Source organism: Apium graveolens, chromosome 10, assembly GCF_009905375.1.
Source record: "Apium graveolens cultivar Ventura chromosome 10, ASM990537v1, whole genome shotgun sequence".
In the NCBI taxonomy this organism is placed as follows: domain Eukaryota; kingdom Viridiplantae; phylum Streptophyta; class Magnoliopsida; order Apiales; family Apiaceae; genus Apium; species Apium graveolens.
The window spans coordinates 224,887,343-224,959,431 of record NC_133656.1 but is presented as its reverse complement, the minus strand read 5'-3'; the positions used below and the strand labels follow the sequence as shown (position 1 = coordinate 224,959,431).

Genomic DNA, 72,089 nt, shown 5'->3' with positions numbered 1-72,089 from the left:
CAAATTCAAAAGTTTCAACAAAAATTTGGAACTAAAAAGCCCATCACCACTAGATTCTCAGACAACCAGCATAATGACCAGTAGCAATGACTTAACATATCACAAAATAAAGGCAGATCACTTCAAAACGCCTGGCAAATAGAAAGGTGATATGCATTGTATGCCAGACTCTTCATTAATTCATGGATTCTTGATAGCTGCTGCTTACTTTATTGAGTAAATAACTCTTCACTTAATATACTTGATAACATTGTTTAGATTAACTAATTCAGTCAATCAGTTAATTTGTTAATCAGTTAATTTACTTGATATCAGACATTCTTGATATGCTTGAGTCAATCAGTTAATTTGTTTACTTAACGACATTGTTTAGATTAACTGATGGACAACTTAATTACTTCACTGGAGCCTTTTCTTCTTTCCTTATGTCATACTACTAATATACAGGAGATTATATAACTGATTCTTACTAACATTCTTCCAATCTACACTTGTTTAAGAAATCAATTGAATGGGGTCTAGAATATGGACTAAAATGACATTTTTAACTTGTAAAGGCCAGGAACTACTGCAATGCGCGGCGATTATGCTTTCTCTTCTTGCCAACACAGAAGTAAGAGTAGGCTCGATTCAACCTTTTCCCAAATCTTACAAGATCTAACTGCACTTTCTGGCGATCAAGATAGATCTTCTTAGTGAATTCCCAACCTTTATTGTTTACACTATCAGGGTCGCTCAAAACAGGATCATTTTTGTCATAGTCCTCATACAATGAACTCTCTTTAGGAATAATTTCATAGCCTATGTACCTCAAACCAAGCTTCTTTGCAGGTTCCCCATAATAAGTCTCTGCAGCCCAGTTAGTTCCTAGAGGAACCACTTGAATAAACACAGAACCAGGCCTCATGAAAAGAAAATGAGTCATGGCTGCACCGTGAACCCCAATCATCACATCACTTGAATTCAGTGAGCGGTATATCTTTGCAAGTTCTGTAGAGGGATTCGGCTTTAGAACCTCCACAAAAAACCCGATTTGTTCAGCCATTTTCACCAATAAATCTTCGTTCATAATTGACCTTGATCCATTTCTTGACATTATGACCAACTTCGGTTTCTTTAACACATGCCTGCTCTTCCCTTTCTTTGAAATTGGGTTTGTCAACTTTTGTAAGGAAGGGAAGTTTTCTTTTATCAATTCAGCCTCTCGTTCCTCTTCTTGAATGATGTCTAATATTCTAGGACGATACGCTTCGTCCAATATGTTGCGAAAATCTCTAACAGATACATTTCCTTCCATTAACGAAGAATTCACCGTGAGCTCATCATGGATTTTAAGGCCAACAATAGCTTCTTGGAAACAATGCACTGTTTTGTCTCCACTATAATCAATAGGTGGATAATCAGAGAGGAGTGAAAGGATATCGGCATACTTGGTAATCCACCAGTCATGATACTCAAGAATAACAAACACAACCTTCCTGTTAAAATGTTGTGAAGTTATAAAAAGAGGCAATAACCCGTCATTAAACTCATGATACACGTTACCAGTGTAGCCTCCAGTTGAGAAGAAAACTGCAGGAACATCGTGTTTAACATCACACTGATGGTGAATACCAAAATTCTGTTTCTTGGAGATAAGGTGCAGCTCATCAATAGTTGCCATTGTACTCGCTTCCCATTTTCTAGTATAAGGTTTGATCTTTTCATGCTGTAGTTCGTCTTTGCCATCGATTGAGAGATCCGATAGACGGGTTGCGTAATCATTTGAATTGTTAGAGGGTGTGTAAAGAAGAACCGAAAAGGAAGAAGAGTGTGTTCTCACATCCCCTTTCATTATACAAACGTCAGTACGAATACTACCTCTTTCACAACAGATAGTCCCTGCACATTGTCACCAAAGTTCTATCAACAATTATGACACAGGGAAGTTATTTCACAACTGAATTATTTTTGAATTTTCTTGCAAATAATACACACAATTACATCTTAACTTTGCTATTTTTAAGTTTCAACTAAAACATATCATCTTGCATCTTGAGTATTAAATGATTGAGAAATAATGCTACCAAATATCTCAATATATATATACCAGAACTGTTACGTTGCTGGAATATTGCTGAATGATTGTTAGTGAAATAATGCAACAGATACATACAAATGAACAGCAGCTGTTATATTGACATTCAAGTGGACTAATGCAACAAATACAAAGCAAATAAAGACAGCACAATAAATTGATCAAGACTATATCAATTTACCAAGTCCCTACCAACTAAATGTTCCATATGACAAACTGTAACTTAACAACACAACCTTAGCAATAAGTTAAAGCAACTTACTGATATAACAAACTGCAAAGTAGACACAGTCAGCAATACAAATTAGACTACTGTTCCATTGATCCATCGAATTAAAGATCTAAACAAGAACTGTGTTTTAAATTTTAGTCGAAAATAGTAATGAACACGACAAGGATTTCGGTTATATCTACCATAACCTTATTACTGAAGAAGAAAACAACCACATGGGAAACACACAAATTGCAAAACTAATTAAAAAATTACATTGTAAAGTTACTTTCTTTTAAATATCTTTTCTGAACTTTTCCCTTTGTTCTAACCACCGATGAGCAAGACAATCTGATTTAAATTTCGGAGTAAATAAGGAATTGGATTAATTCACAAATACAGGATTCATGATTATGTATATGTGTATAGCATAAAAATGGCAGTTCATGGCAGCTGCCAAGATCCAATATGTGAAGTCCACTCACATGGTACAACGCAACTAATGCCCCATGTGTGAGCGAGGAGATTGTTATATCTTAAGTTATGATTGCTGAATCAATAAGTAGCTTAAAATGTGAGAAAAGTTGGCAAAAAGCAAGTTTTTCATTCAAGATAGACACAAGTAAAAATAATAATAAGAATGCTGAATAGTTACCGTTAGAGACAGAGGAACAAAGAGAAACACTTGCATCTGAAATAAGACCCTTATCTTCAGCTCCAGTTGAATCTACAAAAAACCACCATAAAAATCAGACAACAACAAAAAAAAACATAAAAATCTCATACAAAAGATTAAGAAAGCACTTACATAAGAGAGGAAACGTTGAGGGAAGAAAACAGAACTGAGGAGCAACAATGAGAGTACATGATAAAAGTGTAAGTAAAAGAAGATAAAACAGTTTTGGTCTTGTCCTCTTAATACTTATATTGAAATAATACTGATAATTATAGTATCCATTAACACCAGAGCCTCCACATAACAAACCAAGTGTTGAGTTATGTGAGCCTAAAAGCTTGTTATTTTCATTAACATCTTCATAAACAACTGTAGCTACTACTCCTTTCTTTAACTGCACATATCTCTCATAATGCACCATTGCTTGTACAATATGTATGTAGCTTTGTTAATGCAAATGTGTTTATATATTGTGTTGATGTTTAGGTGGGGTTGGGGAGTAGTAGGCTGCTCTGTTAGGTCTTGTGTGTGTCTGTGTGGGGATAAAAGAAAGAGAAGAGAATCAAAGAGCTGGCAATGAGAATGGCTGATCAGGATAGAGAGGCCTTTTTTCTTTTGTTATGAGGTTTAGAGTTTACTACTGCTTTACTTATATCCACATTTCAGTCAATATCAATTGGCTATTTGATCTTGATTCTTGATGGTATTATTAATTATTACAATTTATTTAATGAATTATTACAAACTAGTTGCAAGAACATAGACTTGTAGACCTCGTACTTGTTAGTATATGGTTTAGGGGGGGTTTCACGCGCTTACTCTTTGAGTGCCGTGCTCGTCTTAGCAAGGAAGCCAGCTCATGGAAATAGTAACAGCTACTTCTCCATTTGCTTATCGCAGCACAAAGCTGAAGCAGTAGTACTCTCTCCGTCCCTATTAAATATAAAAATTTCATTTATTAAAATACTCATAAATATAAATCCAACAAAATCACTTATAACTATATTTGATCTTATAGTTTATACGTAAATTAGTAGTCAATCGCTTACCATGAACAGGGTGAGAGAAATGTTTTTGGGACGTAAGAAGTACTAGATTAGTGCTCTTTATTTTACTAAATATAGTATTAGATTAGTTCTGAGATTAGTTCCTTTCGATAATATTGTCTAATTATAATTTACATTTTCAAAATCGACCAAGTAATAATAGAAAAATTATTGAATATATGATAAATATGTTAGAAAATTAGGATTTTAGAGCTTAATTGAATTATGTTCTTGATGTTAATCCTAAAATCTAATGATTCGAAAGTGTTCAATGATATTTGAACTTAAATTTTCATGTATGGTTTTAAGAATTTTCTTAATGAAATCCATATGAAGTGAGAGTTGAAGGTAGCTTGGAAAAGCTTGGAAAAATTTGAGAATGTTTGTCCCACATTGAAATAAATAAAGGGGGTTGTGTGCTTTATATGGTATTACCCACATGAGTAGTATACAACTACTAAGGTGTGTGATGGTCCATTGTGTTGTTGTGTGCTTCACGCGCGCCCCACCCCGCCACGCACCGGACCGGGTCGGGTCGGGTCGAAGGGCGATTTGGGCGAATGTCTCGGCGTCTCGCGTACGCGAGGCGACCTGGGCGAGGATTTTATTTATTTGAGAATTATTTTAATTCGAATTTATTTATCGGTGACTGGATTATTGGGCTGGGTTCTGAAATAGGCTAAGTAGTCTAAATATATTGAACCTACAAATAATCTGATCTGTAACAAGTTCTGATATAAGAATCAGAACTTAAGAACTGATGAATAAAATCAGAACTTAACAAGTTCTGATATCAGAATCAGAACTTAAGAACTGATGAATAAAATCAAATCAGAACTTAACTTAAGTTCTGATAATAATGTGGGTGTTAATGTGAAAAGCTGTTACAAATAATTTAAATTCAAAAGTTGTTCAGTTTTGATTTTTTCATTAATGAATTCAAAATCTGATCAGTTCTGATTTTTTCATTAATGGAGCAGTTTAATTCAGACATTAAGTGTGTGGACAGTTTCATTTTTTTTTCTCTCCTATAAATAGAGGCTAAACTGAATGAATAAAAGAGAACACACTACATTCTCATCTCTTCTCTTCAACCTCTCTGCATTTCTCTCCCACAAGTCCTGAAGTGCTGATATTTTCCGGCGACTGAGGTGCTGGTCGAAGTGGAGGTTTTGTTGCTGCTGTTAACATAAACTCCGAGCTGTTTTATCCTGGTGGAGATATTGCGCACATCCCAAACGCAGCAGGTAGGGGGCAATAATCTCTTCAAGAGCAGCCAGGACTTCGAGCAAGGCCCGGTGACTCAGCTGTAATCATTTTCTTGGCGTTTTGTATCTGTAAACCTTTATTTCAGTCACTGTTGAAAGCTATGGTTTCGGGTACATCTTTCTTTCTCTCTACGTTATTTCAGTTACTGATTTTGTTTACCTGCATGTTTTGTTTTGTTAACTGTGGTCTTGGCCTAAACTTGTTAAATTCTTTATACACTTGCCTCTATGTTGCTATACTTGTTAGTGAGTTTTACAACATTCTTGAAGAGATTATTAGTTATATAGAATTTAGCATAATGGTTAACGAAAGTGAGGTTATCGTTGGTGGTGGTAGCAGTTCGGGTGTAACTGCTGGGGCCATTGATTGGACCACCTATAGTTTCCCACAGGCTGTTGAACTAACCGGTTTACCGGAGAAATTCAACGGTGGCATTGGCTTTTCTCGCTGGCAGAAAAGGATGAAGCTGTGGTTGACTATAAAGGGTCTGTGGCCGGTTGTGGAATGTGAGAAACCAGTAGTGGATCAAGAGAAGGCTGACACAGTTAAGGCTTTTGCAAAGTGGGCTGAGAAGGATGGAGTGGCTAGGGCGGCCATTCTGGCGGCACTAACAAACACTTTGTTTGATGTCTATTCTTCTGATGCCTACTCTGCAAAACTCTTATGGGAGAAGCTGGACCAGACACATAATACTGACTCACAAGGTCTAGAAAAGTATTATGTGGCAAGGTTCCTCGAGTTCAAGCTGGTGGACAATAAGTCCATGACTGAGCAGGTGCATGAGTTCGAGATGATAGTGCATGCTTTGAAGGAGTCTGGAATGAATCTCCCGGAGAAGTTCAAGGTGATGAGTGTAATTGAAAAGCTCCCGAAGTCTTGGGAAGAGTTCTCTCTCTCCCTGAAAAGACAGAAAGGAGAGATCACCTGGACCAACCTTATGCTGGACATCTCGGTGCAAGAACAACACAAGTTCAAACAGGGACATGTGATGCCAACTGAACACGGTACCTCGAAGGTAAACATAGCAACTGTAGGACAAAAGAGGAAGGCTTTTGCTAAGAAAGCTAATAGTAATAAACCTAAGAGTGACAAGGACAAGGCCAAAAAACCCAAGGCAAACAAACCATGCTGGTCTTGTGGGCAGGTTGGGCACTGGAGTAAGGACTGCCCTACGAAGAAAGCGAAGAAAACCGAGGTAGCACAAGCAAATGTTGTGCTTGGAACCGCAAGTGGGCCTGTAGTGAACATGGTTGTTGGTGAGGCTATGGCTTCTGAAACCAACGTTGACCGATATGTATCCTACAACCCTGTGATATTTTCTACCTATCTGTCAAATGAATGGTTGATAGATACTGGAGCTAATGTACATATTTGTGCTGATATTAGTTTATTTGTATCTTATCAACAGAGTCATAGCCTGACTGTGAAGATGGGGAATGCTAGTGTTGCTCAAGTACATGGAGTTGGAAACGTGGATCTGAAGTTCCCTTTAGGACGTATTCTATCTCTGACGAGAGTGCATCATGTTCCCAACATGCGTAGAAATATAATAAGTGGAAGCTGTTTAGTTTCTAGTGGTTTTGAAATTTCGTTTAAGTGTAATAAAGTAGTTCTTATTCACACTGGTACATTCTTTGGCAAGGGTTACTTGTCAAATGGTTTATTTGTTATTAATGCGGATCCCGTTTTGGGAAGTTTGAATAATAATGTTATTCCTACTGTTAACTGTATTGAATCCTCAAATATATGGCATGCTAGACTAGGTCATTTAAACTTTGGTGCTCTTAAGTACATGATGAACTTAGAGTTGATTCCAAAATATACCATAGAAAAGAATTCTAAATGTCAAGTATGTGTGTCTGCTAAACAGATAAGGAAACCTTTTCATAACGTTGTTAGGGATTCAGACTTGTTAGATTTAGTACACACTGATATTTGTGAATTTGGTGGTGTGTTGACCAAGGACCAGTTTAGATACTTCATTACTTTTATAGATGATAGTAGTAGATACTGTTATGTTTATTTACTTAGACATAAGGATGAAGCACTTAGTAAATTCATTATATATAAAACTGAAGTGGAAAAACAAACTAGTAAGTTACTTAAAAGATTGAGATCTGATAGAGGTGGTGAGTATACGAGTAATGCTTTTAATGAATTTTGTGCAAACAATGGTATAGTTCATGAAGTTACTCCACCATACACACCTGAGTCTAATGGGGTTGCTGAGCGAAAGAACAGAACATTTAAAGATATGATTAATAGTATGCTTATTAACTCTGGGTTGCCTAAATACATGTGGGGAGAGGCTCTAAATACGGCTTGCCATATTTTGAATAGAGTCCCTCTGAAACACATGGATAAAACACCCTTGGAGTTATGGAAAGGCAGGATGACTAGTCTTAAGTATCTTCGTGTGTGGGGGTGCCTTGCTAAGGTGCTTGTTCCTGAACATAAGAGAAAGAAACTAGGTCCAAAGACTGTTGACTGTATCTTTCTGGGCTATCTTGAGACCACTACAGCTATGAGATTTTTAGTGTTAAAATCTGACATAGATGGTATAGTGGCAAACACGATAGTTGAATTTCGAGATGCGACATTCTTTGAGGATGTCTACCCCATGAAGACTGGAATACCTGAAATGACTTCTGAGGAAGATCCTACTCACACATCAAGTTCTATTCCTGATCATGTGGAAAAGATGACAAATGTGGGGGCGGAACCTAGTAGTAGCTCTATTCCTAAGGAATTAGAGGAACCAAGGAGAAGTAAGCGTGCAAAAGTAGTCAAGGATTTTGGAGGTGATTTCATCACTTACAATATCGAGGACGAACCTTTAACTTTCCGGCAAGCTATGGATTCTTCTGAGTCAAGGCACTGGAAGGGCGCTGTCAAGAGTGAAATTGACTCTATTGTTTCCAATGGAACATGGAAGTTGGTTGATCTCCCTCCTGGGTGTTCTACTATTGGGTGCAAATGGGTCTTTAAAAGGAAGTTGAACCCTGACGGCTCAATAGATAAGTACAAAGCTAGACTGGTAGCTAAGGGTTTTAAGCAAAAGGAAGGAATTGATTATTTTGATACATACTCTCCGGTTGCAAGAATGGTAACAATCTGAATGCTTATAGCATTGGCTTCAGTCCATGGTCTTATCATTCATCAGATGGATGTAAAGACGGCTTTTCTTCATGGTGAACTTGAGGAAGAGATTTATATGGATCAGCCTGATGGATTTGTTGCATCAGGCAATAAAAGGAAAGTATGTAAGTTGATCAAGTCCATCTATGGCTTGAAACAAGCTCCCAGAGATTGGCATAAAAAGTTTGATGAAACTATATTGCCTTTCAGTTATAAGATTAATGAAAGTGATAAGTGTGTCTACACTAAAGTTAAAGGTAATGAGTGTGTTATTTTGTGCCTATATGTGGATGACATTTTACTGTTTGGAACCAATATTGAGATTATTAACGAGACTAAAGAATTCTTGAAAAGGCATTTTGAAATGAAGGATATGGGTGAGGCAAGTGTGATTCTTGGAATCAAATTGATTCAGTCCACTGAAGGAATAACCTTGACTCAATCTTATTATATAGAGAAATCTATACTTGAGAAATATGGTTATTCACAGTGTAGAATCGCTAGTACACCTTATGATTCAAAAGTTGCCCTTGTCAAGAATACTTCAGGAGTGCCTGTGTCTCAGTTAAGGTATTCTCAGATTATTGGGAGCTTGCAGTATCTTGCTAACTGTACTAGACCAGATATTTCATATTCTGTGTCTAAATTGGCGAGATATACAAGTTGTCCAAACAGAACTCATTGGGATGCTCTTGATAGAGTACTTAGATATCTAAAAGGCACAATGTACCTTAGTTTACACTACAGGAGATTTCCTGGTGTGCTTGAAGGGTACAGTGATGCAAGTTGGATAGCTAAGAAGTCTGGTTCCAATGGAGTGACTGGATACGTGTTCACCTTGGCTGGTGGAGCAATATCCTGGAAGTCAAGCAGACAGACTATTGTTACTCGGTCTACTTTTGAGGCTGAGTTGTGTGCACTTGATGCCACAGGGACGGAGGCTGAATGGTTACACGGACTTATGTCTGCAATACCTGTAGTAAGCAGACCGCTTCCTGCTATTGCTATTCACTGTGATAGTCGAACAACTATCGACAAGATTAGCAGTAAAAAGCATAATGCTAAAACTAAGAGACACATCCAAGTTAGACTCAAGTCTATAAGGGGTTTAGTGACTGATAGGATCATAGCTATAGAGTTCATAGGAACTCAGAATAATATAGCTGATCCACTTACTAAAGGACTGGAACCTGCAGTGGTCCTTAAGTCAAGGTTGGGGATGGGATTGTCAACCCATCATAATTCATCAACAGTGGTAACCCAATACACATGAGAGGAGATCCCTTGAAGTGTATTCAATGGGTAATAACAAGCTGTAAGGATGAGTTGGTAGTACCTTTGCTACATAGATGATACTACAGTATCTGAATCTATCCCCTGTAAACCTAGAAGGTACTGACACTGCCAGAAAAGCAAGAGTGTTAAAACTCTGAATGGGATCAAGTCATTTGACGAGATAGAGGCAGTATATCTCTGGAGATGCCCAGCTAAGCGAATGTAATTGTGTGGTCGCAATTAGAGGATAGGGTTAATCCTTGAAGCATTCGACGAACAGGATCGAGACATGACCATTAATGTCTCAAAGCCGTAGATTGGCACCATAACCTTTGACTTGTCGTCGTCTATGGAATATGGTTATACTAAACGGATTAAGATTCAAGGTGAAACATTCCATCTGAGTCCGATAGCCATTGAAGTAGAGGAATTAGGAGGGTTCAAACCCGGAAGGGTACCGACTCTGAAAAACAAGTCATGATGGGAAATTGATCACATTCTTGTATGGATTTGTGGGGGATTGTTAGAAAATTAGGATTTTAGAGCTTAATTTAATTATGTTCTTGATGTTAATCCTAAAATCTAATGATTGGAAATTGTTCAATGATATTTGAACTTAAATTTTCATGTATGGTTTTAAGAATTTTCTTAATGAAATCCATATGAAATGAGAGTTGAAGGTAGCTTGGAAAAGCTTGGAAAAATTTGAGAATGTTTGTCCCACATTGAAATAAATAAAGGGGGTTGTGTGCTTTATATGGTATTACCCACATGAGTAGTATACAACTACTAAGGTGTGTGATGGTCCATTGTGTTATTGTGTGCTTCACGCGCACACACACACACACGCGCGCCCCGCCCCGCCACGCACCGCACCGGACCGGGTCGGGTCGGGTCGAAGGGCGATTTGGGCGAATGTCTCGGCGTCTCGCGTACGCGAGGTGACCTGGGCGAGGATTTTATTTATTTGAGAATTATTTTAATTCGAATTTATTTATCGGTGACTGGATTATTGGGCTGGGTTCTGAAATAGGCTAAGTAGTCTAAATATATTGAACCTGCAAATAATCTGATCTGTAACAAGTTCTGATATAAGAATCAGAACTTAAGAACTGATGAATAAAATCAGAACTTAACAAGTTCTGATATCAGAATCAGAACTTAAGAACTGATGAATAAAATCAGAACTTAACAAGTTCTGATATCAGAATCAGAACTTAAGTACTGATGAGTCAAATCAGAACTTAACTTAAGTTCTGATAATAATGTGGGTGTTAATGTGAAAACCTGTTACAAATAATTTAAATTCAAAAGCTGTTCAGTTTTGATTTTTTCATTAATGAATTCAAAATCTGATCAGTTCTGATTTTTTCATTAATGGAGCAGTTTAATTCAGACATTAAGTGTGTGGACAGTTTCATTTTTTTTTCTCTCCTATAAATAGAGGCTAAACTGAATGAATAAAAGAGAACACACTACATTCTCATCTCTTCTCTTCAACCTCTCTGCATTTCTCTCCCACAAGTCCTGAAGTGCTGATATTTTCCGGCGGCTGAGGTGCTGGTCGAAGTGGAGGTTTTGTTGCTGCTGTTAACATAAACTCCGAGCTGTTTTATCCTGGTGGAGATATTGCGCACATCCCAAACGCAGCAGGTAGGGGGCAATAATCTCTTCAAGAGCAGCCAGGACTTCGAGCAAGGCCTGGTGACTCAGCTGTAATCATTTTCTTGGCGTTTTGTATCTGTAAACCTTTATTTCAGTCACTGTTGAAAGCTATGGTTTCGGGTACATCTTTCTTTCTCTCTACGTTATTTCAGTTACTGATTTTGTTTACCTGCATGTTTTGTTTTGTTAACTGTGGTCTTGGCCTAAACTTGTTAAATTCTTTATACACTTGCCTCTACGTTGCTATACTTGTTAGTGAGTTTTACAACAAAATATGCCCTCAAAATTATGCTTATTTGTTATTAGAGAAATTTGTTTATAATAATCCTTATTAATTGTTCTTGATTAACTGAATCATCTTATATTTTCGGATAGATTGTTACTACAACTACTTTATAAACACAGATACAATTGCAGAGCAGTTGAAATTGTATAATGATCTGAGCTGAATTAGCAAAAATACCGAACATGAATGGCTAAGAAAATCATTGTCAATCGGCCGAAAGTGCTTAAAAAATAATCAAAAATAATCATAATGATTACACGTATCAATTTAAGTATTCGACCTTCTCTATCGATGCCTATATACTGTAACAGCACTTCCGGAATATTAATTCTAAACCGAAACTAAAATAAAATACAATTTCCTAATCAAAAATATATTATAAAGGTGGTTATTACAAAACCGCGGCTAATAGAAGCGATCCAAAAGTCAATCTATTTCAATTTTAAGTCTTCTAACTTCAATATTATCCCACTCAAAATCTTAGACGAAAATATTAAAAGAATGAGCGGCGAAACCCATCAAGCAACTACCGTCCAACGGCTCACAATATATTATATATTTTTTTTAAAAACATAATTTTGACATTAATCACATAACATAAATCACATAAAATCATACATATCACTACACCATATATGGCATCTAGCAATACCCAGAAAAAAGTGTAAAAATGGCCAAAAAAATTTACCTAAAGCAAAAAATCGGGCTATAGTTACACTTTTTGAAAATTTCATGGTGTTGGATTTGTTCGTGCTACAATAGGGGTCTATGGTAACATATTTTAAACTTTTGGTAACATACCTGAAAATGTAACAATAGACCCCTTATGGTTACACTTTCAGTATCTATAGTTACAAAAGGCAGGTGTAACCGTAGTTCTATTGTAACATCCATAAAGATTTAGTAACATCAAAAAATATGTTGCAATAAACTCTTTCACAACATCATATTTTCTATTGTAACACCGGATGATAAAACAGTTCAATCTTTTGGTAACATCTTTATATCTTATTGTAACATTTCTTTTTTAATACTTCTGTATCTATTGTACCATTTTTTTCATATTTTTACCAACATAAAAATATCTAATAATTACACTTGTAACAATAGAAACTTAAATACATATTTAACTTAAGAACTCAAATCCAAAGTTCAAATACAACACAATAATACAAAGTTTTTAGTCAACTAAAATAAACAAAGTTTGCAAATTCATCCAAAAGCCACAATTTTTGACCACATTTCTAATTAAATAAAAATAATCTCAGCTTTTAACATCAAATTTATCTTCCAACAAGTTCCTGCCTTGCCACAAATAATTCATGTACTTTTGTGTGTGCTTTCTGTAACTGATTTGAGGTTAGCTTCCATCCTTGCGATTATGTCCTTAAGACTCCTTACTTGATGTTATATTTTATAGCTCCCATATGAGAACGCAGTATCTGCAGCTCAAACTGTGTAGCAACATGTTATTTCCTTTAGATTGTAAAAGTCTAGTGCAGCTGCATGTTATTGTAAATAATGAAAAAAGGATGTCCTATTATCCTGATACTACTCGGTGATCTATACATAAATATTAAACAACATGGTTATAATGTTAAGTAACATCACTTTGGAAAAAGATATTTAATAACGTTAAGTAATTTCCCTTAATATATGTTCATCATAATTCACAACTGAGAGTGAAGTCATAAAACAAAAAAAGAACCATAAAAGTAATTTCAAAAATCACCTTAAAATATGTGGAAACACCAATGGATTCATGTTCATATATAGAGCAAAACAACCAAGAGCTCTCACATGTCGTGTAGGTAGAAAGATGATATAATGTCAAGAAGCAAGCATCCAGATCCTTTAGAGTTTGTCCCATTGGGATCTTATATATTGGATACCTGTAATTAGTTAATCACTATTAAGTCATGTTTATACATGCTTGTGCTGAACAAATGCAGGCTCAATGCAAATTACAACAGTCTGTACCAGGCCACAGATATCCAACAGGAAAGCTGTAAATAAAATAAAATAAAATTATTTATCTATAATAATAAAAATAAAAAACTAATCAAAATATATTATAAAATTAACACCAACAAATAAAACACATTTACACCCCAGAAGTACAAGTTTTCAAAGTAATATAAAAAAATTGAACAGAGATCAAAAACTATTATGGAAGGGGAATCAATGGCTAACCTTGTCCGCTAAAGGTTCCCAGCCAAAAGGTGGATCCCGTTCAATATACTCAAATAACACGAAATCTTGAGCTCTACTTATAAGTTCTCTGATATGGTCCCAACATGACTAATTTCTTACATAATAATTTCTTACTCATTTCTGTTGATAGCCAAATAATGTCTTAGGGTATTTGCCTATAAAGTCGTAGCTTTCTTCCTAAAAGAGCTTTTATTTACACTGTACTGGAGGCTTACAATACATATTACAAACAGACTCGGACACAGTTATGTTCTCCACTCTTCAGCATAAAATGACATGATAGAAATAAAATTCATCATTTACAACAATATGTGTGTGTGTATGTGTGTATATAATATGTCTTACATGACTGACTGAGTGAAATAGTGATATGACATCTAAGCTTAGAATTACGAAACTTCTTGCTACGCATACCTTTATCAAATATTGATATTATATGCAGTTAAAATAAGAGAAACTAAAAAAAAGGGGTGCATTCAAACAAAGGTGGGGAATGGAAACAAGGACTTCAAACAAAGGTGGGGAATGGAAACAAGGACTTGTGAATGTTAAAGGACCACAAGTGGGTAAATGTAGTCTTGAAAAAACCATCAGGGATCACTGTAAATTATTCATGATCGAGATTAAGCATAATTCATGAGCACTGTATGCATGTTAAAAAAATTACTAGCACCATGCTCCCAAACACGCATCTTTACATGTGATCGAGAATATACTTGCACAAATTCTGCAATTTAAAAAAAGGCTAGAGTTAACTTTTAACAGATAAGCAATACACCACAAGAGAGAAAGGTAGGTTGTATTATGATATTTGTCATTGGTAAGGTTCAATGTTAGATCCATATTTTATGGTTAAAATGTGTGTTTAATGTTTATGGACAAGAATGTGACCAAGAATTGGTACTTTTAGGAACAAAAAAAAGTTTGATACAATATATACTACACTAAAAATAAACAAAAGCATTGTGCTCCACAATTGGTAATAAACAGAAACTGTCTGTAGAGATAGCTGAAATTAACCTGTATTGATGTGGGCAGGGAACATGTTGTGATGTTCAAATTTTGGACCTATATCTGCAAGATTTAATTCATCTACCTGTAAATTCTATTTGGAGAATTGCAGAAGATGACCATTAAGTCAGTACCATGCCAAAATTGCATTATGTTATTTGAGTATCTTGAACGGGATCAAATTTCCACCGCCATCTGTGTCTGAACATGAATGTTAAAGTTACACGACATGAACTAAAGGGAGATGATGGTTCTTTTTATCATCAGAAACCCAAGTGATGGCAACAAAAACATTATTTACTCCCAATAGGCCTCCAAACTCAAGAGGCATTTGTGTTTCAGTAATAAATTACAATCTGAAACAAATCAAAAACCAAACCATCCACGTGTAAGCAACACAATAGTGAGTAATAGGAAATCTACATCTAAAAATCCATCTGATCTGATGATGAATATAGCAGCATAATTACAGTCTCTGGAAAATAACCAAACAGAATCACAAACACGTCCATCTAAAAAACTTATCACCAGTTTAAGAAATTGAGAACATACAGCGTAACCAAACTGACTCATCCTTTTACACTAGCCTAAATCATCTTAATCAAACAGGCAGAAAAGAATTGAATTTAATTTTAAAAAACTGCTTAAAGCTAATAATTGAAGATTTAAGAAGGTAATAATTAGAGACAGACCTCTAATTAATATAAAATCCACACATTTACAACATTAAACTATAAGCTATAAGTAGAGCAATAACTTAATTAACACTCTGTAGGCACGTCCTTATATATTCATGTATATTCATAATAAAAACAAAAAACTTTTAATAAATAGTAGTATACTTTAGTAATTCACCACATAGTTCCAATTATAATGCACCTTATACAGAGAGAGAGAGAGAGAGTGTGTGTGTGTGTGAGAGAGAGAGGGGTGAGAAGAAAAAACTTCTAGCAAACAGTGGCATACCTGAGCAATTCACCAGAGAGAGAGAGAGAGAGAGAGAGAGAGAGATTGAACAATACCCCTATAAATTAGGTGTTAACAGAGTTTAGTATAATAGGGGATGCCAACGATTCCAACACTTTAAACAAATACAAAATTAATAATAAGGATTATAAAAAAATGAAAGCTCATAAATATAAACATTTAATTGATATCATCAACAAAGATCCAAAAACCTTGTGTAGAATTCGTAATTGAAGGCTTGTGTGTAAGCCCCAATTAAAACCATAACTGGTAGAACTCGATTGCTATAAACATGTTTGAAGTTGTGAAGATTGATTTGGTTGAAGAGAATAGCGCAAAAAAAGAGTCTGATGAAGAGAAAAGGTTAGGGATGAGTGATTTTGAGAGTTCGAAGAGAGGGGTGAAAGTGTTTGGATAAGTGAGAGATAATGTTGGGATAAGCGGGTTGGATTTTAGGTTTTGGCCGCCCAAATTTTGGTCAAAAATTAGACCATCCAATTTTGCCGCTTATTTTTTTAGTTCTGTGGTAACACATTTTTTATTATCAATACTAACATTGTATTTCATGTTACAATAGCAGTGTAATTATGTCTATGGTAACATCAACTTATCTCTAACGTAACGTCAAAAAAAAATGTTAGCTCATATCAAGTTTTAGTGATTTAAGGTAACATTTTTGCTTGTAATACCAAAAAAAATATTGGTAAAGGCCATATATGGTGTAGTGTATACTCGATAACAAATACAACAAGTTGCACATGAAACACTCTATAACGATTATCAATGAGATGCACACGACATATTCTATAATTCACATATTCAAAATCTTAATCAATCAATACGTCTTAATAACAAAATCTTATCTTTAGTCCCACAGTCCTAAATCACACCTTATGTCACACTTTACCAGTGACTGACATCTTATACTTTATGTCATACTTCCCAAGTGACCGAGTTCTAATTTTTATTCGAAAGGGGCTAGTTTACGTCCCTCGTCAAGTGAAACTGAATCTTGATAAGGTATCGATGTGTTCCGGAACGTGCGCAAACTAGTTTTAAGTTCTATGTATCACACTAACCAGTGATCGAGTTCCAATTCTTATACATAACTAAGACCGGAGATTTCCGAAAATTTGTTATCTTATTAATCACACATAACATGGCACATTACACAATAAATACGGAGCAACGAATAATTACATACATATTCAGAATATCTAATCTAACAAACGTCGCACAATAATAAGGAGCAACATATAGTTACTTACAATACACGTAGGCAAACAAATAATACAGAGTAAGAAAAGTTACTTGCCTCAATCACGCAAATCAAATAATCCACATTGAAACACACATACAATCCTTCGTAACCCGTCAAACACGAAACATCTTAAAATCTCGAATATCTCCACGATTTCAATTCTGATCAAATCCTTATTTAGCCTTTTTACCCTCTAAATGACATTTGATTGAAAAACACGATTCACGAAAGTTGTATAGAAATAAAAGACCTTTTCGAAAAGTCCAAGATCGACGAATTCTGACGTACTATGAATTTTCTATGAATTTTATAAGACTGCTAATTTTTGTGTACAAAAGTCCTACGAATTTTAATGACAAAAATGAGAAATACGAATATGATATATTTATAACGATACAAATCATATATCTTAACCTGCAAGTTATCCATATTAAAGGCTGATCCAAATTTTAGACCCATTAGTCTAATTCAAATTAATCTTAGTCTTAATCTAATTTTAATTCTTTTAATTCTATTATTAATCTAATTCTAAATATTACAGGATATTACATATACCCCATATATAGGATTCAAACTTACCGTAATTCTCTAGTGTTGGACTCCTTACTTTGAGCATACACATTTTTTATAAGACAAACCAGTTCTTACAATTAATTCAACTATTTTCAAGTGAAATTCTAGTGTCTTAGCTCGTTGGTACTAGAGATCCATATTAATCCATAACCTATATATATTTATCAAAAAATCGTGTATTTATTATGTTATTATTTGTATTCATCGCGTTTATAGTAATAGAATTCTATTGGAAAATTGTTCCATGAAAATAAGAGTTGTTCTCTTTAATTTTAGAAGGTACAGTCCTTATACAAAATTGATTCTACTAGCAGAGGTAGGTTGAAACTTCTGCATCAATACCTCTTCATCTTATCTGGGTGCTTTCAACACATTACTTGTCCATTGAGAACACTTCCGATCCTTATCAGCACCTGTTATGCTCGTGCCTCCCTGCCCAAACAGCAGCTAAACCTCCTTAAGTCAGCTACTACAACATAAGGTACATTATACCTCAATATAAGTACCTCCCAGAACCATCCAGCATAGGGCAAAACTCGCACTAAATCATGCCTTAGTCCATGACAACTAAACCAAGTCATTTCATGGGCCTTAAATTGAGTTCACGTGAGATTTTAGAAACAATACATTTCATTCACTAAAATTATATTTATATACATTAATTATATATTCAAACCAGTCTTATAAAACTCGGGAATAACAAGACTAAGTCATATTAACAACCCTGAGATTTAGTTGTATGATAATCTAAATTTGTATTATGTATTATATTTCTTGAGTCTGTAAAAAGGTTAGAAGATTAGACTGGTGTATTTTTCTGTAAACGATTTCAAATCTAAGAATAAACTCTGGAAAAAGATCAAGCAAAGATCAGGGCTCAGAGAAAAGATGTAGAAGCTTGGAGTTGAATAAATTTGTTTTATGTAAAATATTCTAAGTCAAGATATCGACAAGTCACAAATCAAGTTATATAGAGAAGTCATTCGAGAACTCCAGAGTGACTTATCAAGAAGTCCAAAATGGATTATAGAGAAGTCTCAGAGATATTGGCAAGTCAATTGAAGATGTGAAGATTGGAGATGTCGACAAGTCATTTCTGCATGTAGAGAACTCAGAGATATTGACAAGTCAAATGAAGATGTGAAGATTAGAGATATCGACAAGTCAATTTCCCATTAGAGATCTCAGAGATATCGATATGCCAAAATGCATATAGAGATCTGCGAGATATCGACAAGTCATTTCTACATATAGAGATCTAGAGATCTCGACAAGTCAAATACACTTATAGAGAACTCAAAGACCTCGACAAGTCAATTACACTTATACAGAACTCAGAGATCTCGATAAGTCATTATACTTATCAAGATGACAGTTCTCTATAAAACAAACTGGAGATCTCGACATGAAGCTCAAATACAGTAATACATACAAGTTAAAGATTCAAGATTATCAATCAACAAATGATCTATTCACTTAGATTGAAAAGTCTACAAAAGCAGCTTGATGAGTGCAAGATCAATGGTCAAGATTAACTGACAAAGGATGGTCATAGACCTACAAGAATTAGAGATAACTTAGAAAAATGTTTAGTACATTTTACTGCATGTTGTGTAAACTTGTGTTTACTAATATATAGAGTAAACACTGGTCCTTTGTTTTAGTTGTAACAAAATATATCTAAATTTTCTTGTACTATTTCAAGAAAGAAGCTGAGTTCTTATATTTTAAGAACACAGAACTTTGTATCAAGATAATCTTATTTAATACAAATTAAGTGAGTTTTGAAGTATTGTGTTTGTTGTGCTTGTTATTTCAATTATGCTTACACGATATCTCTACAATCATAAACTGGTTCGTTCACCATATCCAACCAAGTTTTAAAAAGACTAAAAATCAAGAAAACACATTCACCCCCTGTGTTTTACTCAATATCTACCACTACCGATTTATGATTAATTAAAAATCGGGGATTAATCGAGGTAAAAATTGGATGTATTATAATATTAAATTATATTTAGTATATTATTATCATTATATTAGTTATTTATTAACAAATATATATTTATTATATCATAATTTCTATATTTATTCATATTTAAATTAATATTGTATTTTACTTTTAATAATTAATTATATATACTCCAATAAAGAAAATTTCATAAGAACTAATCGGATTTCAAAGATCGAATCGGTCATATATTTTATAGGGATTAATAGGGGATTAATCGGTTGAATCAGAGATTTATCGGTTGAATCGGAAATTTATCGGGAATTTTTACAACACTGCTTCTAACATAGAACATACAGCTAACTTCAAACACTCGTAAAGATCAATAAATATCAGTACATCAATAATATGATACATTCCCTGTCATCGAATTCTCAAAATATCATGTATCAAGAGTTTGCAAAATATTAAAAAAAACTAAAAAAAATACTCAGATGTTATATTTATCGTGTTTCCCATAAGAATTTTTTTTTGTAAATCCTTGTTATTGTTTTCAATCGAGAAATATTGTCTGAAATCATCGTTGTCGTTATTGTTTTCAATCAAGAAACGATTACATTTGTCGAGGTAATTATCCAATCAAGTATTGTGTGTGGCTTGAATTTCACAAAAAAAATACATAGACCTCTTATTTTCAGATGAGCATTAGTTTGAAGTAAGAAAAAATACACATTTTTTCCAGATATTTTACATATCATTAAAAAATATCAGCTACAATATTTATCAATTTATATATCGTATTCTTCGTTTCAAATCAACATAAATATCAGCTACAATATCGACTCGGACTCGGTAACCCGATTCAGCCCGAATAGAGTTTATATATTATAAATAATAAATTATTACTAATCACTTAAATATTTTTACTGGTACATTTTTTCATCATTTATTAATAATTTAATTATTTTAGAGATTTTGTTTATTTTTTTAAATTTAACACTTAGTTTTTTCGTAAGTAAACTATCAAATTGTTATTATGATACATTCATCTCCAATTATTCATATTTCATAAATATCATTAAATAACATGTAATTTATATAAACAAATTTAAGTAAAATATAATAAAATTTGACATCGTCATTTTAGAAAGTAATGTACGAGTTATAAAGTTATGAAAGTCTCAATAACTAAATTTTTTTTGGATATAATCGTCTTGAAAAATTAAATAATATAGCTAGATTAAAAAATAAATGTAAAGTGTGTGCGCATATATAATTTTAAGTTAAAACTAGTAGCTGATCTCGATACAACTTGTAAAATTATAAATTATGATTTAAGGTTATTCGATTGAAAAATATATTCAAAATATTAGCGGACAACCCGACTCGGCTCGAGTGCGGCTCAGTTCAGTTATTCGTGAACAAACTCGTGTTCGGCTCGAGTTCGACTCATTTATAACGAGTCGAGCCTGAACATCAGTTTCCGTCGGTTATTAAACTCGGCTCGGCTCGTTTTAAAAATAAATTAAGCTCGGTTCGACTCGAACAGAACTCGACTCGATTCTGTTCGTTTACAGCTCTAAATATAATTCCGCATTCTTATTTTTTCATAAAAATATAGTGTAATTTTCTTTTTTTTTGTTTAACTATCCACACATTAGCAAAAGAAAGATAATGAAAAAACAACCTAAATCGAAGATCTTTTAATTATATCTAGGGCTGTCAAACGGATAATTCGGATACAGATCCGCCTATATATCTGGATCCGGATCCGAATCCGAAAATCCGTATCCGTATCTGATTCCCGGAATATTTAAAGAATAATATCCGAATCCGGATCCGACGGATACTATCCGGATACGGATAATATCCGGATCCGAATCTGATTTTCAATCAGATTTTTTTATTTTATATTAAAAATTAAAAAATTGAAAAAAAAATAAAAAACATATAGTTAAAAATAAAAATTCAATTTTAAAAATTAAAATAAGTGATAAAGTGATTTAATTATATTTTAAATTTTCAAAAATTAAATTTATTTTTCTTTTCAATATAAACGTATTCTTTAAATTGTTGAACTCAAATGATTTTTTTCTATATGTCTATAAAATTTGTATAAACATAATATTTAATATATATATATATATATGTGTGTGTATGTATGTGTATACATAAACACATTATAAATTTAATATAATATATTTTCAAATTATTTAAATATTTAAATATAAAATATATTTATTCGGATTCGGATATTATCGGATACGAATATGCCTATATCCGTATCCGCAATCGTCGGATTCGAATACGGATAATATCCGCTTTGTATCGGATACGGATAATATCCGCTTTATTTCGAATACGAATACGAATTTTTCGGACAAATATCGGATTTTTCTAATTTTTTTTACAGCCCTAATTATATCCCTCGATTACAACTCACGATCTACATTGTTACATAAAGGTGCTTTAAGCATCCTATTCTTTAGCTGGATAACGTTGCTTTGGGCAAGTCAATTCAAGTATTTAATGTTTGTGGGAGAGACGAAACTAAAGTTTAAGTTAGATTGACGTTACTAAATTAAGTACTAGTGGAAAGCAAAATTGAGGAGTTCAAAGAAATGAGCGCTCTGTTTGAGATGTAAAAATAACAAGCATTCTCACTTTATGACATGCTAATAATTTTTCTTTTATTTTGTAATCTAATAATGCACAAACATCCATGTGCTCTGCTTCACCCTCCAATTGCTAGTACACTTCACTGTGTATACCCTAAACATCAATGCACATTCCGATCGATCTACGGTACGACTTTGGAGAAGTATTAATTCAGATTTAGTTTAGGAGTCCCCATTGATTCTTTTTTAAGGGAGAAATCTTTTATATTGGCTAAGTTATCAATACATGCTCCCTGTGTTTTGTTATATTGTACATATTCCTTACTTGGCTTTTCTAGTTTAAAGTAATTTTATTATGGAATTATTTTTTTTTTTTTGTGAATGGTAGTATCAATTATATATTTTATTCAAAGAGAATGTAATTTAAAAATAATTATTTTTAGTATCTGGTCAAAATAATTTAAAATATATATAAAAAAATCAAACGTCAAATATGAAAAATAAAGGAAGTACTAAACAAAATATGTTGTTCACTCTTATTCAAAAATAATAATTTTATCATAAATTAGAAATGGGTGTACATTAATTCTGACAGAAAATAACACTACATAATTAATTAAAATATAATCAATATGTATCAGGCGTTGGGTGCAGCTTAAATATTTGACAATGAATATGAAGCCAGCTACCATATAATTAGCAAAATAATATCCAACTACCATTTAATTATCAAATAACAAATAATCCAATCTAAGTACCAAATAATACAAAATGAAAAAATTACCAAACAAATTTGTCCTGGGATGACAACTTAATGAATATTTCAGTTTGCCTCAACAGCTAAAACGATATCAAAATGAGGTTTGGATTATAAGTTCAGAGTCCAAAATATTTTTGAAGAAAATTAAGCTTTCATTATTAAAAACTCGCTTCATACATCACCCGAACCAACACAGAGTGTGAAGGAATCATAATATTGACAAACAAGTCTAACCCTGAAATCATAATAATGTGAAGGAACCACCATGGAGTGGAGTGTGGACTGCCCTTTTAGTTAATCTTGTAATACATCTTACAAAAGTAAAAAAAAAAAAAAAGGCGAATAAAGCACCGAAATCATCTATGCAAACTCGTTAAAATCATGTTAAAATTCAATCACAATTCACACATACTAAATGATCCATTTAAAATGCGTAGATCAATATTTCTTATATAGTCGCTTTGAAGTGAAATAAAGAAATTTGGATGTAATAAACGGTAAATTATTAGAATAATATAACATCTTGAAAATGAACGTTTTTTAACATTTTAAGATTGTAGAGTAACTTGGATCTCTGGAAAGGCAAATTTATACCTTGACTTGTTATAATTTTTATATGAATATTATTTTCTGAATAAATATAACCCGGGAAACTTGATTCTGTGAATATGAGATTCTTTTTCATGGGATTCTACAATATATATACCATAAATGCGTAGAATAAACCTGACAGGGATAATTGGAGATAAGATAATGGCGAGTCCTATTAAAGAATTCAAAACGTGAATTGTTTTTAAAAGTTAACGTTTTAAGACGAAAATCTCAAGAATTTACCTCGAAATTATTATTAAAATCAGAAATATAACAAAAAGTGTGTGTATATGTTGGACAAAGGTGTGCAATTGGCATTCCAATGCCAGCAACCTTTTTGTAGTGACGCACTAAAATATTCACCAGCCTCTCTCAAATGTTAAGACTTGCGTAAATCTCAATTGGTATCTCCTTTTCACAGGAGCATGTGATCACATAGCTCGTATTATAAACTAGTATTTTTTGTCTATGGAGTTGAATCTCCTCCCAATATTGTTAAACAAATTAAAATCACTAATTTTAATATTATTAATTTCTCTGTTTTTAAATAACTAACCCATTTTTTGACAAATATCTTTAAAGTTTTGATTGCATAAAAAAAATATAATGTTTTAAATTCTTTTCTTGAATAAAATTATAAAAATAAAAATATGAAATAAATTAAAATTATATAATAAAAATATATAAATCCTATAGAATTTTATTATATTTACTATATAATTATAAAAATATAAAATAAATTAAAATAATATAATAAAATTACTATATAAATATAATTATATAGTAAGTATAATAAAACTATAAAACTATAAAAATAAAAATTCTGCACATATAATATTTTTATTCACAAAAAGTTAAAATTAATAATTTTTGCTATGAAATCAGCATTTCAGAAAATATGTGTCAAAAAATAAGTTAATTGTTTAAAAATAAAAGAAGTAGCATATCGATTATATTTATTTTGCATATACAGGATGCCAATATTAAGCTATTAATGTTCTAGTTTATGTTGGTGTTTAGAGACGATGATAATCAAACAACCTACGGGCAACTTTGTAGAACAATATTTTTGAGAATATATTCGAGGATAAGATTAATTTTTCTGTTATTTTTAGAGAGATGGGTCATGGTAGTATGGAGAAGTACATGAGTGCATGTGTATGCAAAAGTGAACATATCATTAATTAGTTTAAAAAAAGGAAGAGGTGGTTATGGCATTTGAATTGTTGCGGGGATGATGGATTTCCGAGAGATACGAGTATGGAGAAGTACATGAGTTCATGCATTGGTGAATATATCATTAATTAGTAAAAAAAGAAAGAGCTGATGGTTGCATCTGTTTTGTTGCTAAGAATTCAGGGCCGAATTTATGAATATTTATTTAGGGGGTATTCAGCAAATATTGGAAGACACCTTCTTCTTTTTTTATTTTTATGGGGATATTATATATTTTTTTAAAATATTTAATGATAAAAAATATAAAAATTTATTTTGGGGACACATATCCCTTAATACCCCTTATTAAATCATTCTCATAACTGGAATAATCAATTTCTGATTTTAAATATTTTCCGAGATTGTCATAAGTTTTGTCTGAATGCCATAAATTTAAAGTTATTAAATTTGTGCCAAATTTACTTGCTCGGTCTCATTTTCAAAATTTAAATATTTAAAATATCAAAAAACGATCGTCCAAAATATTAACGAAATATGTATTAGGAAAATGTGTATTTAATTTTTAAAATTTTAATAAAAATATGTAATAATTTGCATGTGTACACTTCTTATCTTTTATATACGCATTATTCACTTCATGCAATATTTAAAAGTCAATTATGTTTCCTCATCACTCGTATGCATACCTAGGGGTATTTTGGATGGTTGTTTTTGCCAGTTGATTTTTGATAGTTCTTTTTTTTCTTGTTGTCCAGTAAATTTAAAATATTAAATAGAGAATTTATCAAAATTGCCTTACTTTATTTTATAAGTTCTATTTCGATCCAAGATAGATTATTAAAAATCAAAATTTGCAAGCCACAGATGGAATCGAGGAGTGCTTTCGTTAAAGTTAAGACTGAAAATGAAATTTTCACTAATTTTAAAATGGTTTACACTTGAAAGTCACAATTTTGATAATATGATTTGTTTATTAATATTTTTTTTAATCATAATGAACATGCAGCCGCTACCTTTCGGGTGCGTATTGGGTAAACTTTATGGTGTCACACAATAGTCTATAAATTACGTGAACTAAGATAAATCGCATTTAAGTGACAGACTCGGATTCAGGATACATAAATATAAATTTTTCTCCCGTGGGATTCAGACCTCTGATCAAGATGATATTTATCACCTCTTTCATTAAATTTCCGACTAAAAATGAAATTTTCACTAATTTTAAAATTGTTTAGGCTTGAAAGTCGCAATTTTTGCTAAAATGATTTGTTCATTAATATTTTTTCCATAAAATCTAATATTAGTTTATGCGTCCGCCGCTGATAATGGGTAGACCATATATTTTTTTAATAATTTAATGAATAAGATTATTATTAAATTATAATTAAATATAAAGATTTAGCTCGAACTTCCTCTAAAATCTGAAAATTTTAAATGAATTTATGAAGGAGTATAAAATAATTAAATTAGACTCCTGGAAACCCTCTTATAATTTCTGAGGTCAACCTGTACTTGTACTTCAGTAGACAGTCAGTTTTCCTAAATACTTCTCGAATTCCTCCTCCACTGGATTTCGTCTATCAGACATTATCTTGTATATGAGTTTACCGTAAACCAAATAGGAAAAATAATAAAACCAACTATTTCTTTGGTATTAAAACTCATATCTCCATATTGGTGGACTGTTATTGAATTAAAAAAAAAAACAAAATTAACAGAACAGTGTAATCATAGGTTGTTTGAACAGGAGGGAGACGAATTCATGAATTTTTGGAGCAAATCCTAAATATTCACTGTTTTTGTAGACTGTGTTTCTCTTTGAAATTGTCATTGCATGAGTCACTCGATTAAGTGTTTATCGATATGCATGGTATACAGTGAAGGTACAAAAATTTGCTACGTGCTTAATTATTAATAAACAAAAAATAATACTCTATCATTACTGACTAAACTTGTTTCCTGAGATTGAGGTGAAGTTTAGCAGCCGGGCTTTGTTTGTATTTGGAGGCAATATAAATAGATTAGGACTATGTTTGGGAGTGCCGTAAAAAACTGATGTGTTGTGAAAAAATGTGCTTCTGAAACAAGTACGGTCTAGAAAATTAGATGATTATTTGATAATTTTTTTTTAAATTTATGTATATTTGAAATATAATATATAAAAATAATATTTTTGAGAAGGTTTGATAGTGAAACTGATAAATAATTCCTGCAAAACTGAAAACAGTTTTTTCCAAAAGTATGGGGACATGCTTTTGCTAACAGCGACTTTTAGACCAAAATCGTTTTCCCAGACAATAGTTTTTAAAATTTACCAAACACATTTCTGATAGATTTGAATAACGTGTTTATTAAATTTTTTATAAATTCTCCAAATCCTCAACATCTATCGTTTTCTTAATTAGGCCCCTACTATTGGCTTTACAAAAATGCATGCACAATTGGTGAAACCTGGACAAGACTTTTTATAAGGAACAATAATACTAAGAAGAATACAAAAAATGTTAACTGTCAACAGGCTTTACACAGGGAAGAAATGAGACGAAAAAGAAGGCTAATTACACAATGTCGCAATCAGAACAACTGACATTTTCCCCGTTAAGATTCATTCATTGGTCATTATAATTGGATATGAGTGGTGACCAAGTCCTATCACTGTTCCACATGGATTAGAATTAGATACTTCAACTCTAAAGTCTTCCTTGTAATAAACTCACAGGCAGCACACTGTGCTCCCCCTGTTTAATATATTAAGAGGAAATGAGAACACAATCTAAACACAATTAATATCACAAACTCTATCATGAATTCGTTCACATGTGACTCCCTTGCTTCTTGTCACTTCAAACCCCCATCCCCCACTATGCCCCAGGAAAGCAAACACCTATAATTATTATATACTCATATACACTAATTACATTACATGGAATATATATAAGATTCAACTTGAAAACAGGATGCAGATAAATCATTATAATTTAACACAATAATAACTAGGATCTACCAAATTCAAACAAGATCCGTTAGGGCTCATGTATATTTTCATGAATTTTGTGTAATGGGGTGTACGAAAAATGCTAATGTAAATGCAAATACAAATAATAAATTATTATACAGTTCTTATCAATAATTTTAGGATAGACTGAAAAATACACTTTCAAGTAGATTAAGCAAATTTTTTAATTTTACAATTTTGTTAATTAAGTTACATGTGTGATTTGGGATCAGAATTTGATTTGATCAGATTAGTCACAAGAGAGCACATAACATGAGATTAATATGGAGGGAGTATAATTTAAGGTTGAATCTCGTATGCTTTAAGTGAACCAACATTACAAACCCCATCAGCTTAGCGTTAGGTTGGCTTAAATTTAAAGACGATGAATGCATGGCCAGCTAAGAACAATCACACTAATACTAATTAACTTGTCTGCAGCTTTGGCTTGCGAGCTAATCAAACACAGATGCATTGGACTAAAGCTAGCAAATTCCCATTACACTTGACTTGACTTGATGAATATACATAATAATATGACAAACGCACATGACTACACAACCCAACAGGGGAACCAATCATCACTTTAAAGCATCCCTTCTCATGGGATCACTTGGCCCAAAGCCAGCTTCTCTACTCTTTTAATATCCCTACTTTCTATAATTAGATTCCATTATTATGTAGTAGCAATTCATCACCTTGTTATTAGATCATCGAGCTATTCCATTTATTTTAATGGTATTTATTAAACTAAGCTTTTATCATAATGTTGCAGTAATGAAGAAGAAGAAGTTAACAACTTCTAGAGAGAGAAAATAACAAAATGTATATTAAAAATGTATTATCAACCACACACATTGTTTAGTTACAGGAATGACTTATTTACTATCTTCTAGTTGCTTAGCTGGACATAACTAGGGCTGTCAAAAAAATTCGAAAAATCTTATATTCGTCCGAAATATCCGCATTCGTATTCGAAAAAAATCGGATATTATCTGTATTCGAAGTTAACCGGATATTATCCGTATCTGAATCCGAATGTTTCAGATACGGATACAGGCACATCTGTATTCGAAAATATCTGTATCCGAACTAATTAATTAACTAATTAATTAATTATATATTATAGCCATATTTTATTTTTTTAAATATTAAATATAAGTATACTTTATATCATATATGATATGACTATTTAGCTATTGACTATTCGATAAACTAAAGGGAACCCTCAAATCTCAATTAGTCTATTCACCAGTTTAGTAGTTTACCCTAATTATATTGACTCTCCCCCTCCCCGCCGCCTATTCTTCCACTTCGATCTTCAGACTTCAGTTGATATTCGATGCAATTATTCATGCTATCTAAAAAAAGGTTCGATTCACAACCCTAATTCAATTCCTTTATTCTACAAGTTAAGATGAATATGGTATATAATTATATAGTTATCGTTTTTGGATACGATATACGAATATTTGAAGATTCTAAAATTTACACGAGGCTTTGATTATTATTTGCAGATCTAACACTTTAATTCAGAAACGATTCGAGCTTCTGTCAAGTTTCAATGGAACAAGGTATATTTGTCTTTCCTGTTCTGTTTCGAATAGCTTTTCTTATGATCAAATTACAGAAATTACTTGTACACTTCTACAAATTACAGAAATTACTTGTACACTTCTATGAAATTACAGATAATGCTTCAAGTTCAACTCCATGTGTATCATCAAGTTCGGTTGAAATGATATTAACAAAGTGTGCAAAAAATATTTCTAAGAGCGCCGATCTGGGTTCCGTATTGCTCTTCCAAGAAGATTACCAGACTGTTAAAATTACTCAAGATACTCAACAGAAGGAGCAACTACCGGCCAAAAGAAAAAAACCCTTAAAATCTGAAGTTTGGAATCATTTTGATCGTATTGAAAGCGAAATAAAAGATACGAAGAAATCTGATGCCATTTGTAAGTATTGTCACGCTAATTTTAATGGGGCAAGTGACCACGGAACAACTCATTTAAAAAATCATACAAAGACGTGTAGGATGAAATTAATAAAAGTTCCTGTGTCGCAAATGCTTTTTGGAAAAAAAGTCAGTGGTGAGGAATCTACACCGAAATTAGGAGTTCATAAATTTGATCATGCTGTTGAGAGAGCTTTGTTTGCTAAAATGATTGTTAAACATGATTTGTCTTTTCTAATGGCAGAATATGAGTACTTTCGTCATTGGATATCTTATGTAATGCCTGCTTATAAATATCAGTCCCGAAATACTGTAAAAACTGACTTGTTAAGTGTGTATGCGACTGAGAAAGAGCAAATTTATAAGAGCGAATTCATAATGGCAGAATGTACCACTGATTAAAGTTCTTATGCCTTGCCGCAGTTTTTATTAATTTTGTTGTAATATAGTTGTTGAGTCCCATATTATTGATAAATTAGAGTGGTCCTTTTTGAGTACTTTTGCAAATAAATTAGAATTGATAAATTAGAATGGTCCCATATTTAGATGAAGTTGCTGGATATTGATAGTGAGCATCTAGGAATAAGCTGTTGGAATAAGCTGTTTTATGACATGAAGTATATAGTCTAATTTTTTAAAACTAGCAAGAAGCAGATGAAAAAGTAGCAGTAAACTCTATTTACATGTTTTTTGCCAGGCACCAGTAAGCGCCAAGCAGCGTTACAGTATGTGCATCCCTGCGACTCTACGAGTTCTTTTTGGCTTACAACATTCTTCTTCCTGATTTTGTTAATGGTAGCAAGATAGTCAAGATATTTATTTTTTTGAAATCACTTCTTGATTACATTCTCATTTCTCTAAATTATGGTAGCAACTAGCAAGAGTTTTCTATATTTTGTATTAAGCAGCAAGAATTGTTAAAGATGGTGAAATAGTATTTTTTTGTTAAGGTATATGACTAAATGGCTTGCACATTTTCTATGTTTTCTAGTAACATTGTACTGCTCTTGAGCCCTGCCTCCTGGTGCAAAAAATTAATTATCAAATAATTATTATCTACTTAAAAGAATTATTAAAAATGATGATTGTCTTAGTATTAATAATTTCATTCATTTGTAGAATTTATCATATTATTTTTCTTGTTTTTTTACAGTAGCTACAATTTTTTTAAAATTTTATCAATTTTCAAAAAACAATTCGGATCCGGATATTATTCGTATCCGGATAATATCAGGCAGATTCGGATACAAATAGTCATTTCTCGGATATTTTCGAATACGGAGCCGGATTCAGATACGGTTTCGGACTTCCAGATTCGAATTCAGATATAGCTATATCCGTATCCTAAATATCCGTTTGACAGCCCTACATAATATTTTTTCTAACTTGCATAATATATTAACATATTATAAAATGATGAATTTGATAACCACCGTATGTTAAATTTAATTCGTAAAATAAGTTTATTTTGATTATTAAACTTTCTTAAAAGCATAATTAAAGGATAGATTTTTAAAAAAATAATTGCAGGTCTTCGAAATAATACATATTGTCACGACATAAAATTGACATGGATATTTTATCAAATATTTTAGAAAAAAAGAACAAACAATCGACATAAATGGGGTAAATCGAGTTTCAAATAACGTCCCCGAAATTTCAGCGGCGCCCTAAGCGGTGCTAGCCGCCAGGGAAAGCCTTTTACGATGATTATTTACACGACAAGTATTTATGATGTATATTTATGTTTAGTGTTTATGAAAAATAAAATATATGCGTGTTTACGACGACCGTTTAAGGGAGCCGTTCATAGGAAAAAATAAATATAGACAAAAGTCCGCAGGAAAAAAGATTCCATTACTTTAAAAGAATAAATGTGGTCATCGAAAAATAAGAAGTGATTCAGGTTTCGAAGAATATGTATCCGGACTCCTAGGACATGCCCCAGACTTTTAACTGCAAGGGGCATACTCAAATAATTAGACAAACGATGGAAAAGGGCCTCTAGAGTCCGGAGAGGTTTTAATCCTTCGGGGGCATTCTAGGGGTCCGGAGGAGCCTCGAGAGAGGCCCTAACCCCTTGGGGGCGGCCATAGGGTTCAAGAGGGGTTTCTTATAGGGCTTTCAAAAAAAATTGAAAAATTTGAAGAATCCTCATTCGTATTCGAAATAAAAAGTATATTATATGTATTCGAAATAAAATAAATATTATTCGTGTCTGAATCCGTTAGTTGTAATTATGGTACAAATATAGACATATTCGTATCCGATAATATATGAATCCTAATAAATATATATTATTTTTAAATATTATATATAATTTTAAATTTATTCGATAAGATTTATAGCGTGTGTATGTATATATATATATTCATTAAATAATATGTTTATACAATTTTTATAATTGTAAAAATAGTTTACACATATATAAAAATGTGATTTGAGTTCAATAATTTAAAGATAACAAAATTATATTGAAAAGATAGATAAAAATTATTATTTTTTAATAAATTAAAATATAATTAAATCACTTTATTACTTATCTTAATTTTTAAAAATTAATTTTTAATTTTTACTATATATTTAACATTTCTTTGAATTTTTATAAAAAAAATAAAAATCTGACTGAAAACCAAATTCTAGCTCCGAATATTATCCGTATCCGGATAGTATCCTTTAGATCCGGATTCAGATATTATCTTTCAAATATTTCCGGATTCGGATACGGATAAAAATTCACGAAATCTGTCGGCTCGTCACGCAAACTCAAATACCCATCATTTTTCTTTCCTCTACCATTGCCCTTACCCTTACTAGTGCCTTTTCCATTGCCCTTAGAAGTACCTTTTCCATTGCCCTTGATAGCAAATGTGGTTATATCCTCATCGGATAGTTGGCGAGCAAACTGACTTGGATTATCACGAATCTCTGTAAACATGTTTCTCACGATGGTAAGATAGACATTGTCAGGGATGGCTTCACGTTGTCTAGGAGCGGATGAGGATGAGCCGACTTCATTCCGGGTGGAATCTCGGTAGCGCGTAGTTAATGTAGGCAAAAGATCGGTGGCTCGAGCATTGGGGAATCTAACAATATTATTTTTTCTTCGACTTTTTACCTTTGGGGACCCCCAATGCTTCCATCCACCAATCACATGGCTCATCTCTATCACCCGTTTGTGTCACCTCCACGGGCATACACTCAAGAATAGCGGCATATCGTTCCTACACAGTTTTCAAGTTTCATTGGAAAAAATAAATCTATAAAAATGAGAATGCACACTTAATTTCATTAAAAAAAGAGAATGCACATGTAGACTTAAAAAAAATTCATTACCGCAATAAACATGGCAGTCGGAGTAGTGTAGACGGGATTTTCCTAATCGGATTTGTTATAAGGAGAATTTCGTATAACAGTGTTTTGGAGGTTATTGGCCGGAATAAAGATCAAGGGTAGTGTTTGAGGGCGGAGGAAGGTTGTGTATGGTGGTGGCTGAGCATGTATGTTGACTCCTTAAGAAAGAATAAGGTTTTGTTATTCTCTATCAAGTGTCGACTCCTATCTTATACATGTGCCTACATAACCTATTTACAGGGATCAAGTCTCACGTAATTCTTGGGGAGCAGGTCACATAGGCTGGGGTTAGGGTTCTTCGACCCGTGCAGCCCAAGCCCATGATAAAGTCAGGCCTTCAGCCAATTAGTCAAGTAAATTTTGACCGGCTCCACACGCTTCCTACAATCTCGCGACATCTCCGTTTTTCTTCCCGTGATTGTAGGAATACTCCGTGTCGGCCCCAAAATTTACGAGCAACTCAGTCATCTATGAGTTACTTTTCATGTTACACACAAAGTCCTCAAACGCGGGCCAGCCTGGTCGTCTCAGCCCGCACCGCCTTTTCTCTCAATCAATAAATAAGATGTTTCCTTTATTTTCCATAAGATGTGGGCTCATGGTCCCAACTCGCATATCACGAGCCCAACTCACATGTGAGAGCCCAGCTCACATGTGTAAGCCCATCTCGCACGCGTGAGCCCAGCTCGCACGTCGCGAGCCCATCTCACATGTGTAAGTCCAGCTCACATGTGAGAGCCTAACTTACATGTATGAGTTTAGCTTGCATGTGAGAGCCCAGCTCGTATATGAGAGCCCAACTCATCTACCAACTCATGAGCCCCACTCTCATATGAGAGCTCAGCTCACATGTGTTAGGCTAACTCACATGTGCTAGCCCAACTCACATGAATCCACAATTCTAGCTTACATGTTTGAGCCCAGTTCTTCAATACACCTATGGGGACCTGTTTAGGGCACATGACCAAAAGCGGGTATAACAGGATCCAACTCTCATATGACAATTATCCCAAACCTCAAGTCTTGTTGGTTTCTTGTTATTTTTGTTCGTCATTACCTTTCAAATTATTAAACAACTTATATTAGCACGTGCTTAGTTGACATTATTAAATGAAATAAATGTGTATGTATGTGTGTGTGTGCGCGCGCGTGCGTGTACGTGTTAGAAAAAAATGTCATTACCTCTCGCACTTTGTTATATGACCGAGCACCGACACTATGCAATCTTTCAACTTGTTGCCGGTTAGCGGATCTAACCGAAGACCTATGTAAGTGCCCTTCATTTGTCTCCCAATATTTTAAAAGATCTTTCCAAAAAGGAACAGACCAATAAGGCGGCTTTAAAGATTCCTTTGAAATGCCCTCTTCTTTTGTTTTTCTGTCAACTCTTTTTTTAAGCTCATTCAACGTCCTTTTGATTGTCACCTTGATGTGATCTTCAACAATTTTTCTTGTTTCTGAACGGCTTTGCCGCTTAAGATGTCTATAATATTTCTAAAAATTGCAACAAAGATTAAGAATAAATGCATCATAAAATCAAGAAACAAATGCAAACAAAAAATGGATTTTTAAACCTGCTTGAATATCTAAAACCCTTGCATTTAACCAACCGGGATTATGTTCTTCAATGTCAGTAAAAGTATAATGCCCAATAGGCCACTTCTCCCGAATCATGCTTAACAAATTCTTTTTAGCGGTATCATTTTCAATACCATATACAAACAAATCAATGAACATAATCTAATTCAGTTAAGAGTACAACAATATATGTGAATAATGTAATTTAAAAACTTATTTAATTACTTTCCATCAGAGATATCAATGCGATATGGCTTCAATGACAGTTTTTCTCCATAGATGCCACTTGAATGTGATCGAGGTCGCCTTCCTCGCCATTCTCGTTCCTCGTTAGGTGTAATGTGTCTAGTCGGATCATTCGGGTCCGAATCCGAATCTGTCGGCTTATCACGCAAACTCAAATTCCCATCCTTTTTCTTTCTCTACCATTTTCCTTACCCTTACTAATGCCTTTTCCATTGCCCTGAGAAGTACCTTTTTCATTGCCCTTGCTAGCTTTTCCCTTTCCCTTTTCTTTTCAAATTTAATTCGTAAAATAAGTTCATTTTGATTATTAAACTTTCTTAAAAACATAATTAAAGGATATATTTTTTAAAAAATAATTGCAGGTCTCTGAAATAATAGATATTGTCACGGTATGAAATTGACATGGATATTTTATCAATTTTTTTAGAAAAAAAGATAAAACAATCGACATAAAAGGGGTAAATCGAGTTTCAAATAACGTCTCCGAAATTTCAGAGGCGCCCTAAGCGATGCTCGCCACGAGGGACGACCTTTTACGACGACTATTTACATGACAAGTATTTACGATGTATATTTATGATAAGTGTTTATGAAAAAAATATGCGCGTCTACGACGACCGTTTAAAGGATCCGTTCATAGGAAAAAAATAAATATTGACAAAAGTCCGCATGAAAAAAGATTCCATTACTTTAAAAGAATAAATGCGGTCATCGAAAAATAAGAAGTGATTTGGGCTTCGAATCCGGACTCCTTGGACACGCCCCAGACTTTTGACTGCAAGCGGTATACTCAAATAATTAGACAAACGACGAAAAAATGGCCTCTGGAGTCCGGAGAGGTTTTAATCCTTCGGGGACATTCTAGGAGTCCGGAGGAGCCTCAAGAGAGGCTCTAACCCCTTGGAGGGTGCCCCAAGGGTTCAAGAGGGGTTTTCGATAGGGCTGTCAAAAAAATTGAAAAATTTGAAGAATCTCCATTCGTATTCGAAATAAAAAGGATATTATATGTATTCAAAAAAAATTAAAAATTATCCGTGTCTGAATCCGATAATTGTAGTTATGGTACAGATATAAGCATATTCGTATCTGATAATACATGAATCCGAATAAATATATATTACTTTTGAATATTATATATAATTTTAAATTTATTCGATTAGATTTATAGCGTATATATGCATGTGTATGTATATATATTCATTAAATAATATGTTTATACAATTTTTATAATTGTAAAAATAGTTTACACATATATAAAAATGTCATTTGAGTTCAAAAATTTAAAGAAAACAAAATTATATTGAAAAAATTATTTTTTTTGAAGAAATTAAAATAAAATTAATTCACTTTATTACTTATCTTAATTTTTAAAAATTAATTTTTAATTTTTACTATATATATAACATTTTTTTGAATTTTTATCAAAATATAAAAAATATGATTGAAAACCAAATTCAGATCCAGATATTATTCGTATCCTAATAGTATCCTTTAGAACCAGATTCAGATATTATCCTTCAAATATTTCCGGATTCGGGTACGGATATAAATTTCGGTGTTCGGATCCGGATACGGATACAAGCATATCCGTATCCGAATTATCCGTTTGACAAACTTAGTTTCCGAGTGCCTGTTCTGTTGGAGAATATTCGAAAGTATTGTTATGTACTATTGCGAGTTGTGCTCGTAAGTGAATGGTCGGTAAAACTTAGTTTGTACTTTGGGAGCCTCGTTTGCACATTCAACGGGTTATCCTTTTTGATTTTTTTGGATTATCTCACACTTTATATTGTATGCTTGGAGTCACTCGTCGTATAATCTGGTGAATTATTCTCACGGGGGGCACGCTTTAGCATTCGCAGTAAGTCATAGCGATATACATGCTATTATGGTAAAAAAAATAATGGTAGTGGGGTGTTTATCCACCGGTCGGAGAGTTGTCTTATCCATTAAATTTCGAAGTCGTAATCGAGCTTTTAAGCGTTTGTGATTAGATCGCACCGCTGGGCATTCCTAATGCGAATAGAAGTTCGAATAATAATAGGAAGTCGATTTGAAGATTTATATTGGGCCTCATAATAAGAAACCCAATCCATGTTGAGTTCTTGTTCTCCAAGAACTGTGTTCGGATTGATCTTATATATAATGATGTACGTAAACATATTGTTTGAACATGTGTCTGAGAGTTATGAAAAGTTAAACATGAACCGCATCGATATCATCCGCTAATTAAGTACAACCATCGCAGTCCGATAATTTTTCTCAACATCGGGATCTCGATTAGATCTCGATTCCGACCGTGATCATCAAATCTTTGTTAATTAAATTCATCTTTTAAAACATATAACATATATAAATTATAGGAAGCTAATATCACAAAATAATATAATTTACAAGATTGTGATTTAACAGTTCAAATCTTACGTTGTCTTATCACATGCTATCATGACGTTGAAACCCTAATATGGGCTAATTGGGTTTGACAACTTAAAAAATATATACAATACACTTAATTGAGAAAATTTCCGTTATCGTACAAAATTTAAAAGTATTTATAATATATATTCATAATTAGTATTAATATTTTTATAATATATATGTGTGTATATATAGAGTAAAGTTCTATGGAGTCCACCTTTTAATTGGAGTCCTCGGAGTCCATCTATGTTCTGCAAATAAAATATGTTCTAAAACGTGTTATCTTGCAAAATATGTTTCATACATATCATTACTTCAATAAAATCATGCAAATCTCATATATTTACAAGTACAATATGTATGTTCTGCAACATGAACATTTATGTTCTGCAAACTAAGCATGTTTTGTAGAATAATATATTTTGCAACATTCTACTTGTAAAATCTATGCGATCTGCAAGATTTTCAATAAAATTGTGATATATGTAGAATATCATTCAAAAAATAATACGTTTTGCAACAATTTAAGCTATATGTTACTTGCAGAACGTATATGGACTCCATGGACTCCAAGGACTCAAATGAAATAGGGGACTCCATAGAACCCAACCCTGTATATATATATATATAATTTATAAGTGTTTAAGAACTTATATGAAAAATATATACTTAAATATAAATATTTTATATATTTTACAAATATACAAGAATATATAAAATAAAAATAAAAATATAATATTTACTCGAATTAAAGTAACCAATAACCGGAATGATGTATAATTTGATGTACCTTTATTTTGGTTGGTTTGGTTATTCTTTCAGTCAGGACTGTCAGATCTTCTTAATCAAATGATCATGATCGTTGAATTCAAATATTAAAGGAATACACATTTGTCAAATTCGAATTCCGCGAACCATAAACGTTTATATTATTCTTTTATATACTATTTTAATTCCGAGGTTCAAATTCCACCAATAACAAATATTTATATTATTATATACACTATCAAGTTCCTACATTTGAATTCCGCCAAAAATAAATATTTAAGTTATTATTTATATGGATATAAATATGCATACACTTATTTATAAAAAAACGTATTTTTGATTTATGCAAAAAACATGATGGGAACGTTTTCTAACAATATATATATATATATATATAAATATATACATCCCATTCCGGATCAGATATAAAGTGTGACTAAAACAAACAAGAATATATATTTTTCCGCTAAAACAAACACGAGAGTATATATTTGCCCGTCGCTAAATTAACACAGAGTCATTTGTTAACTTTATTTAAGTAATAATTTATAAAATAAAAAATTTGGAAAAACAATTTTTTTACGATCACATTATAATGGGGACGTTTTATATCTTGATAAATTAATAAATTTTATTAAAATAATATTTTTTCGGATTAGAACTATTATTTAAAAAAAGTTTGATGTATTAGATCGATCGGGGGATGGGCTAACATAAAACTTGGCCCACTAAGAAATAAAATGCAGCCTCCTATGGTTTCATATTTGGGCTCACTCTGAGACGGGGTGTTGGAAATGAAGTTCAAAAACTGCAAAGAACGTCCATAACAATGTGAAATGTAATATAGCAAAAAAAAAAAACAATGTGAAACATCTTCTCACGTTCTAGAATTTTTTTTTGAATAATTTATATATATATTTTTATCATGGCCCCTGTTCGGTTTCAAGGATATTATTTTTTAATTTTACAAAACAGTACTCGATTTATACCATTATATTGTGGGCTGATCGAATTTATTACGAGAATAAAGGGTATGAGAATGTAAATAAATTCATATATCAAAATATGATACTCATCCCTTATAACTATATTGTTAAACTAAATTCATTATTTTGATTTTATGTTAACCGCAAACAAAAATACCTATTTTGTATACTTAAATTTTTAAGTGTTCAAATTAAAAACAAGAATTAAATCGACTTAAAATCTAGACAATGCTATCCTTTTTTTTCCTTTTTAAAATGATTTACAAACTTTTCCAAGAACAACGTTCTCAAATATACACGTACAATTGACAAATAATCTAAAAATAAATTGCTAATATTTGCATATATTAAAAAATGTATCATAACTTTTTTCTGAAAATAATTATATCTCATTCTACTCGAACTCATTTAACCAGATTCGACTCAGCACATTTAATATTTTAAAATCTGAAATTAATATACCCCTTAGTTAAACAATTCATGTTTGGCCAGAAATTTCAGCTCAAAAGACAGATTTACTCAATCCCGTGAAATTAAGCGAAATGAGTTTAATTAAAGATTTATGCTCGATTATGTGAAATTAAACATGTCAACTCACAAAAATCAATTATCCAAAATATAATATAGTCGCCTCCCTCCTCTGTCCTCTCTCCTAGGGTTTGTCAATTTTCAAGTAAATTGAGGGGATCTACGGGTTTTCTCCAGTGGAAAGCCCAATCCCTTCATTTTTTATTCTCGTTGATTTCTTTTCAATAAAATCCATTTTTTTGGGTATTTGTGTGTCTCTCAGTGTGTATCCGTCTCTCCTTTTGAAGTGTTTGTTATATTTTTGCTTAGTCATGTTTGTGTTAATCTGGCTACTTTGAAAATGATTTATGTGGTTTTGTGGGAGATCTGTTTTTCGTGCATTAAATTTGGGCTGGTGCCGATTATTACAAGAGCTTACTTTTCACAACCAAAATGTGTTCATCTTTTGAGATTTTTCAACTTCGGCTTGTCTATAGCTGGTTTTTGGCATGTAAATATCTTGGGTGCTTCTGAACATTGGGTTACAGGTGATGCGTATGTGAAGGTCATTTGTGATATTACTAGTTCCAGGATTTGTGCATGTATGATCGATCAGGAAGCCATTTTAATCTTTTTTCATTCAAAGAATCGTGAGATTCATGATGTTAAACAGTCTGAAAACATAAGCGACTATTTGCTTAGCTCGTTTATTTGTTTAATCCTGACTGTATTTTTTTGGATGGAAATTTTATTCCTATTGAAATTAAGTTATAATTTTGATTGATGCAATTTAACAAAAATATTTTGTCAAAAAAAAAAAACGTGTCTAACTCAGTTTGCCTCAATTACGGTGCTCGAAACTGGGCCCGAATTAGCAACCTAAAAGGCAGTTTATTTAGTAGCAAAAAGCCCACGCGATTATCCTCCTCGACGTCTATATATATTACCCCCAAAAATATCCCAACAAACACAAGTTCCCCAAATTCACCTGCACAAAATCAAAACAATCCTCTAAATTTTCAATCCTCAATGGCCGACGCATATTGCTCCGATTGCAAGAAAAACACCGAGGTCGTATTCGATCACTCGGCCGGTGACACAGTGTGTTCCGAGTGCGGACTCGTTCTCGAGTCTCATTCAATTGACGAGACATCCGAGTGGCGCACTTTCGCCAACGAGTCGGGTGATAATGACCCGGTCCGTGTTGGAGGTCCGACTAATCCGTTGCTTGCTGATGGTGGATTGTCTACTGTGATTTCTAAACCTAATGGTGTTACTAGTGATTTTCTCACCACTTCTCTCGGCCGCTGGCAGAATCGGGGATCCAATCCGGATCGCTCGCTTATTTTGGCGTTCAAAACTATTGCTACTATGTCGGATAGGTTGTTGATTTTGATTTGCTTGCGTAACTTTGTGTTTTCGAGTTTTCGTGTTTTATAGAGTCTATTATGTGTGTGTGTATGTATAGGATGTGCAATATGTGTGTGTGTGTGTTACTATATATGTTTGTTGTTTGGATCGGTAATTTGATATGTATGGATATTTTTGGATTTCGTTTATCTGAGCTGAGATTGTCGTTTTGTGTTGAGTTGTGAATGCTGGATTAGTAAATGATCGCTGATGAGGTGTTGGAATTATAAAGGGAAGTATTACGTGAATTGCTTGTTTTTGTATGTACCGTGTTGAATTTGTCATGTTTTGTATGAGCGAATTGAATGATCCTTGTCATTTCGTGTTTTGAATGATCTTGCATGACGTGTGAATAAATTGGCGGGGAGTGTAGAGTCTGTAAAAACTTGGCAGAGGAGGTTTTGTTTTTGGATTCTTTTATGTTTGAAGAATGTTATGATTGATTAGTTTGGTTAAATTTGAAGTAGAGTCTTAGTATAAATTGGTCTAATATGGTATTTTCAGTTGTGGCAATTTTTCGGTTCTAGTGATTGTATGCACAATGTTGCTTCAGTTTCCAGAATTAATTATTAAGAAAGATATGTAGCAATTTTTCTAGTCAATCCAAGCTTGAATATTACATTTTATCCTTTAAGATATTCGGTCTACTATGTGGTCAAATATAGAAGTACAAGCAAACCGCCTTTTTAGGGGTGAGCAAATCCGAAATGAAACCTAGTAACTACTTTATCTCGCACGCACATTTATTTTCGGTTCTTCCTCTCTCTCTATAAATTATTAATCTATAGACAAACCTTTTACATTTTTACCACTATGTGATTCCTCCCTCCTGTTTGTTTCTCCTAACAAGTTATAGATAATATTGAACATTTATTGGAAGATGGATATGCATTGTGCATTGGATTTACTATGTACTAAATTTATATTCCTATTAGGTATGAGTTATTCTGGGGGTTGGAGTGCTAACGTAGCTCATAAGTTTTAATTAATGTTATAGTCTTTTTTCTTCTTTTCCGATTCTTTAGGAGGCAGCTGGAAGTATGTGCATTCTTTCAGTTTGTGGAAGTTAAATTGATACTCTTATTAGTATGCGCGTCAACATGTTGCTCTCAAATTTTATGTTTGATAAAATGTCACGGCATTTGGTGTTTTGACCTTTTCCGTATCTTTCACCACAAGTCAGAAATTGTTGAGAAACGACTTGTATGGGTTTTGAACATCAAAGAATTTTGTTTAGTACCTGATACAACTAATTGTACAATGTCTTGTATCCCTCTTATAATATTCCCCATGGTTTCTATATGTCATCAGAGTTCGAAATTTATAAATGCTAATTCAGCTTTTTTCGTTACAGGTTGGGCCTTGTTGCGACCATTAAGGTATGCTTGTGTTTCAACATTGACGTCTTTGATTGTGCAAATATTTAGGCATTGTACAAGTTAAATTTGGATTGAAAATATTAATATTGGATTGTTTGGGTTATTATTGTCATAAATTTTACCTAAGCCAAACTATGTTTGTAAAATCTAATAGCTTCTCTGGTAATGTCATTTTCATTTTTTGATTATTTTAATTTTGAAATATATATCTAAGCAATAAGAACATCTTTATTAAATGTTTCCCTCATTTTTTCTCGCTTAAATTGTATATCTTGTTTTTATTTTTTTTATGTTTTCTCCTGCAATTTATTTTTGGAACTTCGGATAATGATGTTGATCAAAAATTGGTTCCCGTGCTCGCTGGTTCTTCCCCCAATTCTAGTATATCATTTCACATGGTTCTCATCCTAATCATATTGATGTAATGAAGCTAAAAGTTAACATCATAATTCATATGATTGCAGCTTCCTCCTTCCAATCCGTGTCTTTAAATGTTGAGTTGATAAACAAATGCTTTATTGTTGCAGTATAAATGTGTATGCACAAGTTTTTGATAAGCGCCTGGCCTTGATTGATTCTGTTTCTTGTTTATGATTTATCCATTGTATATGTAAGGATCGGGCTAATGAGATTTACAAGAAGGTAGAAGATCAGAAATCTAGTCGAGGAAGAAACCAGGACGCAATATTGGCTGCATGCCTGTATATCGCTTGTAGGCAAGAAGACAAGCCACGTACTGTTAAGGGTACAATCTAAGATCGTTTTTCAATAATATGGATGCATCTTGTTTTATCTGTGCAAATGATCTTTCCTAAGCCTGTGGATTTCAAACTAGAAATTTGCTCTGTTGCCAATGGAGCGTCAAAGAAGGAAATTGGCCGAGCAAAGGAATACATAGTGAAGCAACTTGAGCTGGAAAAGGGTCAGTCAGTGGAGATGGGAACAATACATGCTGGGGATTTTATGGTGAGCTTTCTTTAAAATAAGTTTTGGTATCTGGTTGGTCACAATATTAGTCTGTCACTTTCATAGTTTTATAATGGAGTTTTATTGGTTCTTGCTCTGCTTCAATTGACATGCTTCTGTTCTGCAGAGGAGGTTTTGCTCAAATCTTGGTATGACAAATCAAACTGTTAAAGCTGCCCAAGAAGCAGTTCAAAAGTCTGAAGAATTTGATATAAGGTAGTTTCTTTATATGTTGTAATCTTGTTTCAGGCATTTACTGAATCAATTTTTTCATCTATCATCAAGTGTTCTGTGATGTGCAATTGATTATCCATATGATATTGCAGCAAGATTCTGGAACTGAGTTGCAGACTATATTAAATTGGGGGGGGGGGGTTGTAATATAGCCAGGACATACTAGAATCAGGGACAACAGTTTTTTGACTTGACGCAGTTATACTTCATGATAGAAAAGTAGTTAGTGTCAAGTATTAACAAGTATAGTGACACTGACGGGTTACAGGCTGTGAACCAAAAATTAGTGAACCCATACAATGACAATCTATGACATGGCAATCATATAATGAATTAATCTTTAAATGCAAGTGAAGTGAACAAGACTAGGAACTACTTTGATTAGGAACTCATATTTATCTAGGTGAGCTATCTGTCTTTGTGATCAATCACAGTTTCAGTTCATTTTCTAACATCTCTTTAGCAGACAATCTGCTCCAGTATTTGTTCGAGAAATTATTGTTGCTGTTTTTTTTCTGGAGATATACCTTCCTGAAACCATATATCAAGATATAATCTAGGCACATGAACTTATAAAACCATTGTTCTTCCCTTCACTTCTGCGATTATTATATGATCCAAGATTGCTTTTTTTTTTTATAGTAGCGGATTTTTGAGTTGCTCTCTGAACTTGAAACATTTAAGAGTAATGTTGCATCTCATCAGAATTGGCAAATTGTCATTATGAATAAACTCTTGACACTTGCTTGAGTATTAGAAATATAGTTTTTTTTGCAACTCATTAACTGGACCTAGAAGCTGCTTCCAGATAATCAAGCTAGATCTGGTCCTAGATGCTTATCCAATTGATTTTTAAGAAACTGCAAGCTAATCTTCCCCAAGTACTCTTGGCATCTTTTACTAAAATTATTGATCATTTTTTTTATTGTAGGAGGAGCCCTATATCAATTGCTGCAGCAGTTATTTATATTGTAACTCAGCTTTCAGACGAGAAGAAACCCCTGAAAGGTAACTTCTGCATAGTTGTGTATGAGTATGACCAAGCACCAACTTGGACTAGATACTTGGTGCATACTGATGTGTTTGATGGAAATTTCCCTATTAAAGAAATGGATTGATCTGTTCCATGATTTTGTTCAGCTTGATCTGTTCCATGATTTTGTTCAGCTAGAGTTTTTCTATATGGTGATTTTCACTGTATGGTTCAGGCCAGTGATATATTTACCTCTGCTTACACACTACTATGCTTGCATAACTCCTTTACGTGTCAAGCTGTTGTTACTCGATCTTTAGGAATATGAAAAATTCAATGTAAATGCAGATGTTTCGCTTGCAACTGGAGTTGCAGAAGGAACAATCAGAAATTCTTACAAGGATCTCTATCCTCATCTTGTGAAAATCATACCTAGCTGGTATGCCCAAGAAGAGGACCTCAAGAATCTCTGCAGTCCATAAAATGTTGAGCAGAGCACAATTGCGGGGAAAAAACAATCAATGTTGAGCAGAGCACAATTGCGGGGAAAAAAACAATCTCGAACTTGAGTTGGAGTTTTTTTTTTATAATAGTTATTTAATTTGGGGGTTGGAATGGAAATTTGATAACTATAGATGACCATTTTGGTGAACTCCTGTAGACGGTAGCAACGTGTCAAGACTAATTGTTAAAAATTTTAAACTTGTACATTTACAGTCTTGCTTTTAATTTGATTTACATTTTTCAATGCTTATTTCTTAGTTGACAATTTCCTTCATAAATTTTTAGACTTGTATATTTACAGTCTTGCTTTTAATTTGATTTACCTTCTTCAATTTAATGCTTCTTGACGATTTCTGTAATCTCCGACTCCGACGAAATTACTAAACATGAAAGTTTGTAAGATATAAAATGATGTCTCATACTTTTGAGCTGATTGCAGATGATAAGATTGAGTATTGTATGTTTTCTCAGTTATATAACAGGTTAAAATAGTTTCAAGCTTCTAGATTGAGGCTTCTGGAGTATGGACCGATTTTACGCTCGTGTTACTCTGTGGTTTTTCCGCTCATAAGTTTTCTTTTTGCTATTATATTCTTCTAACGAGAGTCGGCCGTCATTCATAACTATCATCCATCCTTCATCATCTCCTCCTTCCATCAAATTTATATCCGTTCCATTCATCCTCTAATCTCGTTTCCTCCATTTCTAAATCTTTAATTTCTATTATAATAGTTTTCAATAAAATCGAGATCTAAATCCTTTTGAGTGTGATTTTATTACCGTACCCATCTTTTTGGGTTGTTGATTGTCCCCAATTTTTAGGTGTATGTCTTGTTACGTTTTTGATTCGTTGTCATGTTGCATTAAAAATGATTTCTACGGTGTATTGGGAGATCTGGGCAACCCGCTTCAAATTTGGAATTGTGGTACTTATCGCAAGAGCTCACCTCGCACAACAAAGGATTGTTCAATATACGGGGCATATGTACCCCCAACCTCAGTTGGTGTAACTGATGGATATGAACACTGGTCTATCACCGGTCTTTTTATGTGCGCAGGTCAATTGTGATTATAATATTTTCAGTGATAGTGGTGTCGACTGGATTGCTCGAGAAACTTTTGTAATCATTTTTATTATCAAGAATATTTATATTCTATCTGTTAAGCAATTTGAAAACAAAACGGCTATTTGTTTAGCTCGGTTTTTATTTCACAATCAGGTTGTAGTTGTCAGTTTGGGGGTTTGTCCCGACTGTGTTCTTATGTTTTATGTTCAATAAAATCTTATTGTTCGTCAAAAAAATAACCCATCAATTACCGAACAATCTAAGGGGGCGTTTGGAAACTTACATTTCATTTCAAATGAGATATTTCAAATGACAGGATTTGAGTTGTCATTTCAAATTCTCATGTTTATACTAATATTTTTATGTCCTAAATTTCAAATTAAATCTAAATCCAAATTCCCAAAAAGTTTATTTATGGGGTGTTTGGTTTATGGTTAATGTGTCTAGTTAACGGGAATCGGAACCTTAAACCCAAGTGATAGTGCTTGGATTATCAATTTAGTGGTGGGGAACGAGAACTCCATTCCCCCTTGGTGGGTAAATCAAACTCACCATACCCCTTAGGTTTCCATTTCATTCTCATTCCCATTAACCCCCATTCCCATATCCTCCAATCCCAATCCCATTCCCGATTCCCATTCCCATGGTGTATAGTTTCCCAAACGGGCCATAAACTATTTTCTCACAGATGAGAACTGACCAAAAGAATCGTCACTCTCCGGTCTTGTTTTAATTGCCAGTCTGTTACAAGAATGGAGGTTTGAATCAATCTACTATACAAAGCAATATAAATGTATTTCCCTAGCAACCCTGTTTTTGGCGTTGACCCACCTGCGATGTTGCACAGCCATCTTCTATATAGTAAGTCAATAACCCTTTCACGACAACAAAATCTAGATCAAACTCAACACTTTTCTGCTTTTTGAAAATCAATCTTATGGCTTCTTTTAATGATCACAATTACCTGTCCAGTGGAGAATCAAAGTCCCACGTTGTAGTTGTTACGGTACCTTTTCCTGCACAAAGCCATTTGAACCAACTTCTCTGGGGTATAATTAATTAACACTATACTATCCGCAATAATGAGACAGTTATATATATATATATATATATATATAATAATAATAATTAAGAAGAACAAGCAAATAAAACAAAATACGAAGACAAAACAACAAGATAAATTAGTAACTGAATTGACAAAGAGAGGATATAACACTTAACTCTAACAGAAACTTTATCAAAACTGAAATCTGAAAGAACTATGAATAGCTGAGGCGCCTAACCTTCGAGAAGTCTATACTGTTCTTGGAGAGATTACTACCCTACTTACGCTGTGTTGGGTTACAGCAATATAACTTTCAGGATACAACAACTCAGAGTACTTCGTCCACAGATACGTAGCACTCAATAGCGACCTGTACCTCAGTTCGTCCAGAAAACCTATGTCATATTATGTATGTTTGTAGGAGAAAAAGAGAGAGAACGTAGCTAGGGTTTTCACAAGTCTGTGTTAACAGTCTGTATATTCCACACGTTTGTTTAGTATATATATATATATAAATATATAACCCAAAACGTAACTGAATATAATACATTAATTAAAATAAATATTCAGACTTATATTGCATTTAATGAATATTTCCAGAAACGTAACAGTCGGTATCAGGATTTCGCCCATCAGGATTTGCACTTAGCATCAATGGATAATGCACTCAGCAAATCCATTAATGGATAATCCACAATGTGCATCAACGGATAATCCACATTATGCATTAACGGATAATCCACATAGAGCTTCAACGGATAATCCACATTGAGTTTCAACGGATAATCCTCACTATTCTTCAGATTCAATATTCATATTAAAACAATATAATAAGTCTAGTAAATATTTTAATTAAATATTTCAAACTTCTAACTTCAACTCAATTTTTTTTATGGATTACACTAAGAAAATGACTTAGATCCAAACATGAAAGTTTAAGTCCTCATTACAAGAAACAACTCCCAACAATTAGTTTTGGGAAATTACATCAAGCACATGTCTAAAACATGCCTCAAACTTTCCATTTTCTAACAATCCCCCACAAATTCATACAGAAATGCATATCAGATTTTATCATGACTTGCTTTTCAGAGTCGGTACCCTTCCAGGTTTGAACCCTCTTAAGTCCTCTACTTCGATGGCTACCAGATATAGATGGAATGTTTCACCTTGAATCTTTATCCGTTTGGTGTAACCACACTCCATAGACAACGACAAGTCAAAAGGCTATGGTGCAGATCTACGGCTTTGATACGTTATGGTCTTGTCTCGATCCTATTCGTCGAATGCTTCAAGGAATAACCATTTCCTCTAATTGCGACCTCACAATTGCATTCGCTTAGCTGGGCATCTCCATAGATGTACTGCCAACATCTCGTCTTATGGCTTGACCCCAATCAGAGTTTACAAATCCTGACACAGTGTTTGGTTCATCAGAATTTATCAAATCCTGATCCAAAACTATTACAATCAGAGTTTGTTAAAACTCTTGCTAACTAGCAGTTCAACCTCTTAAGGTTTACAGGGGATAGACTCAGATACATAAGTATCTAAAAGTATATGTTAGAGGTACTACCAATTCATCCTCACAACTTGTTATTACCACATTGAATACACTTCGAGGGATCTCCTCTCGGGTATATTGGGTTCATGTTGTTGATAAATTATGATGGGTTATTAGCCCCATGTTAGGGCGAAAACACGCGCTAATATTCACGCAAGTATACGCGTTCGCAAGTAATATAGAATATTTTCTAGTTCGTTCCCTCAGAAACTCAGACTAAATTATTGTCTAATTAAACTCACTCACCAATGTATGATTACTTCTCAATGTTAAGACACTAACACTTAAAATTGTTGATTAAATATTAACTATAATTAACTACTTAATTAATCACTTAACTAACACTTCAATTTATCAATAATAAAACACTCATGAGATCACAACTTTATTATTACTTCCTTCTATAGCCATTGTTATTACCTTTAGCATGTGACATTGATGATATTAATCGAATAACACGAAACTGATAAAAGCCAACTTTCATTGTACTAATACCATTCTACCAAGCATCCACAATTAAGATAGAAGTTGAATAGTCATCAATTATGTTGAGTTCCTATATGTCTACAGAAATTGACAACACAACGATTTAAGCACAAGTTATTCCTTTTGATTACATAGGGCAAATAAAACTGTTAGAGTTACCCACTAATCATGCACAACGTACATGAACCTATGCTAGCATGGCAAGTTCTAAATCTCAAGATCCACCGTCGCTTCACAAGAGATTAACACCCTATCTTATATGTTCGCGACGCACATAAGACGAATACGCACAACCAATACTAGATATCATGCAATCATCACACACTAAAGTATTAAATGATTAACTAAAGAATTCCATAATAAATCCGTTGCAACCCCATGATCACGATTAGCCCATAATAGAACTTATCGTCATCATGGGTTCATACGAAATCATGATAAACAAACACAAGAAAATAATAAGTAAACTAATTATATTAAAACAGAGTACGTCACAAGAGTAAATAAGTTCAAAGCAAGAAAACTAGCATCCAACATTATAACGAAACAAGAATCACAAGAAGATATGCTTCCTCTTCGTTGCGGTTTGCTAAATCGGTCTTCTTCCTTATCTCCTTCGCTTCTTGCGTAAAAACACAATCTTCTTTTAATCCACACTTGTGAAAACGTCTCAAATCTACTTATATAATAGTCCCATAAAACTCAGATTACATAGAAGTGAAAACCAAACAGAAGTAGAAGTCCTAAAACAATTTGCCTTTTTTCCCGACCCTGCGCGGCCGCTCAGTATAGCTGAGCGGGCGCTCAGCTTGCTGCGCGGCCGCTCAGCAATGCTGAGCGGGCGCTCAGACCTCTTCTGGAAAAAATCTGATTTTGCTCCGTTTCTTCGCCGTAATCTGCCCGTTTCTTTCCTCTCGCAATGGTGAACACATGCCAAGGCTTATTCTTGATGATTCCTCCCCCGAAATGCAACTAAAACCCTGAAATGCATAAACACTAGAAAAACGCATCAAATACACAAAATACTTGATTTCAAGACACCAATTTAAGCCATTTTAAGACGTTCTAAGTGGTATAAAATGCCACTTATCACACCCCCAAACTTAAATCGATGCTTGCCCTCAAGCGTCACAGACTCAAAAACAAATAAAAACATGTATGAATGCAATCTATATGAAAATGCAGCGATCCCCCTTACTACAATTAACCAACCAAATTGCCACATCTCAACGAATGCAGTTAGACAACTAAAGATCAATAAACTCATACAAACGAACATACAGCCAAAAACGTGGTGTGTGCAAATGCTTAACAGACATGCTTCGGAACTAGACCAATTACTATGACTAGACTATCCTCAAGGCAATCCTACGATTATACAAAGAATAAAAAAATTCTAGGCACAAAGTGATATACAACACTACAAGAACTCTGGAGCTTATTACGGAATCGTGCTTTTTATTTATAACTCAAATGCTTATTTGACCGTGCAATGAGTGAGGTCCACAAAAGACTTATACAATGGTATCCATGTAACGAGCGTTAGGTTAGCGGATCCCAGACTCTAAAAGACTTAGGTCACTAGGCACAAAGTCCCCTAAAAACTTAATAACTCGAATACCAAAGAGCACACTCTTGATCAATTATGCATAAACTAATTTTTTTTTTTTAATAACTTCTGAGCAAGTGCGTTTCGCTCCTTCTTGCTCAACCCTAGACTACTCGCACCATATGCGAGCCGGCTACTAGCCATTTGACGCCTAGCCACAACTAGCAACAACTTCCATATTTTTTTCTCCAATTTTTTTTTCTTTTTCATGCCTTTATCACTAAGAACCTATAATCGAATTCTAAGCATAATAAGTAGATTGACCTTGAAAACAACCAAATCATAACAACAATCTAGCCCTTACGCATTCTCTAAGACTTAGTGGACTTACAATTGTTTCTAGCATGCATATCAACCTACACGACTTAAACTTTAATGCTATCACTACACTCGCATCAATATCACAATTCAATCGATAAATCATTACAAAAGGGATCATGGTAAATGCATGAGCTACATGACATTCATAACAAAAAAAAAACTATATGGCATAAATTATGCAACTATATGAACTAAACTATCATGAATATGCAACTATATGACACACACACAATATTCCTTAACTACCACCCCCAAACTAAAAATCTTCACTGTCCTCAGTGAAAGTAGTAGAAAGGAACACAGGGTATACCTACTCGGAGTCATCATCATCATCACCCTCAGTGGGTGGAGTATCAGGCGGCGGGTATGCAGATTCCTCACCAAAAACTGGCCACTGGATAGCAGCTCCAAGGCCTCGAAAAGCAGTCCCTAACGCAAGGATGAGCTCCTGAACAAACCTGCTCCGCGTCTCATACATGGCATCCATCCGCCGTGAAAGCCTCCTATACTGGGCATCAACCATCCCAGCACCCTCCTGAGCTCTCGAAAAACCAGCCTCATCACGCCCTGGCCTAGCCATAGTAGCACCTCGTGCTGGACGCCCTCCTGGAAGACGATAACCCAGCCCATGCTCCTCAGGCTCACCACCGGTCCACTCCTGCATCCCATTCAGAGTGCCAGAATCAATCGGAACTGCTGGCAACTGCAACTGCTCATGAGCCGGCCAGTTCACTCCCACTGCTCGGCATAGCTTCGTAACCGTAGATGCATAAGGGATGTTCATATGCTTCGCTCCCCTCAAAAACTTCAGAATTCCTTGGTAGATAAACTCACCAAGGTCCACATAGTATTCCTCATTCAGAATTCCCCACAACAACTGTGCTCTCTCAACTGTGACCTCGTGTGCATGCGAAGAAGGCAAAATATTAGCATAAATAAATGCATTCCATGCATGGGCATACCTGTTCATGGCGATCGCCGGAAAGTGACGATACTCATTAGTGCCGGTCCTGCAGGTCCAAACTGTGCCCGGTCGACAGAGAGTCGCACAAATCAAATCCAAGTCAAAATCCTCAGCAGTCTTTTCATTCCAGTTCTCCTCCTCGGGCTTCCTCTCTCGCTGTCCAATCACACGGCGAATCGCCGCATGATGATAATCAACCGTCAGCCCACGGACCACAGAAAACCCATTCTTTTCGGCCTTCGCGTTCGCGTAGAACTCGTGAACAACGCTCATCGGTACCGCTTCGGGTGACTCACAAAAAGCTATCCACCCCTTCTCTGCAATCATGGGCAGCAACTCACCATCCCTCCCCGATGGTAAAAACCCCCTCTCCTTCAGAATCGGCTTCCCCAACAGCCTAGTGTACTCCTCCTCCGCGGCTCTGTCAGTTAACCGAGGCCTTGCAGCAGTACCCCTCGATGAATCAGCAGTAGGAACTGTGCTGCTGCTGTCAATAGTGCGTGCTCTCTTGGGTGCCATTGATTCGTGAATAAAAGTGTGTAAGAACTGATTTTTGATGTTTGTGAGAGGGTTTAAGTGTAGGAAGTTTTGTGGGAGATATGTAAGATAGGTGTATGTATATATAGGGTGTGGATTAGATTAGGGTTTGGGAATTAAGGGGTAAAATGATGGGGTAGTGGGAACAAATCGTGGGTTTATGGGCTAAAACTGTTTTTGTGTTTTTTTTTTCTCTAAACTGTAAAAAAATTCTGGTACTCGACCCCTGAGCGGTCGCTCAGCAAAGCTGAGCGGGCGCTCAGCTTGCTGCGCGGTCGCTCAGCAAAGCTGAGCGGGCGCTCAAGGGGTCACTGGAATTTTTTTTTTCAGCCCCTGTTTTCTGATTTTTTTTTTGTGTTTTTGGATAGGTTATTAACTTCTAAGGGTTCCTGTAACAACAATTCATGGGTTGCCTCCCACGCAGCGCTTCTTTTTCGTCATTAGCTTGACGTTTCGTACCCTTCTCAAGTAGTCAACAAAATGGCACTAACCACTTCTCGGTTTGCCATGTCCCCATAGTAGTGCTTCAACCGCTGACCGTTAACCTTGAATGCCTGGTCCGGATCATTCTCAAAAATTTCCACCGCTCCATGTGGAAACACAGTTTTGACAATAAAAGGTCCAGACCACCTTGATTTCAACTTCCCAGGAAAAAGTCGGAGCCGAGAGTTGAATAAAAGAACTTGTTGCCCTGGCACAAATAACTTAGGATGTAGCTTCCTATCGTGCCACCTCTTCACCTTCTCCTTATACATTTTGTTATTCTCGTACGCTTGAAGTCGAAATTCATCAAGTTCATTAAGCTGAAGCATTCTTTTCTTACCAGCTGCATCTAAATCCAGGTTCAACTTCTTCAATGCCTAGTAGGCCTTATGCTCAAGCTCCGCAGGTAGATGACATCCCTTACCGTACACCAACTGAAACGGTGACATCCCAAGTGGAGTTTTGTATGCTGTTCTGTAAGCCCAAACAGCTTCATCGAGCTTTAAAGACCAATCCTTCCTTGATGGACAAACAACCTTCTCTAGAATGCGCTTTATCTCTTTGTTAGACACTTCCGCTTGACCATTTGTTTGCGGATGATAGGCAGTAGCTACTCGATGATTCACATTATAACGCTGCATCATAGAAGTGAACTTACGGTTGCAAAAATGCGATCCTTCATCACTTATGATTACCCGAGGTGTTCCAAACCTTGTGAAAATTTGCTTATGAAGAAAATTTAGCACTACCTTTGCATCATTTGTCGGTAAAGCTTTAACTTCGACCCATTTTGAGACATAATCGACTGCCAGCAAGATGTACTGATTATTGCAAGACGAGATAAAAGGCCCCATGAAATCGATTCCCCACACATCAAAGACCTCGACTTCAAGCATCACATTTAATGTCATCTCATCCTTCCTTGACAAATTTCCCACTCTTTGGCAACGATCACACCTTAAAACAAACTGATGAGCATCCTTGAACAAAGTAGGCCAAAAAAAACCTGCTTGCAGAATACGAGCTGCCGTCTTCTCACCACCATAGTGTCCACCATAAACCGTGGAATGGCAGTCTCGTAATATCCCCTCCGTCTCACAGAACGGGATACATCTCCTGATGATCTGGTCAGCTCCCTGTCTAAACAAATATGGTTCATCCCACATATACCACTTCACCTCATGCAGAAACTTCTTCTTTTGAGCGGATGTCAAATTAGGAGGCATTATATTGCTGACGAGATAGTTTATAATATCTGCAAACCATGGTTCTTCCTCCTGAATTGCAAACAACTGCTCATCTGGAAAAGATTCATTGATTAACGTCCTATCCTGTGAAGTAGAATCGGGATTCTCCAATCTAGAGAGATGATCAGCTACTTGATTCTCAGTACCTTTTCAATCTTTGATCTCTAACTCAAATTCCTGAAGTAAAAGCACCCAACGAATGAGTCTCGGCTTCGAATCCTTCTTGGAAACTAGATAGCGAATAACTGCATGATCAGTGAATACTGTTACTTTTGTACCAAGTAGATATGATCGAAATTTCTTAAAACCAAAGACTATAGCCAAAAGCTCCTTCTCAGTAGTGGTGTAGTTCAATTGGGCACCATTTAAAGTCTTACTCGCATAGTAGACCACATGGAAGAGGTTTTTCTTGCGCTGTCCCAGAACTGCACCTACCGTATAATCACTCGCATCACACATCATCTCAAACGGTTCTGTCCAATCTGGTGCTGTAATAACTGGTGCAGTGATCAAACTCTTCTTGAGAGTCTCGAATGCTGCCAAACATTCATCATCAAATTTGAAAGGCACATCTTTCTCAAGCATATTGCACAACGGCTTAGATATCTTTGAAAAGTCTTTGATGAATCGCCGATAAAAACCCGCATGACCAAGAAAACTACGGATTCCTTTCACAGAATTAGGTGGGGGAAGATTTTTAATGACTCCCACCTTGGCCTTGTCCACCTCCAGACCCTTGCTAGAGACCTTATGCCCAAGGATAATGCCTTCACGCACCATAAAATGACATTTCTCCCAATTGAGCACCAAATTAGTTTCCACGCATCTTTTGAGTACGGTGCGCAGATTATTCAAACATTCATCATATGAGTGTCCAAAGACGGAAAAGTCATCCATGAACACTTCGACGTTATTTCCAATCATGTCAGAGAATATAGCCATCATACATCTCTGAAAAGTGGCCGGGGCACCACATAACCCAAACGAAACTCTGCGAAAAGCAAACGTGCCAAATGGACAAGTGAAGGTAGTCTTTTCCTGATCCTCTGGTGTAATACAAATCTGATTATACCCGGAATAACCATCCAGAAGACAGAAATACTCATGACCCGCCAATCTGTCAAGCATCTGATCAATAAATGGAAGAGGGAAGTGATCCTTCCTTGTGGCTTTGTTCAATTTTCTATAATCCATGCATACTCTCCATCCTGTAACTGTTCGAGTAGGGATGAACTCATTCTTTTCATTTGCGACCACAGTGATACCTCCTTTCTTAGGTACACATTGTACGGGGCTCACCCACGAGCTGTCAGAAATAGGATAAATGATGCCTGCATCCAGCCATTTCAGAATTTCTTTCTTCACCACTTCCTTCATGATGGTATTCAGTCTTCGCTGCCGTTCCACAGTTGGCTTACTACCTTCCTCTAGCAGAATTTTATGCATACAATATGAAGGACTTATCACCTTGATGTCTGCTATGGTCCATCCTATAGCCGATTTGAATTCTCTCAAAATCCTTAAGAGCTTGTCTTCCTCACTACCTGAAAGGTCAGATGAAATAATAACAGGTAACGTAGATGAATCACCTAAAAAAGCATACCTCAAGTGTTCAGGTAATGGCTTGAGCTCCAAGGTAGGTGCTTCCTCTATTGATGGTTTGAGCTTCCCTTCAGCATTCTTAAGGTCAGAAGTACCAAGAGATTCAAATGGCATGTCCAGCTTTCGCTTCCAGGGAGAAGCGTTCAGATATTGTAATTGCTCGTTGCCATCTTCATCATCGCTGTCAAAATCCCCCACTAAGGCCTTTTCCAATGCATCAGTCATTAGCATGTGATCGAGTTCCGAAGTAACCGCAGAATCAATCACATCCAATTTTAAGCACTCCTCATCTTCTGTAGGGAATTTCATTGCCTTGAATACGTTTAAGGTCACATCCTGATCTTGGACCCGCATAGTAAGTTCACCTTTTTGCACATCTATCAAGGTACGGCCAGTAGCCAAGAAAGGCCTTCCCAAAATTATGGGAATCTTCTTATCTTCCTCAAAATCCAGAATAACAAAATCTGCAGGAAAGAAGAGCTTATCCACCTTGATGAGCACATCCTCAATTATGCCCCTTGGGTAAGTAATGGAACGGTCAGCCAATTGTAGCGACATGTATGTGGGTTTTGGATCAGGCAGATCCAGCTTTTTAAAGATCGACAACGGCATCAGATTAATGCTTGCTCCTAAATCACAAAGGCACTTGTCAAAAGTCAGATTGCCAATGGTGCAAGGAATGGTGAAGCTTCCTGGATCTTTCAGTTTTGGTGGTAACTTTTGCTGCAGAACAGTGCTGCATTCTTCCGTGAGAGCAACGGTTTCAAGGTCATCCAGTTTCACCTTCCTTGAAAGAATAGTCTTCATAAACTTCGCATAACTAGGCATTTGTTCCAGAGCCTCAGCGAAAGGTATATTGATGTGAAGTTTCTTGAACACCTCCAGAAACTTCCCGAACTGTCTATCCAGCTTTTGTTGCTGCAATCTCTTAGGAAAAGGTGGTGGAGGATAGAGCTGTTTCTCCCCTGTATTAGCCTCAGGCAGAGTGTGTTCAACAGTAGTCTTCCTTGGTTCCGTCGCTTTCTCCTTTTGCTTAGATTCTTCATCTCTAATTTCAGCTTCTACTTCTTTTGCCTTTTCAGCATCAGCCACTTTTCCAGACCTTAAGGTAATAGCCTTGACTTGCTCTTTAGCTTCCTTCCTGCCTGGTACTTCCGTGTCACTGGGAAGAGTGCCAGGTTGACGATTGAGCACTGCATTGGCTAATTGACCAATTTGATTTTCTAAGGTCTTGATAGAAACCGCCTGACTCTTGCACAACAGCTTAAGTTCCTCAAAATCAGCACTAGTAGGTGCAGCTGTACTTCCCTGTTGAGGATATGATTGCCTTGTAGCATACTGCTGTGGTTGCTGGAATCCAGGTGGGTTAAACTGTTTACTCACTCCTTGCTGATATGGTGGCTGAATAGCATTCTGATTATTCCCCCAGCTGAAATTTGGATGATTTCTGTTGTTAGGATGATAGGTCGCTGGCACAGGCTGCTGTTGTCGCTGATAATTATTCACATACTGAACAGATTCGTTGACAAGAGAACACTGATCCGTAGCATGAGAACCTGCACAAAGCTCACATACCATAGCTATTTGATTAACTCCATATGTAGCCAGAGAATCAACCTTCATTGATAGCGCTTGGAGCTGGGCTGCAATAGCGGTGGCTGCATCAACTTCCAGAATACCTGCTACCTTGCCTGACGTCATCCTCTGAGTTGGGTTTTGATGCTCATTTGCAGCCATCGTCTCTATAAGATTATACGCCTCAGTATAGCTTTTAGCCCATAAGGCGCCTCCAGCTGCTGCATCGAGCATGGACCGAGATTGGGCCCCCAGACCATTATAGAAACCAGTGATCACCATCCAATCCGGCATTCCATGATGTGGACATTTTCTCAACATTTCCTTGTAGCGTTCCCAAGCCTCGCACATAGATTCTGTAGGTTGCTGCGCAAACTGAGTAAGAGCACTCCTCATAGCAACAGTCTTTGCCATCAGATAAAACTTCACCAGAAACTTTTGCACAAGATCTTGCCACGTAGTGATGGACCCAGCTGGTTCAGAATGTAACCAGTCTTCAGCCTTGTCCCTCAGTGAGAATGGGAAAAGCCTCAACTTGATAGCCTCATCAGTCACGCCATTATACTTAAAAGTGCTACAGATCTCGACAAAATTCCTTATGTGCATGTTGGGGTCTTCAGTTGCCGCTCCTCCAAAAGAAACAGAATTCTGCACCATCTGAATAGTGCCCGGCTTAATTTCAAAAGTGTTAGCTTGAATAGCCGGATGAAGGATGCTTGACTGAATGTCATCAATTTTAGGCCGAGAAAAATCCATAAGAGCTGGATCAGCTTGAACAATACGATCTCCCATGTTCACTGGTTCTTTCTGCTCAGTTCCTGAATCCGAATCCTCAAAATCTAACTTCTCCGGAATATCAAGAACTTCGTCTGCTCTTCAGCTGTATCTAAAGTCCTCTTGCGAGCACGAGAACGAGTTTGCATAAACGCTTGCTAAAGTACCTGAAACACAACCGGAAAAAATAAGTAACTACTACGTCCTAATCACTGAGTCCTAATGACCAATGATGGTAAGTACATAAACTAAACAAATACGCCGAGTCCCCGGCAGCGGCGCCAAAAACTTGTTAGGGCGAAAACACGCGCTAATATTCACGCAAGTATACGTGTTCGCAAGTAATATAGAATATTTTCTAGTTCGTTCCCTCAGAGACTCAGACTAAATTATTGTCTAATTAAACTCACTCACCAATGTATGATTACTTCTCAATGTTAAGACACTAACACTTAAAATTGTTGATTAAATATTAACTATAATTAACTACTTAATTAATCACTTAACTAACACTTCAATTTATCAATAATAAAACACTCATGAGATCACAACTTCATTATTACTTCCTTCTATAGCCATTGTTATTACCTTTAGCATGTGACATTGATGATATTAATCGAATAACACGAAACTGATAAAAGCCAACTTTCATTGTACTAATACCATTCTACCAAGCATCCACAATTAAGATGGAAGTTGAATAGTCATCAATTATGTTGCGTTCCTATATGTCTACAGAAATTGACAACACAACGATTTAAGCACAAGTTATTCCTTTTGATTACATAGGGCAAATAAAACTGTTAGAGTTACCCACTAATCATGCACAACGTACATGAACCTATGCTAGCATGGCAAGTTCTAAATCTCAAGATCCACCGTCGCTTCACAAGAGATTAACACCCTATCTTATATGTTCGCGACGCACATAAGACGAATACGCACAACCAATACTAGATATCATGCAATCATCACACACTAAAGTATTAAACGATTAACTAAAGAATTCCATAATAAATCCGTTGCAACCCCATGATCACGATTAGCCCATAATAGAACTTATCGTCATCATGGGTTCATATGAAATCATGATAAACAAACACAAGAAAATAATAACTAAACTAATTATATTAAAACAGAGTATGTCACAAGAGTAAATAAGTTCAAAGCAAGAAAACTAGCATCCAACGTTACAACGAAACAAGAATCACAAGAAGATATGCTTCCTCTTCGTTGCGGTTTGCTAAATCGGTCTTCTTCCTTATCTCCTTCGCTTCTTGCGTAAAAACACAATCTTCTTTTAATCCACACTTGTGAAAACGTCTCAAATCTACTTATATAATAGTCCCATAAAACTCAGATTACATAGAAGTGGAAACCAAACAGAAGTAGAAGTCCTAAAATAATTTGCCTTTTTTCCCGACCCTGCGCGGCCGCTCAGCATAGCTGAGCGGGCGCTCAGCTTGCTGCGCGGCCGCTCATCAATGCTGAGCGGGCGCTTAGACCTCTTCTGGAAAAAATCTGATTTTGCTCCGTTTCTTCGCCGTAATCTGCCCGTTTCTTTCCTCTCGCAATGGTGAACACATGCCAAGGCTTATTCTTGATGATTCCTCCCCCGAAATGCAACTAAAACCCTGAAATGCATAAACACTAGAAAAACGCATCAAATACACAAAATACTTGATTTCAAGACACCAATTTAAGCCATTTTAAGACGTTCTAAGTGGTATAAAATGCCACTTATCACCCCATCCCCAACCTCAATTTAAGGACTACAACATGCTCAAGCCCTTTAGTCGGCGGATCAACTATATTATCCTAAGTTCCTATGAACTCTATAGCAATAATCCTATCAGAAAGAAGACCCTGATAGACTTTAGTCTAACTTGGATGTGTCTCTTTGTTTTAACATTATACTTTACACTTCTGACTTTGTCGATAGTTGTACGGATATCGCAATGAACAGAAATGGCAGGAAGCGGCTTGCTTACTACAGGTAACATACTCATGAGTCCATGTAACCATTCAGCCTCCATCCTCGTGGCATCAAGTGCACACAACTCAGCCTCAAAAGTAGACCGAGTAATCAAAGTCTGTCTAGAAGACTTCCAGGACACAGCTCCACCCGGAAGGGTAAACACATATTCAGTCACTCCATTGGTACCAGATTTCTTAGCCATCCAACTTGCATCACTGTACCCCTCGAGTACCCCCAGAAATCTCCGATAATGCAAGCCAAGAGGAATAGTTCCCTTGAGATATCTAAGAACTCTATCCAGTTCCTCACAGTGAATCTTGTTTGGAAAGCTTGTATTTCTAGCTAACTTAGACACGAATTAAGAAATATCTGGTCTAGTCACATTAACAAGATATTACAAACTCCCAATAATCTGAGAATAGCTTAACTGATACACAGGAACTCCTAAACTATTCTTGACTATGATAACTTTTAACTCATATGGTGTACTAGCGATTCTACAATTTGAATAACCGTACTTCTCATGTATAGATTTCTCTATTCAATGAGACTGTGATAATGTTATTCCATCAGTTGACTTAGTCAACTTGATCCCAAGAATTACACCAGCCTCACCCATATCCTTCATTTCAAAGTGCCTCTTCAAGAAACTTTTTGTCTCGTAAATAATTTCAATATTGGTTCCAACCAACATAATATCATCTATGTACAAGCACACAATCACACAATCATAACCTCTAACCTTATAGTAAACACACTTGTCACTTTCATTAACTAAAAACTTGAATTCTAAAACAGTTTCATCAAACTTTTTATGTCAGTCTATAGGAGCTTGTTTAAGGCCATAAATGGACTTGACTAGTCTACATACTTTCCTCTCATTATCAGAGGCAACAAATCCCTCAGGCTGATCCATATAAGTCTCTTCTTCAAGGTCACCATGAAGAAAAACTGTCTATACATCCATTTGATGGATGGTAAGACCATGTACGGAAGCCAATACAATAAGCATTCTGATTGTTGTCATTTGAGAAACAGGAGAATATGTATCAAAATAGTCAATGCCTTCCCTTTGCCTAAAGCCCTTAACAACTAGCCTAGCCTTGTACTAATCTATTGTGCCATCAGGGTTTAGCTTTCTCTTGAAGATCCGTTTACATCCAATAGTAGAACACCCAGGAGGGAGATCAACTAACTCCCATGTTCCGTTAGAAACTATTGAGTCAATTTCAGTATTTACAGCGCCTTTCCAATGCCTTGACTCTGGAGAATCCATGGCTTGACAAAAAGTTAAAGGCTCATCCTCGATATTGTAAGTGATGTAATCACTTCCAAAGTCCTTGACTACCTTTGCACGCTTACTCCTCCTGGGTTCCACTACTTCATTAGGAATAGAGCTACTACAGGATCCATCTCCACATTTGTTATCTTTTCCACATGATCATGAATAGAAATCGATGTGTGAGTGGGATCGTCCTCAGAATTACCCACAGGTACACTAGTCTTCATAGGGAATACTTCCTCAAAGAAAGTTGCATCATGAAACTCAACTATCGTATTCACCACAATACCATCTATGTCAGATTTTAATACTAAAAATCTCATAACAGTAGTGGTTTCAAGATAGCCCAAAAAGATAGAATTAACAATTTTCGGACCTAGTTTCTTTCTCTTGTGTTCAAGGACAAGCACCTTAGCAAGGCCCCACACACACGAAGATAACTCAAACTTGTCTTACGCTTTCTCCATAATTCATATGGTGTTTTGTCCATATGTTTCAGAGGGACTCTATTCAGAATATGGCAAGCCGTATTTAGAGCCTCTCCCCACATGTACTTAGGCAACCCAGAATTAATTAGCATATTGTTAGTTATGTTTTTAAAAGTTCTGTTCTTTCGCTCAGCCACCCCATTAGACTCAGGTGTGTATGGTGGAGTAACCTCATGAACTATACCATTCCTTGCGTAAAATTCATTAAACAAGGTACTCGTATACTCACTAACTCTATCAGACCTCAAATGTTTAAGTACTTTGCCAGTTTGTGTTTAAGCTTCATTTTTATACATAATGAATTTATCTAGTGCTTCATCCTTATATTTAAGCAAATAAACATAACAATATCTACTACAATCATCTATAAAGGTAATGAAATATCTACAGTGATCTTTAGTCAACACACCACCAAATTCACATATGTCTGAGTGTAGTAAATCTAACAAGTCTGAATCCCTAACAACATTATGAAAAGGTTTCCTTGTTTGTTTAACAGTTACACACACTTGACACTTAGATTTCTTATCAATGGCATGCTTTAGAATCAACTCTAAATTTTCTTCATATTCTTTAGAGCACCAAAATTTAAATGACCAAGTCGTAAGTGCCACAAATCAGATGATTCTACACAATTAACAAAAGGTTCAACACTATCATTAATAAAACCGTCTAATAAGGGTTCAACATTTATGAAAAACAAACCATCAGACAAATAACCCTTGCCAAAGAATGTACCAGTATGAGTAATAACTACTTTATTACATCTCAAAGAAAGTTCAAAGTCATTCTTAACTAAACAACTTGCACTTATAATATTTCAATGAATAGAGGGAACATGATGCACTCTAGTCAGAGATAGAATCCGCCCATAAGCAAAATTCAGGTCCATGTTTCCTATTCCAAGCACATGTGCATCACTCGCATTTCCCATGGTCACTGTCACTCCATGACTCTGTTGATAAGATACAAATAATCTAATATCAACACAAATATGTATATTAGCTCCAGTATCAATCAACCACTCATGTGACAGATAAGTGGAAAGTAATACAGGGTTGTAAGTAACATACCCGTCATCGGTTCCAAAGGCAACAACCTCACCAACGACCATGTTAGCTACATGACCACTTGTGGTTCCAAGTCCAAGCACAGTATTTGCTTGAGCTACCACAACATCTTTCTTAGCTTTCTTACTTGGACAGTCCTTGCTCCAATGACCAACCTATCCACAAGACCAACATGGTTTGTTTGCCTTTGGTTTCTTAGCCTTGTTCTTGTCAGGTTTAGTGTTAGCCTTCTTAGTGACTACCTTTCTTTTCTGTCCTACAGTCACTATATTAACTTTCGAGCTCCCATGTTCCACATGCATCACATGTCCCTGTTTGGACTTGTGTTGTTCCTGCACAGAGATGTCCAACATCAAGTTAGTCCAAGTGATCTCTCCTTTGTGTCTTTTTAGAGAGAGAGAAAACTCTTCCCAAGACTTGGGGAGCTTTTCAATCACAAACATAACTCAAAACTTCTCAGGCAAGACCATACCAGACTCACCTAAAGCATGAACCAACATCTCAAACTCATGAACCTGTTCAGTCATGGATTTTCCATCCACCAGCTTGAAATCGAGAAACCTAGCCACAAAATAGTTCTCAAGTCCTTGAGAATCAGTATTATGGGTTTGGTCCAGCTTATCCCATAAGACCTTATTAGTATATGAATATGATGAATAAACATCGAATAAGGTGTTCTCCAAGGCTGTCAATATGGCTACCCTAGCCACCCCATCCTTCTCAGCCCATAAAGTATAAGCCTTAAAAGATTCAGTCTTCTCTTGATCCAACACATGAGGATCATACTGTACCACTGGCCATAGACCCTTAACCGTTAACCAGAGCTTCATCTTTTTCTGCCAACGAGAAAAAGAAACTCCCCCACTGAATTTATTAGGCATACCCGATAAATCAATAGGCTGGGGAAAACGGTACATAGTCCAATCAATGGAAACAGTACCACCAGAACCAGTTTCAACAGTCTTAGGAACATCACTTTCGTTAACCATCTTGCTAATTATTATATAACACAGATAATCTCTTCAAGATTGTTGGGTATAATTAACACTACGCGTAATAATGGGACAGTTATATATATCACAATTAACAAGAACAGTCAAATAACCAAGTAACGAAACAAAACATGAAAGGAAAACAACAAGATAAATTAGTAATCGAATTGACAAAGAGAGGATAGAACACTTAGCTCTAACAGAAGCTTTATTAAAACTGAAATCTGAAAGAACTTTGAACAGCTGAGGCGCCTAGCCTGTGAGAAGTCTAGACTGTTCTTGAAGAGATTATTGCCCTACTTACGCTGTGTTGGGTTGCAGTAATATCACTTCCAGGATACAACAGCTGAGTACTTCGTCCATAGATACGTAGCACTCAACAGTGACCTGTACCTCAGTTCGCCCAGAAAACCTATGTTATATTCTGTATGTTTGTAGGAGAAAAAAAGAGAGAACGTAGCTAGGGTTTTCACAAGTCTGTGTTAACAGTCTGTATATTCCATATGCTTTATTCAGTATATATATAAATATATAACCCAAAACGTAACTGAATATAATACATTAATTAAAATAAATATTCAGACTTATATTGCATTTAATGAATATTTCCAAAAAAGTAACAATCAGTATCAGGATTTGCACTTAGCATCAATGGATAATGCACTCAGCAAATCCATCAACGGATAATCCACATTGTGCATCAAAAAATAATTTCATCAATGGATAATCCACATTAAACTTCAACGGATAATCCACATAGAGTTTCAACGGATAATCCATATTGAGCTTCAACGGATAATCCTCACTATTCTACAAATTCAATATTCATATTAAAATAATATAATAAGTCAGTAAATATTTTAATTAAACATTTCAAGCTTCTAACTTCAACTCAATTTCTTTATCACTACTAGAAAAAGTAGAATAAATACCACCCTTTAGACATCATTTGGAGTGTACACCGATGAAAAAAGATTTTTTTTACATCAGTTTGTTCCAAACCGATGTCTATTAGTAAAAGACGCATCATTTTTTTATTCAACCAATATATTTGGTTCATTTTTAAAAAAAAATAGCATCGTGGTTCCCCTTTACTTTCCCTCTTAACCAAATTTTCACTCTCTTTTAAAAATCCCTCCCATGTGTTAAATATTTTCCAAACTTTCCCTCCTCCTTTTCAACTTCACACACACATAATATTAAAACTTTAAAATTAAAACAAAATAAAACTAACACATATTATATCAAAAGAACATAAATCAAAATCAAAACAAAACTTTATCCCCGGTAGTCGAAGACCATCTCTCTTTCTCTCATCGCCTCTCAACTATCAGATCTCTCAGCTCTCGACGATTAAACAACTCAAACTCTCTCCCTATCATGTGCTCCCTTCGCTACTGTGTTCAAACTCAAGCTTTCTCAATTGTGCTTGTTCAGTTGAAAAGTTTTATTCAGTTAAGCTTTCTAAAGCTTCAAATACGAGGTCAAAGAAATGTTCAATTAACTGGTCAAACCTACAAGTCGGTGGTTGAAAATGTAAAAGTTTTGATTGGGTAAATTTTTTAAATTGGAGCTTTCAATTTCAAACCCTAATTTTGGACTTAGTTGATTCTTTTCTTTTTAATTAGTTTTAAATAGTTAATTTTTAATTAGATTAAAGTAATTGTTCGAATTGAGCATGTGTGTTTATTTGTTTTTGATTTGATCTTTGGTGGGTTTGATTTTTCTGCAGAGATTAGTGGCCTTAAAAAAGGCTTATGCATATATAGTCTTGCTAGATTAATGGTGTCGGTGAGGAAATCTCAGTAATTAGAGTATGAGCTCTGTATGACGAAGGAGGAGTCCATTCAGATGATGTTAAAACTTAAGAAGATGACAGATTCTGAGGTTTACTTGCATTTCAGTTTTTTTACTGGCCTTTCTTGTAGATTTTCTTATAATGGGTTGTTATATCAACCAAAATTATTTGGTTTCTATATCAAATTACTTGACTATATTTGTTTTCCTTAATTAGTTATTGTGTTTAACAGCTGTGATGTTTTAAAACCATACGTGGCACACATGGATGGCATTTTTAAGGATTTCACTTCTTACAAGGTTCGTGTTCCTGTAGCCGAAGCCATCATTCTGGATGAAACTTATGAGAGAGTATGGTTTCTTGAATGAATTTGATATTACAGTGTACCGTTGTATATGATTCACTTCCAATTTCTTTAGTAATCAGTTACAGAATTGCTTAACATGAAATATGGAAGTTTCTCACATATAATTCATCTGCTGAGAGAACTCTTAATGTTGTAAAATTTATGGGCTGGTGATCGTCTAATGCCATTCCTAGATCATGACCAGAGGAGTTTGAACAAAAATTATATTACTGACAATAAAAGGAAATTTAATTCGAACCAGTTGTATTTTCATTATTTAAGTTTTAAAGTTCTTATCTTCCCATATATTTAAAATTTTGCTTAACCAGTGACATTATATACCTACTTTTGGTAATATTTATTTATATGAAAGACACTTTTTAATAAATTGAAGCTTAATAATATGCCGTCTCACCTGTTTGTGTACGGCTTGAGCGTATTTCCAAAGCTAAAATTTATAGAGGAAGAGTTTATATAGACCAAGTTGACTATTGTGTTATCTACATCTGCATGTTGTTATAAATAATTTGTTTTTTTGTTTTGGAGATGAATTAATATTTACAGACTCATGAGTCTGTGCAAACTACAGTGTTTACTAGTTAAAGGTGGAGTAATAGATGCCCTAAATCAGGGTTTACTTCTCTGGATAATCTTAAGCTCACTATGATCCCTCTAAAATATATTTAAAATCACCACCAATCTGTCTTTCTAACAGACAATATTGCAGCATTTAAGAGTGGAAGAGAATACTATACTAAAGATGTCTCATCTGAAGGCTGCTTTTATACTGCTTGGATCTCTTTGTTCAATAGCGTGGATAATTAAAGTGACCAAATCATGCTGATCTGATATATAAATGCAGAACATATGCCCACCTTCTGCAACACCTAAAGGTCTGATCGATAAGCATCTACGATGGTAACAATAATTATACTATTTTTAACTGTCATTATATCTCTAAAATTGCAGAGCCTTAATAAGAACTTTCTGGGCCTATTGAGAAAGGCTTGTTGTAGCTCCCTTAATTTGCTTCTACATCGTGAGGTCAGGGCACATTATTCTTTTGAGCAAATGCTTCCTGTATTTTATTTTTGGTTTGTTATGCGTCATGCTCAGTACTTCTATTTGGAGCTAATATCTGTAAATCATTTATGAACCTTCCTTGTCTACTAAAAAATCTGTTTGAAAGAGGAGAATGTGATCACTTAGTTGCATAGGTTTCACATGTTTATGCTATATGGGGGCTCAGTTTAATTAAATTGTAGCTGAATAAACCTGGTACAGAATAAACCTGTAGCTGAATAAACTGAAGGGGCAATTTTGGTATTAAGCGTTAGGCTGTATTCTTGATCTTTTTTAGACCCGTGAGTTTTCTAATGAACTTCATGCTAGTACTAAAGCGTCAAGAAATCCCACTATCTGGCTTGAAGGTTCCACATGTTCCAGTCAAAGTGTGAATAATGTCGATACTTCCAATGTTTCGGAAGCTTATGCTAAAATGCTTACGATATTTATCCCACTCATGTGGATGAGGTTACAACTAATCCATGTCCCTACCTTGAGTCCAGACTCTCAGTTACGATCTTTGCCTAGACATATTAACATTTTAACTGTAAAACTACACAGTTCTTTTTGCACACTTTATGTGTTTTGAAGTTCCTGCACTCGAGCCACCAAGTGGTCCCAGTCACAAAAATGGATCTAATGGTGAGGATGCCAATGAAGATTATTAAGGAATAATGGACAATGATGACAGTGACATTGTAACAACCCAAATTCGGGGTCAAGATTTGGTGTCACGAAATAATCTTTACCTAAAAAAAAGAATATTCAATTAACCCCTTGAATCCGGATCGTTTACAGGTTACGGTATGAAACAAGAATCTAACCCTTTACACCTCACAATAACTAAAATACAAGTGTAGATACCTTTGGACTAATGCTCTTGTTGCATTCTTCTAACACCTTTAACCTCCCGCAGCGGAACTTTCTCTAAATTTTGCTGTCTGTCAAAGCTATTCACTTTTATCGTTATCTGTTTCTGGCAGAAATAAGAATTTACAAAGCAAGAGTGAGCCAAAAATGCCCAGCAAGTATATAATTTGAGTTTAAAGCATTAATATCAAAAGAAAAAAACTTCCGTACAAAATCTTAAAACACTTCTATATATCTGAGTAAGTTCAACGAATAAACGTTGGCTGTCACCAGCCTTTAACTAAAATCCAAAAATGCCAAGCGACTCCCCGATTCATCTCCTGAATTAGGGTTTTGTCCGGTTTTAGAATCATAAAACCATTCGAGAGAGAATGTCGTTAATGGCGATCAACAACAAATTAGACTGAACACTAGTTCGCATCTATATTCTGCTGATCAGTCAGAATATAATGCAGATCTATATCTCAATATATTGATCTAGTCGGATATCCAAGCACTACGGCCCATCTCGAGGCACCAGTCATCCCGGTCCTCAGGATTAAGACAAACTTAATCCTCAAAACATCATCATTATCCAGCCCATGGAGTATTTTGATGTCAAATCATTTTGAATTCAAAACATCCCAATTCAGGGTTCGCAAATAACCCGAAAGAATAGGTATTTGCTCACGAGAGCAATCGAATTACAGGAACAATAATGAAAGGAACGTGCATAATTAGAGTAATTGCAGCGAAATGTAAAACAGTTAACTATTCTGAACCTAGAATAGGAGCGAATATATATTTGCAGTATTTAAAAGAAAAATCCAGAATACTTGCAGTATTTAAAAGAAAAATCCAGAATACTTGCAGTATTTAAAAGAAAAATCCAGAATACTTGCAGTATTTAAAAGAAAAATCCAGAATACTTGCCTCAATAAGCTTTAATCGCTATTACTAGTTGACTTTGGTTCGACTTGAACGTTCGGCTTTATCGTCAAATTACTATTCCATTCTGGATTCGATCCTGACACTCAGGTTCTTCGATTGGAACTTCATTGATCCCAACGTCTAATCACTAAATCATTCCTAGTCCAACGTCACGTCTCGGGTCTTCCGACTAAGACCTACAGGGTTGAAATACCCTAATTTAGATAATCATCTCGCTTAACATAACACCACTATCCTATTCTACCCATACGATTTCATAATTCAACTTATATTTATATATATTATTGAAATACACATAGCAATAATGGTTCACATCCTCGAAACTCGGTTCGGTATTAATTTTCGGAAAATACGTATACTTGTTGTTTTGAAAAAATGGTAATCGATTATTTATAAATTTTTATGTCTCAACCGTAATTAAGTTCGTATATTATAACTATATATATAGTTATTTGATGTCTCCGATAATTATAGGTTACGTTCCCGTATTTTTTCGGAATTAATTTCTTGAAAATCGGGCAGCGTCTCCTTTATTTATCGGCCTACCCGTCGAACATCCCGATGTCAAATCCACAACAACAATTCAATCAAAACAACAACCAACCACCATTCGCAATCCCAATCACCGATACAATTCAGTTATTAATTATTATTTTTTATTCGTATTTTTATATTTTTATTCGTAGGACTCAGATAAAAATCATCACCGTCCACCGTCGGCTCGCTGAGGCTCATCGCCGACGGCGGTAAAATTCGCGGGTTCCCGTTTACAACGGGCGTCCAACACGAATCTCACCGATTAATTATAAAAATGTGCCACACGAATTTATTTTATTTTCACGAATATTAATCAAATAATTTTTCCTGCAAAATAATCAAAAGTTCGAATAAGAATTAACAGAACCAAGCAACACAGCAACTGAACAACACAGGGCACAGCTTCCACGTGCCTCACGCGCCACTACATACATCACACACACGCACATATAATTCACACACACACACACAGTTCAAACACACACACACACAGTAACCCACATACATCGCATAGATATACACACTTATTTATATATATGTATATATATGTGGACAACAGAAACAGGGATGGAGTTATCACCGGAAAATATAGCGTCCCGGAAAGGACAAGGGCGCCACTCGCCGGAAAGGAAGAAAACCGGAAGTGGGAAGAGAAACGAGCGAAGGAGATATACAGAGTGAGAGAAAAGAAATTAGAGAGATGTGAGAATTAAAGAGAGAGAGACGAATTCGAGGGATGTGAGAGAGAGGGAGGGATGGGAGCCGAGAGAGAAGAGAGATTTGGAAGAGGGGTGAGGTCGAATGAGGTGGGGGGGGTGCAGGGGTAGATTTAGGATTTTATTTATTATTTTTTTTCTTCTCGTTATTATCCCGATTCGTACTGCCATTTACAGTTCCAATATATTAATTTACGAGTAACACCTGCCCAAAATTTTTCAGAACAAATTCAAAATTCCCGAGATAATTCAAACTAATTATCTTAAAAATTTTAAAGATTTAACATCATTTTTGAAGCATTCTGGAATTGATTTTTACAATAAAATCAGAAAATCACTTAGAGATAAATAATGACTAAAATATTGATTTTTAAATTTTATAAACCCCTAAAAATAATAAATAAAATTTTAAAACAATAAAAATAATTTTAGAAACAATTTTAGCATTTTTAAGAATAAATATTCAATAAAATCACTAAAAAAAATGAATAAAATTCATACAGCTCGATAATTAATTATAAAATTAATCTTCGCGTTCAACAAATCACAAACAATTAATATCACAACGACACATAGCTGACAGAACCATTACATATTTTATCTGTTTAATAATTCAATAATTATATGAACATTTCGGATCCGAAAATAGGTTACTTAGCTGCTAGGTAACTGAAAAGACGATACAATTTTAATACCAAATTTAGATAATTATCAAAATAGAGCTTCCTATAAAATAATTTATACGAAAATAAGATAATAATGTCTCGTCTTTTGAGAGTATGGATTCTTATCGATATATAAAATGATTTGCGTATCGAAAATTTCACACCGGGACTCGTACAGGTCAAACCGTACCCCGGATCGAAAAAGTCAAAATACGGAAAGTGTTCAGAATTATCAAATTAGGTTAGGAAGGAGTTTTCGGAAGAGGTTTGGGTTATAAAAATGTAAAAACGATTGAAGTGGGACGATTTCTGATTCTAAAAATTAATTTTAAAATTATGTAAAATAATCATTATTAATTCTATAAATCCTTATAAAAACATGTGGTAATCCAAAAATTACCAGAAAAATACCAAAATTATCTACATTTAATTCTGGATAATTAAAAATTAAAATATCTTATTTTTATCAGATATAAACATCCAAATATTAATATCAATTATCAAATAATTCACCAAAATTCACATAAATCACATAATAATTATTTATTGATAAAAATAAATACATAATATTTCCCAGACGTTACATCCTTCCCCCCTTAAAAGGATTCTGTCCTCAGAATCATGCTAAGGAACATACACTGATACATTTCGAGTATCTTACTTAAAATTTCTCAAGACTTACTGTTTCAACGGTCTCCTACCGTCATCAGATTTATCAGTTGCTCATGCAACCCCTAACTCAATCTTTTATTTCACATATTTGGAGCTAAATTACTCTTCACAGTCATACATACATGAATGCCTTATGGACTCGTTACACCTCTGACAACAAGACCTACTCATTCACAATCGTTCTATCTATCTTACTGTTTCAAAGGACTAACTTAATTTACACTAACCTTCTTTTTTTTCCAATTCTAATAGTTCCTGTTCATGAAATTTCTATTTTGACTGACTGTTCTACTCTACTTTTCATGTCTCTTTTTGTTCGGTTAAATTGACCTATGATCGTTTCCAATCGTATTCGAGAATCTTTAAT

General features: G+C 34.8%; 2 protein-coding genes, 2 long non-coding RNA genes and 1 other non-coding gene across 5 annotated transcripts; 3 read left to right on the top strand and 2 right to left on the bottom strand.

The window, feature by feature from the left end:
- Positions 1–382: 382 nt before the first annotated feature.
- LOC141692469 (xylan glycosyltransferase MUCI21) lies at positions 383–3,597 on the bottom strand. The gene is made up of 3 exons (XM_074497322.1): positions 3,097–3,597; positions 2,944–3,015; positions 383–1,881 (listed from the first exon to the last, which is right to left on the bottom strand). The coding sequence occupies exons 1-3, from the start codon at positions 3,383–3,385 to the stop codon at positions 566–568; spliced, it is 1,677 nt and encodes a 558-aa protein (XP_074353423.1). The 5' UTR covers positions 3,386–3,597; the 3' UTR covers positions 383–565.
- Positions 3,598–12,749: 9,152 nt separating this feature from the next.
- Positions 12,750–14,333, bottom strand: LOC141689048 (uncharacterized). The gene is made up of 4 exons (XR_012562238.1): positions 13,837–14,333; positions 13,624–13,649; positions 13,376–13,535; positions 12,750–13,097 (listed from the first exon to the last, which is right to left on the bottom strand). It is a non-coding gene; the product is annotated as an uncharacterized LOC141689048 (long non-coding RNA).
- Positions 14,334–29,009: 14,676 nt separating this feature from the next.
- On the top strand, positions 29,010–30,029 carry LOC141689258 (uncharacterized). Its single transcript, XR_012562298.1, has 3 exons — positions 29,010–29,130; positions 29,277–29,333; positions 29,451–30,029. It is a non-coding gene; the product is annotated as an uncharacterized LOC141689258 (long non-coding RNA).
- Positions 30,030–40,482: 10,453 nt separating this feature from the next.
- Positions 40,483–45,311, top strand: LOC141690086 (transcription initiation factor IIB-2). Its single transcript, XM_074494693.1, has 7 exons — positions 40,483–40,955; positions 42,338–42,362; positions 42,978–43,107; positions 43,198–43,328; positions 43,456–43,544; positions 44,494–44,570; positions 44,884–45,311. Exons 1-7 carry the CDS (start codon positions 40,603–40,605, stop codon positions 45,015–45,017), a joined length of 939 nt encoding a protein of 312 aa, XP_074350794.1. The 5' UTR covers positions 40,483–40,602; the 3' UTR covers positions 45,018–45,311.
- Positions 45,312–57,831: 12,520 nt separating this feature from the next.
- Positions 57,832–57,938, top strand: LOC141694195 (small nucleolar RNA R71). Its single transcript, XR_012563520.1, has one exon. It is a non-coding gene; the product is annotated as a small nucleolar RNA R71 (small nucleolar RNA).
- The last annotated feature ends 14,151 nt before the right edge of the window (positions 57,939–72,089 follow it).

What these genes read in the sequence shown, in the direction of transcription:
- LOC141692469 (XM_074497322.1), bottom strand. Translation starts at nt 3,385, where the DNA reads ATGGTGCATTATGAGAGATATGTGCAGTTAAAGAAAGGAGTAGTAGCT. An exon ending in CTCAACGTTTCCTCTCTTAT is followed by an intron (nt 3,016 to 3,096) that starts GTAAGTGCTTTC and finishes GGTTTTTTGTAG; the next exon opens with ATTCAACTGGAGCTGAAGAT. An exon ending in TTGTTCCTCTGTCTCTAACG is followed by an intron (nt 1,882 to 2,943) that starts GTAACTATTCAG and finishes GACAATGTGCAG; the next exon opens with GGACTATCTGTTGTGAAAGA.
- LOC141690086 (XM_074494693.1), top strand. Translation starts at nt 40,603, where the DNA reads ATGGCCGACGCATATTGCTCCGATTGCAAGAAAAACACCGAGGTCGTA. An exon ending in CAAGCCACGTACTGTTAAGG is followed by an intron (nt 43,108 to 43,197) that starts GTACAATCTAAG and finishes ATTTCAAACTAG; the next exon opens with AAATTTGCTCTGTTGCCAAT. An exon ending in TACATGCTGGGGATTTTATG is followed by an intron (nt 43,329 to 43,455) that starts GTGAGCTTTCTT and finishes TCTGTTCTGCAG; the next exon opens with AGGAGGTTTTGCTCAAATCT.